The sequence below is a fragment of the Saccostrea echinata genome, unplaced genomic scaffold, assembly GCF_033153115.1.
Source record: "Saccostrea echinata isolate AGI-Se365-2 ecotype Australia unplaced genomic scaffold, CSIRO_AGI_Sech_v1 ptg000010l, whole genome shotgun sequence".
NCBI classification, from domain to species: Eukaryota; Metazoa; Mollusca; class Bivalvia; order Ostreida; family Ostreidae; genus Saccostrea; species Saccostrea echinata.
Genome location: NW_026889759.1, coordinates 6014051 through 6086139, shown reverse-complemented (window position 1 = coordinate 6086139; position 72089 = coordinate 6014051). Strand labels below are relative to the sequence as shown.

Genomic DNA, 72089 nt, shown 5'->3' with positions numbered 1-72089 from the left:
CTGGAGAGAGACGTTAAACAACATACGTATAATCAATCAATCAATCGATTGCTGAAGAATTACTGTAATTGAATAATCTGTCTTATAGGTACATGTATGCTGTCAAATCTTGATATTATAACTTTACAAAACTCAGTGACTTTACGTTTAATGTGATACTAACTTAATTCATTATATTTTTTTATAACACCATCACAATTATGCCAAAACGTTCACACAGTGAAGTTTATGATAGCACGGTGTTCGTTCATCTGTTTGTTTGTCTTAGAAATGATTGCAAACAATTTTTTTTTAAAAATTGCAAATGATATACGTATATCTCTTATAAGTGCAAAATGTATTATACAAGATTGATAATGAAAATCAAAGTACCTTAAGTAATGAAAGGACTTTTTTCCAGTTATTTTTTTCTTTCACAGTAAATATGATATGTATGTTTTTTACACAGGAAAAAGCAAATTCTTACAGATTTAGAAGAACGGAAGACTTTTTTGTTGCCATGGCAACAAGAGTCTAGTTATTATTATTATTATTATTATTCCTCCCAAATTTTGTGAGCGCGATTACTCAGAGATGGTTGGATAGATTTTCACAATTTTTCACATGATAGTAGGCTGATATATGAAGTTTATATAAAATTCCGTTTTTTGAAAAATTCACTTCCGGTCCGAAGTTACAGCCGAATTTTTAATTTTTAAATGGACTTTTGTCCGGAATTTTTCTCGGAAACGGTTTGAGGTAAAGATGTGAAATTTACAGGAGTATTAGATCATGACATTCTCTTTGTTTCGAAGTTGTTTTTGTGTGTTTCCGGTACTTCCTGTCCGAACTGGAAGTGAACTTGTGTTTGGTCAATTTTCAACTTTTTTGTTTTTTAATATTTTTTCAAGATATTATTATGTATAACAGAGGTTATTCTACAAATATTAAATATATAATTTGTTTTGAAATCAGATTCCACATTTTGCAGATTTTCGGTACCCTCATTTTCCCTATTTACCTAGTGTGTAAACAATGGGCAAAGAAAGATAACTCTGACTTGTAAGTGAAAATAGAACTTTCGAGATAAAGGCGGAAATAGTATCGATGACGTAAGAGACATATACACTCTCCATATCAAAATATTTAGACGTTCCATATTCACTCTTCTAAATATAAGAGTACGTTGGTTACCACTTCCAATGCATGTATAGTTTAAAGTTGCCAGTGTAGTGTAAGTCTGTATTGACAGTTAATTTATTTACACATGAATATATCTAAAAAAAAAAATTAATATATATGCTAGGTACCTAATTCAAGTAAATATATTATAAGCACTGAGTATACATTTATAGTGATGGACAGGAATGCAGTTTTATCTATCTCGTATAGTAAGTTCAGAATACGATAGTTATAAGCCTTCTATAATGCAGACGATTTATTATTCTCTATGATTTGAATGCGAAATTATCCCGATTTCCGAGTTTTATTTTCGATATTAAAAAAAATATTACATACACTCAAAAAGGAATTGAGCGATAGAAAATTGTAATACAGTACTGTTTTAAAGCCTTTATAAATAAATTGATATCTGCCACTTAAAAGAAAGAAAATCAATCTGTAGATTAGATTTTGTTATTACATGTAAATTTGATAAAAAGTTAAATTATTTATGACACATGATCTATAATCTATATACCCAAGGAATTATAAAAGATGTGAAAAGACGATTCTTGGGCATCGATTCTTGTGAAATACTCAAAGAGTTAAAAAAAAATATTTGAAAACGCGATTCTGTGTGAAATAATGGTACGCTATATGTTTCTTTTGAAAAAAAAAACATGAAAAAAAAATTGCACAGGTCTGTTGATATGTGGGATAAGTATACCTGAATGAACACAATTTTATGCAATGATATATAATTATGTACATGCAACTGACGTCCGTACTTTTCCTTATAAATCATAAAACATAAAACTATCTAATTCCTTTGAAGACTCCCCCCCCACCCCCCCCCCCCACCCCACCCCCGTCTTGATTAATATTTGGAGACGTTCGTGCAGCTAGGCATTTGAATTATATATTCGTTTTAGATTTAAATCTGGAACATGTGAATATAATTACCATTTACCTGTATACAGAATTTCATATTCTATAATGGTAGATTTGTCATTATGAAATGTTCAATTTACGTCTGAGAGAGAGAGGGGGGAGAGAGAGAGATTCCCTCTTAATCCCGATCCTCCTATCCATTTACATAGAGCAAAAATTAGTTCTATATCGGTCACACCCATTCTTAATTAAATGTTTTCTGATTTCATAGTCAGTCATGGTCACATCCTGTATATTTTTCAGCTTAAAAAGTATCACACGAAGTGCACCTGTGTTGACCTGTCAATCAAAATCACTTGACACTGTATGCACTGCAATTACGTAGCCTGAGTTCGAAATGATCTTGAAGTATGATCTTAAGTAAATCTGATGCAACAAACTTGTGAAAAAATAGAATAAAATAAAAAATAAAATATCTCGGTATTATGAACTTCGATTGTGGGACGTGGAGACCGGTCCTTTGGATGAGATCGTATAAATCGAGGTCCCTTTTTGCAGAAGGTGCTGGCATAAAAAAGATTCCCCTCTGCTCAATTGCGATAAGTGCCAAAGTATGGGACAAAAATTTGCAGTCTCCACCGGCGAGTGGTGGCGTCTCCATGTGAGTGAAAAATTCTGGAGAGGGACGTTAAACAACATACGTATAATCAATCAATCGATTGCTGAAAAATTACTGTAATTGAATAATCTGTCTTATAGGTCTGCTGTCAAATCTTGATATTATAACTTTACAAAACTCAGATACTTTAGGTTAATGTGATACTAACTTAATTCATTATATTTTTTTATAACACCATACACAATTATGCCAAAACATACACACAGTGAAGTTTATGTTAGTACGGTGTTCGTCTGTTTGTTTGTCTTAGAAATGATTGCAAACAAATTTTTTTTTAATTGCTAATGATATATTACGTATATCTCTTATAGGTGCCAAATGCATTATACAAGATTGATAATGAAAATCAAAGTACCTTAAGTACTGAAAGGACTTTTTTTCCAGTTATTTTTTTCTTTCACAGTAAATATGATATGTATGTTTTTTACACAGAAAAAAGCAAATTCTTACAGATTTAGAAGAACGGAAGACTTTTTTGTTGCCATGGCAACAAGAGTCTAGTTATTATTATTCTTTTTTTCTACTTTCTTCTCCGGTACTTTTTTGTCCGGGAATGTTCTCATAGAACCACTCATCCGATTGACATGAAACCTTTTTAGGGTTAATAGGCATGGTGTGTAGGTGTTCGGAACGAAGGTCATTTTGCGCGCACATGCATGCACGTGCGCGTACGTGCAATGAGTGAAATGACTGATATACTTGGTGAAGCCGTAACTTTTATATTTCTTGATGAATTGCTTTGAAACTCAAAATATAAAGATATATTAGTAGTCTAGACAAGATGACATGGTCAAATTAGCGTGAACTCACGCGCATGCACGTGCGCTCTTCTCTGATTGGCTGATACAAAAATCTCAATAATTTCCTTGTTTTTTGGCAAAATACTTTGAAATTTAGAATATAAGTATATATTATAAGGTGCTACAACATGTTATATAGGAAATTTCTTGAAAACATGTGCATGCAGGTGTGCTGCAATCTGATTGGTTGAAACTGTAAATGTCTCTAACTCCCTTGGTTTTCAACAAAACAGGATGAAATTTATGACATGGATAGGCACATAGAACTCCTACATTATGATACTATCAAAATTGAATGCAAGGCCATGCATGCGCGTATGCTGAATTCTGATTGGCTAATACTTAAATGGTCACATCTCTCTTATTTATCAATGAAATTCTTTAATATTTAAAACAAATGTATGTATTGTGAGACACTATAAGAAAATAAATGTGAAAAATGTAGAAAACATGTGCAAGCACATGCACTGAAATTTGATTGGCTAATACCCATATGGCTATATCGGAGTAGTTTTCCAATAAAATACCCTTAAAAATAAAGTGTCCATCTATATTACAAAAGTATTGTCTAATTTATTGAAGCTTGTAGGGAATGGGGCATCATAAGGGATTGGGGAGCCGTTTGGGGAACATCTGTAACGGTTCCCGTTACAATTAGCACTAGTTTATAATAGTAATGCTAAAATAACATTGAACCACAAAATATAAATAAATCTACGCCCAGAAGGTTTTCCTGGTGTCTTTTGGGTAAGGGCGTACGGCATTTCTTGATCGTCATATAAGAATTTTCATGCGGTTGAAACTGCCCACTTCATTCTAGGAAACAAGTTAAAATGGCTTATACTTTTTGATATTCTTTAGCCTTAAGACCAGTTTGAACATCATGTTTCATGGAATTGAACCAACATTAACTGATATGCAGCATAAGGAACTACCAAATAAAACAAAATACCGAAGTTGTAGAGTAGATTTCTCCCATAAACAACCCTCCACCCCACCCGGATCCTTAAACATCTTCTTCAAAATATTTTAGCATTGAAAGACCGAGATAAGCTCTTAATTATTTCGTAGGATTTTTTTTCCCGAGGAAGTTAAGAAATGCCTTGGCTGCAACTAAGATACTCTAGAGTTTAAGATTTCTGGTAATTATTACATGATATAAATACCGGTATCTTATGAAACGTGTGAAGAAGAGTCGGATATTTTACAGTATTTCTAAAAATTAAAATAATTATGACTATAAAAAATCATTTGTTTATATTTTATCTATGTAAATCTATGAATAAAATATTCAAGAAACAAGTCTGCTATAGAAAAGAAATATTAGACAATCGTAGCTGACAAGAAGTTAAAAAATAAAATTGCTTAAAGAAAATACTCAAATTTAAACCAATCCAGATTGAAATAAATCGTCTCGATCAAAATCCAAAATTAATAAAATAAATATATTTATAGAACACGTTGCGTTCTCAGTGACAATGGCATCAGAAAAGCAGTAATTTATTTTTTTTTAAATTTCGACCAAAAATGCCTACAGGAATAAATTTATATTTAAGTGCATGGGAGGGGAAAAATGGCAATGGAGTAATTCCTTCTCTATAAGTAATAAACAGAATGGGATATCAAATACAGGATTTCCTTGGAAATCTGGGAAAATCCTACTCTTCCGAAGAGGAGGGATCCTGCCCTGGGGACTTTTTTCCGTGGGGAATCCTTCTCTAGAGCCAGTTTTCAGGGAAGAAAGATTTTATAGGAGAAAGCCTACTCTACAAAACCGTAATGTTTCCGAGTTAAACTCTCATATTTTAATTGGGAGTATATTCAATGAAAGCCTTTGCTTGAATATTCCTGTATTTAATACGTTATTCTGGTTGCATATCTGTATTTTACACTCTTCAACGCTCTTTGATTTCTCCTTCATATATTTGTGCTTTAAAACCTTTCACACCAAGGCCCTTAACTCGGAACACAGAACCAGACAGTGGATATTTCTGAAACTCCTGCTCAGAGACCTCGTGAGCGGAACATGTGACGTAAAGTTCATCCAAATTTTTCCCGCCAAAACACCATGACGTTATTCTTGCAACAGGGAAATTGACAGTCTGCAATTGTTGACCTATTAAAGTAAAACTGAGTACATTTTACATTTATATGCCTTTATACTATATATAAATCTTATGAAGAGATTTTGTGTGTTACTTAAGTATAAACTCAATTATACTTTTAATAAGTTGTATAAATTTACAGTACTTTCTTTCGTTTGTAAGGGATTTATTGTACAGAGAGGCGTGGCAGTCGAGTCGCGCAGCGACGAGACTGTCACGCCTCTCTGTACAATAAATTCCTTACAAACGGAAGAAAGTGTCTGTAAATGTCTTGTGTCATGGTCATTTGCATAGTCACTCCTTCTGCACCAAACTGCACGCGACATTACGTCATAAGCCTAGGTCCATCTTTTAAGAGCTAGTGACCAGCTGGCCCAGTGTTCAAACAAAGCAGAAAGTACGAAGAAGATGGTTGCATTGAAAAATCAAGCAATGTTAAACGAGTGTGAAATTGTATTAGATGGATTAATTTAGGCAGTATGAGTATTTCAAAAACCATAACAAATACAGGCACAATACTGGAAACCTGGATCCGCCCGCACTATGACCCGCTACATTACTGTTACTTGGGATACGCTTGCATGTCCCGAGGAAATCCGAGTCAATCCTGGATCCGCCCGCAGTATGACCCGCTACATTACTGTTACTTGGGATACGCTTGCATGTCCCGAGGAAATCCGAGTAAAGTACTGTAGCCACAGGTATCAAAATTATGGAATGTAGTGTGAAATAGTCCAGATACAAGTATATACGAACATGTATCAGTTTGCATGTAACTCAAAGAACTCAGAAAACAGTTGCTATTAACATGATTAAGGGAATCATCGAACTGCGCGTTTTCAATATTGTTAGATTTCAGTTATCTTGTTTTAATTTAATACATGTATTTCAAGAAAGTCTGTGTATTTTTAAAATATTTGTTTGAATTAGTTAACTAATGAGTTTACATGTAATCCTCATGAAAATGGTTTTCACGTATGCATTTTCAGATCGAAAGGGGGGGGGGTGAATTTTGTGAGGTTTCTCATTTTTCCTCTGGATATGTTGTATATGCTTACAGAAATTGAAGAAAAAAATTTCAAAAGTATTGAGTTCTTTTGGAAGTTATTGTACAGTATATTGGAAGTTATTGTACGGCTAAGCTCCGCCCCCTAGAAGTTATAGTACGTTGGAATTCAGCCAAAGGTTTTCTATCTGATTTAAAGTATGGCTAACTTCAAAAGAAAAAGTACCGCACCATGACACAATAACGTTTTATGAAAGACTACTCTTGCAATCTAAGAACTTGTTTATTCTTTTTTAACATAATTTAATATACTGTGAGCAGAGTTCAAGACTACTGGGCATATTGGAAAGTTCTGAGTATCGAAATTATTTCTTCATCAAAAGATTAAAAACGTTTAAATACCTGATTGGGGGTCATATCGAATTACTTTACTGGCAAAGAAGCATGCTACCCATAATTTACCCTCTGTATCAGTGGTCATGCCGTCAGGAAAACCGAATTCTAAATATGGTTTTTTCAGCGTTGTCTACAATCACTGTTTGATTAGCTACAATAAGAAAATATTTGCAAAGCTATGTTCTGCAGATTTAGCAATAATTACATATTATGTAAAAAGGCCAATATACCGGCTAAAATTCGCTTAAATTGCATTTATGTGGCTAGAATGTGAACGCAAATTTTGCAAATTACCACGTATCATAACAACATTCATAACAAAACAAGCTTAAAGCTTAGTGCTAGGGAAAATAATTGTGATTTATTGTAAACGTTATTCGTTATATCAGAGCACATGGAATGAAAATCAGGGTAAATTAATTAAAACATTGTATTACTGCAATACCTTTAGGAGTATGAAATCTTACTAATCGGGGGCCGTTTTACTTAAGTTTGTAAGTCTCAAGTCCAAAGTCTTAAGAACAATATACTAGTACTAGTAATGACTGTTTTATTTATTTATTTTTTTAGATAAGACTTTTAAGGTAGAGACCGATAGCAATCACGTGATTGATAGAATTCGCATGTTAGCACGTGCTGTTTTTCCGGATTCCGCAACGCCGCCAAATAATAGTCCTCATTTACACATTATTGTCTATGCTACAAGATGGCCGACGAAAGCAGTCGAGAAAATTTCCTCGTTTAAAAGACAAAGTTTCCATACCTAGTAAATCTTCACGGTCCTCAAAATTGAAGCACCTTAATAAAAATCGAAATGGAAGTGAGATTGAAACCGACCATGAACATAATTTTGGTGAAACTACTCCTTGTCCACTGCAGCACCACGTGGGTGCCGGTACGTGTTTCTGTGCCTGATGTTTAATATAGACATTAAAGACCATAACCCTGCAGATGTTAATTGGTATGATGGAAGAAGTAAATTTTTTGCAGAACAAATTATTTGTTTGCAGTGTCCGTTTCAGATACATCAGGTGAATATTTACGGCTACGGTGCATGTTTGTTTAACGTATACAGGTCTGGTACAATCTGACACTAGATTTATCTACGTAGCTTGAATTACCTACATAGGTTTATTTACCTACCTAAAGTAGTTTTATTTAGCTACAAAGTCAAACTTATTATATGACCAGACTATTACTTCTTGAATGAAATAACAAGACCAGATATTTCTGGTGAACATGATAAAGGCTGGATTGGTAATTATTTAGCACAATGTGAAGTAATCATACTTTTCTGTGCCTAAATGCACACGAGGTTGTGTAAAGTTACTCAAACAATATAAATCCATATTTTGCTTAAAGCGTTCAAATGCAGAAATGTGTAAACTTTCTCTGCTTTGGATCGCTTTTTAAATATTAATCCCTTGTATAAATAATAGTGGACATTAACTTGCGATTCTAGATCTTTTGTCTTTTTGAAATAAAAAGCAAATTTGTAAAGAGTTGCATTGAAATAGCTAAATAAAGCTACCCGAAGTAGCTAAATAAAGTTACAGTAGCCGTCTGTAGGTAATTCTACCTATGCAGCTAAATGTACTGATTGTACTGGACCTGTTTAATACTTAACATTGCATATTAAGTATTTTACTTGTTAACTTATGATCCATATACATAGATGATGAATTATAGTTTCAATGGTGCTGTATTCAAATTTATTTTTAAATTATTATGCAAGTTTATGTAATATCTTTGCACATGTAATAAATTTATGTAACTATGTATTTGTTGTATGCTCAAAAGAGCCCTGATTATAAACATATATCATAAATACTAAAAGAAATATTAAATACAACAGGTGAAGCAAGATATGGACTAGGCTAAGGCAGTATATTCAGCCTTCTCTGCAGAAATAATGTGGCATTCAAATCAAGTGTCATCTGGAAAGAGGAATATCAAGGGTTCTTTTGCCATTAACTCCAAAGTAGCCATTGGTTTGTATTTAAAGCTTAATTTGTTTCCTCTCTTATTTTTTCCTCCCAATTTACACTTGCACATGTATCAGGGAAAATCCAGAAATTTTTCTGATAAGGGGGGGGGGGGTAAAAAGGAGGTGTTTTATACTATTATAATTCTATTAAATTTCAGATTTTTAGTCCTTATATTTTTAAGTTACACACCATAATGTACAAACTATTGTATACACTTTAACAGTCATGTAGAAGCATTTTCTCAAGTCAATAATTTTTCAAAGTTCATATACAAATTTCAGGAAAATTCAAGACAGATCTGCTACAGTAACTGTACATAAAGTACCATACATGTGTGACAGGAAAGGAGGAAAATGTATGGCTGGACTGAAAATCTAACCTGGGACCCCTGCATCACTAGCCAGGTGCTCTATTGACTTAAATACATGTACCGGTAAATGCTTGTGTGTAGACATACAAAAAAAAAAAAAAAAAAAAAACATTGTACATTGAATTAAAAACTGAATAACTAAGAATTATAAAATGTAAAGATGTTTTCTAATTTGAATGTGATTGTTTCAACTAAAACATCAAAGAATTGGTATGATAATCTGAAGAAATCAGTATTGTTAAAAAACTTATAAGAGACATGGTTTTTTAACAATACATGTACTGACTTCTTCACATTATCATACCTAAATTTACAAAAAATTAAATTTACGAATTAAATCAGAATTGTTAATAAATTCTTCAATATCTTTTAAATACATGTAGATCAAGTTATCTACTTTATTTTTATCCTCTTTTCTTCATGTTACAGATCTTATGGACATACATGATCCTTGGCTAATCAAGCGTCATCTGCAGTGTTACAAAAGAATATTGGAATTATGTCAATAAGGTAATTAGGAACAAAACTGGATTAAAAACCATGGAATAAGAATGATGTAAAAAGTGTATTTTAATTCTACATATAATAGTTACTGTACATGTACATAAATTGGCGTATTTAAAATTTTGCGCAATTACTGGGTGTGGAATTGTTGGCAAAATCATGAATTCGCGCTATATAAGTCCCTGCTGTATATTGTATTTATAAATGATTTCTTAGCAGTATTCATGAATTAGCGCATTGTTGTCTGCACCAAAGCCATTAAAATATGAAGCCTGCTTTTTTAAGTACACGTACAGTATGTTGCTAGTTGCTATATGTATTGTTTCGCATTGAAAATGTGTCATGGACAGGTACATGTACTTTTTTTTTCCACAAAAACTTTATCCTTTGGCCTTAACTCTTGAACAATTAGAGCTGGGTCTTTGTATTTCACATGTTTATTTCTTTTTTTAACCCCATGATCTTGGCCTTAGAGTGTGACCTACATTGAGAAATTAAAATATTTAATCTTTATCTATATATACCAAGTTTTTTTTTTATTTAGACACTTCATTGTTCCAAACAATTTCCGACTATATATGCATTTGATTAAACGATTCATGACAATTTGATGAATACATATATAAAAAATGTATTGCTACAGTATAATCTGACAGAAATGTTTTATATTCATAATACAAACATAGTCATACCATGTTTGCAGTGTAAGAAAGAAGTAATACATGTATTTTAGTTCTTTAAATATTAAAATAATTTATTCATTTCAGAAAAAGAACTACCAGAAGGATACAGTAAAGAGGAACAGACGTATCCCACCCATTAGATATGTGCTTCAAAATCTGAATATACAGAATGAATTCCGCTCATTGGAGCTCCTTCTGAAAATAACACCTTTGTTGTATTGACATAGAATCAATGGAATTGTCTGGTTCCTTAAACATGACACAACTGGATGCATATGATGGCAATTAAAGATTCATACATGTTTACATTGATCTTCGTCAGCCAATAAGCCAAAAAGCTATAGCTAGCAAAATAACAAGTTTATCTTACTTTTTCCAAATGAATCTTAATGGTAATAAATGTACATGTAGCATCAACATTCATCAAGCATTGTTATATTTCTTAGATTTTCTTAAATCAAACCATCCTTTTCTAGTTGCAGGTCATAATGTTGTATCAAATGAAATTCCAATTTTCTTGAAATTACTTGAGGAGTTTGGACTTCAAGAAAAACTTAGATATTATTGAATGTATTCACTTTATTTTGTTGAACTACATCCTGAGTTTTAAAGTTGTACACCATCATATACAGTTTATGGTGGGATTCCTCTAACTTTTATGAACCTGTGTGTAAAATCTATACTTTAAAGTTACAAATTATTACCTTTAATATATTATGTGTTCTTATGTAAATTATTACATTATTTTTGTATGTAGTAATGATACCCGAATCACTCTCTATTTCCCCGTACTTTTTACCATGTGATGCTTTAGTGTATTAATATCTGACTACTGATGACCAGGCAGTCTTCATTAAACAGTGAAACACATAACTCATGCTTTTATTTGAATATCTTTAAAACAAGAATAACATACTGTGGATTGATTCCGTTTACAAAACTTCATAATCACTGGGTTTTCTTATACATGTATTTGGAATGAAAAAGGAATTGTTGAAGGAAAGTGAAATTAATACCAATGTTGTCAAAGGGAGATTAAAAGACCAGTTTATTTATGCACAGAATTGGTCAAAAGATATTGTCATTGATAATTCATCCAAGAATCATATGTATAATAAATCTATCAAAGTCAATTTTAACGATATAAAGGAATTTCAAAGTTCATATCTTTTTGAATGTAAGTGCAAAAAGGTCAACCAGGGCAACATGTGTCTAGCTATAGGATGTACATGTATAAATATTTGCTTTTGTGATATAAAATGTAATTTAGAAGAATATTACAAAGAATTTACTCATTTTCTGTGAAATATTTTGATGAATTCTTTGATAATCTCTCTTAGTCACCATATTCTTCAAAAGGGCATCCTTTGTAAAGGAAGGGGGTAGGGTAAGGTGTAAGATAATAAACTTGTGACAGGTTGAAATTAAACCCCATTATGTAGTATGATTTTTTCCTGAAATTTAAGATACTTATTGACTAACTATAATATGCGATAAAAAAAGAAATTTGATGGGTAATTTTTTCACAGTGGAAGCAGAAGTGTGAGTCTTTGAGCAATGAATAGGCAATATTTTAATGTAATTTGACCATGCATCTTGGTGAATGTAATTCTGTTTTTCACTTACAATGCTTGATAATTTTAAGATTGATGTCAAATATTAATTCATATAGACAGATGTTTGAATTCATATAAGACAAATAATAATTGATATATCAATAAAAATTTTATAGCCCTTTTCATATCTTCTTCTTATATTATTTTACCCTGCTTTTTCAGCTCTTCAGTGGGTGATGAAGGCTATATCAAAATTATCAAATTTCTCTTAAACTAGCCCGATGACCTACCTTGAATTTTTAATAAGATTTAGAACAAAGACTCAACACAAACATACATGTATATAAAATTCAGAAAATTTCAATGGTTAGTTTTTTTGTTGACAACCTGTCAATCTCTACCTTAAAACAACTCCGACAGAATGAAAATTTTTGCAAGACATAACTATCGCTTCGATGGAAGAACGGGTTAATAACAATATTGGTTTCCTGAGTATGAAATCTTACAAATCTGTCCTGTGGTTACGTCATAATCATAGCGGTATATTTTTCGTGGTGTCGAGTCGATGTAGTACATCGATTTTTCATCTTTCGACCAAGCAAGACCGTTAGAAACACCGACATCTTTCACCATTGTGTGCAGACTGCCATCCAAGTCAAGACAATACAGGCTACCAGTTTTTGTAATTTTTTTGCCTTCAGGATCAATTGGACCCATCGTTCCTGCAAGAAAAATGTATAGGAAAAATGAAGCTTTATGAGTACATGTACATTCTGGGAGTAAAGAGTACCATTTGTTCTGAAAATAGTCATCAGAATGTCAAAGAAAAAACATTTTCAGTATACAAATGCTTACCTGCCCAGACTCTTCAACGTATTTCAAGACTCTTATCTACCTCATGGAATTTGGTAACCTTCTTGGTGTCCAAGTCTACATGTACCAGACAACGACCCACACCTGCTATCAGTCCACCTTTTCTGGCAGGTACAACAAATCCTACAGTGTCCTCTACAAAAAAAATTATTTAATTTTACGGCCAAAAACATACTCAACGTAGTCCAAATTTAAACACAACCATGTATTTCATAAACATATTCTTTTTAAAATGGGCATTTAAAGATATCCGCTTCTCAGCCAGGAAGGATAACTCTTAAATTTATGGTTTGAATAATTAAGTCTCAAAATAGAGCGTGAAATTGAAATCATTTCCTGCAACAATTTTCATTTTTTGCATCTCAGTATGATCCAAGGTTCTTTGAAGTCTTATAAACTGTTTTATAAAAAGTTTACACTTGTGCCCACATAACGGTTCAAAAATACTTTTCATCGAAATCAAATTTTCTTTGATCTACCCTCAGATACCAAAGATTATTAACATGATATGAAATTAGAAGTGATCTGTGATGTCTTCCACTGATAGCGAAAATTTTTTACATTATGTATTAAATACCAAATGAAGTAAATAAAAAAAAAATACACAGTAAAAGTAAATTGGTCTGGGTAGATGCAGATTTACATTTGCACATCTATATATTTACTTTTTGTATATATACAATTGCGTTCACACGCTCAAATTTACATCCGGGTGCAGATTTTGCATGCATTCAAAATTTGCACCTGATGAGTAAATCAGCGCATGTGAACGGGGCTTCATAAAATACAGTACAAGTGTGAAAAAATGCAACTTTCTCCGAATGTCTGGATACCTATAGTTTTTTTTATTCCAATACTAGTATATATTTGTTGATCAATATGCAATTAGAAAATGTATATCTGGGTTTTTCATTCGCATTTCCTGAAAATATATTTGAGATTTGATAATTTTCCCTATTAATGTAAAGCATATACGGTACTAATTTTGATGCACCAGAAAATTACAAATTATGTTTCTTAAGTGATGCTCATGCCGAAACGTTGGAAATCCAAAATATATAAATAAAAAAAGACTATGAAGAGGTGAAAAAGGGTGCCAAAGACTGGAGCCAAATACGTCGAAGGATCAGGGTTATGCATGGGGGAGATAATCCTTAATTTTACCACATTAATTAAATATATTTCCATATTTTATGATTTACTATAATAATGATGAACTTTGAAGAAATACCAAGGGTGAATGCACAATACTTTGTGAATTCAGTCATTTTGTGCGCATTTTCAATAACTTAACTGCTGATTTTCAGAATCTGAGGATCGGACTACCTAAGATAAATATTTAAGTTTTTTTTTTATTTTTCGTCATGAACTTGCATGAAATAGGATTAGAACATTTGTTCATTTCCATAGTACTGTATTGCAAACAAAGAAAGTTGACCTTTTGGTAAATGTGTACCACTTTAATAAAAACTGGGATTTCAACAATATTTGGAAAGTGTCATTTAAAGTAGAAATAAGGTAAGCTACACACTAGATACACATTTTATTGCTTACCCAGTTCTATTTTATCGTCAACGCTCGTCTCTGGATTAAATCTATGGATGGAGTTTTTTTGTATGTCCACATAGAAAAGTGTACTTGTCATGTCATCCCAATGGGGACCTTCTCCAACTGTTTTTGCTGCATTTTTTATCACACATTCGACAGCCATTTTGAATCTGGAAATACTCCTTTATACATATACATTAAACTACATGTAGATGAGGTTGTGTAAATGTTTGCTCTCTGGTTTATCTGGGTAAGGATTATCTGCATTTGCAGACACTACCTAAACATAGGTAATCAGAGATTACAGAGCTCACTTCAACGAATGTTGTCTTTAAGAAAGGCAAAATCCCACTAAACTAATAATCTAGTAGTGTGCATCCCTAGATGCAACATTTATGCAATTTTTGTCTGATAGGGTTACTTGGGATTGGACTTATCTAAAAACTTAAAATAAGTCACTCATCCAGAAAATGTAAGTCAAATCCAGCATCTTAAGCAAGTTTGAGAATGTTCGTCCATTAATGCCGCATCTATTCAAGTTTGGTTCAGATAGACCTTTAAGTTTCCTGGAAGTGGGCCTGCTTCAAAAACTTTAACCTGGTCACACATCCGGGAAATATAGGTCAGATCCAGCATCCGAAGCAAGTCCAGTAGTGTGCATCCTTAGATGTATCATCCATGCAAATTAAGTTCAGATAGCCCTTATAGTTTCTTAGTAATGGACCTCCTCCAAAAACTTTAACCTGATCACTCATCCAGAAAATATAGGTCAGATCTGGACATCATCCGAAGCTAACCCAGTAGTGTGTTACAGTATCCTTAGATGTATCATGCAAGTTTGGTCAACATAGGACTTATAGTTACTTGGAAATGAGATCTGCTCCAAAAACTTAAACCTGGTCATTCATTCGGAATGCAGGTCAGATCCAGCATCCGAAGCAAGCCTGGTAGTGTGCATCCTTAGGTGTATCATCCATGCAAGTTTGGTCAATATGGGACTTATAGTTACTTGGAAATGAGATCTGCTCCAAAAACTTTAACCTGGTCACTCATTCGGAAAATGTAGGTCAGATCCAGCATCCGAAGCAAGTCCGGTAGTGTGCATCCTTAGATGTATCATGCATGCAAGTTGGTCAACATAGTAATTATGGTTACTTGAAAATGAGATCTGCTTCAAAAACTTAAACCTGGTCATTCATTCGGAATGAAGGTCAGATCCAGCATCCAAAGCAAGCCTGGTAGTGTGCATCTTTAGGTGTATCATCCATGCAAGTTTGGTCAACATAGGGCTTATAGTTACTTGGATATGAGACCTGCTCCAAAAACTTTAACTTGCTCCAAAAACATTAACCTGGCCACTCTTTAGCTGAAATTGCAGCATCTGAAACCTTGACTGGTACAATGAAACACACTAGGAGCATCCTCCATGCATCTTTGATTAATATAGGGCAAAGAAGTACTTGAAAGGAAATCTGCTCCAAAAGCTTTAACCTGGGACGCCAACACCCGACGCGTAGGGTATTACATAAGCTCCCCCAACTTCGTTGAGGTGAGCTAAAAATAAACGTAATCAGCAGAAGACAGCATGGCAAGAGGAAGTTAATGATCCTTGAATCAATAAAAAAAAATCAATAATAAGAAATCTCAGCATCCCCGCCAGGTGTATTACTAAGCAACACTCAACGAAATAGTATGCAATTCTGTCACGTGCTGAGCAAATCGCTTTATGGGGTTATAAAGCTAATACTATCTCAGAGAAGGACATTGGAAAATGTAAATACAGCCTACTCCGGAGATATTGAAATTCAGGGGACCATGCAAATTATTTCAATATATCCGTAATTCAATATAAGCGAAATCGACTGACGTGAAGCCGCCATTTTTAAAAGTTCAATCCCGATCTGAAATAAAGAAGAACAACCCCGAACAAATCAATTTGGTCATCGTTTATCTATTACAATCTATTCAGATTTCTCAGCAAGAATTCCGCCGTAAATGGCCATGTTTGAGGATCTTGCGTTTGTGAACCATTTGAAAAGACAATCGTCTACCTCATTATAATTCCCCGATCGCATTCTTTCATGTTTTTGGAGAAAATCATCGAACTCAACCGCTTCAATTACTTGCTGAACGCTGCTTGTATATCATCATAAGTATACTCGGGTTAATCCCAAAATCCTTAGCTATTTCGGATTTATGCTTTGACTAAGCGATTTCAATATAAGTGGAGTAAGCTGTATTATAATGTATACCTTACCTCTTCTATCCTTTGCAGTTACCCATCAAATTGTATTATTACACAAATATTGTAAATTTATCCTGGGAAATGGTTGTATACAGAGTTGAAAAGTCTTTGTTATGTTGTTTTTATGTTATTGATTTTGGTAAAATTTTGTGATTTCAATTTTTCCAAAAGTTCCTTGGAATTTTTTAGTATCAACATGTGATTTACACCACTTCTCGAATATATTGTTGCACAGTACTCCTGAAGTTTCTCCTTCACTGCTGGTAATATTTCAGTGAGGAGGAAAGAAAGAGGTTTGGTAGAACATTTACTGGAACCAACTATGTATCTTTGTTTGTAAGGATTTTTATGAAGTTTCGGAATTCAATATAAATATGGTAATTCAAATTCATTTTGGTTGTTGGGAATTTTAAAAATATTCAAAATATGATTTTGAAGAATTTCCTCTTCAGAGAGGGAGTTATGGGTATAAGTTGGTTTGCCACTTGTAGAATTAAATCCCAGTTCTTCTAAAATACAATTAAAATTATGAGCCTTACAAACAAAGACAATGTTGTTACCTGCTTTGTTAGCTGGGACCAGTACATACTGATCGTGTAGTCTATCTAATTCTTTTTTCACTTCTGAATTATTGGAACACAGAAGGATAGATGGTTTTCATATTGCCCCTCAATCGCTTAATGAGAGATTTTAACATACATCTGATACATTTAATCCATTCTGACAAAGGGTAAAGGTCTTCTTTTTCATGTCTGGCCCATCGCCTGGCGTAATCTTCCACAGAATTCATATTTATGAAATTATGAATCTAGTTGAAAGATCGGGGTTCCCTTAATGTTGGCCCTTTTAAAATAAGTGATTTAAGGTCCTCATTATTAATTATATTTACGTCACCAGTAATAACGTGTCCAGCAGGACTAAAGTTGTAGGGTGAAGAAGAACGTGAACACGGTGGAGGATTATGTTTCAGATGCTCAATATCCAGGCTCTGTAAAGTTTTCTTGTAATTAAAAAGTTTGGAAGCAATAGTCGATGTATATTTATAGGAAATACATGTTGTAGTCAACAATTGGAAATATGTTGGAATACAAGACTGGACCCAATATTACTTATATTAACCGCGTCAATTCCTTCGTTGGCATATTGAAGTTTAAGGAAAAGATGTATTTTATTCCGTAAAACGTGGCGGTTTAAAAAGCCTTTGATTTGCATTATCCATAACCACAGATCCGAGTCCGAAAAGGATCCTCCACAACTCAAAGATCATAAGTGACGAGTACAGGTCTTAATTTGCAGCCCTCACCGGCAAGTGGTGGCATCTCGATATGTGTTACATTAAAAGTTTAGACTTTGATATCAAGTTAAACTTATCTATAACAGTCTGTAATCATAGGCGTCGGAATCGGGGGGGGGGGGGGGGGCTAGTGGGGTTTAGCCCTCCCCCCTTTTTTTGCAAAGATAGACATAGGTTGGGTTGGTTTAGCCCCCCCCCCCTTTCAATTAGCCACCCCACTTTCAATTTGCTTCCGACGCCTATGATAATCCCTTTATTGTTAATAACTCTTTTCTCGGAAATTAAGTAAATGACTTTCACACTTTTCGCCGTTTTATTAATATAAGAAATAAGTGTCAGCTCATTAAAGAAATTCTGTAAAATTAGCTTAGGGACATCGAAATCAAGCTTCCTGATTGGACAATGAAAGCAATTCCGAATTAAGCCGGGTGGAAATCGAATTCGAATGAAGTTCACTTTTCATCCAATTCTCGAAGGAACATTAAACAAACAAAAAAAACAAAAAATTCCCAGAAAAGGTTCATCGACGTCTTTTGCGCATGGATATTATGGTATTTTTTTGTCTGACAAAACAGAATTTTGTATGCAATACAAGTGCTCAACTCCACTGTTTTTATATTTTATTGTAATTACATTTTATACAACTGACCTAACTTTTACTGATTTCAGCATAAGTCAAAATATGTTTTTGAGTGGGACTACATAAAACCACTCAATGAATACATACATGCATATTTCTACTTCATACAATTTTATTGTATTTCTAGTATTTAATTTTCTAACCCTCTTTGATTTCTCCTTCATATATTTGTGCTTTAAAACCTTTAATGCCAAGGCCCTTAACTCGGAACACAGAACCAGTCAATGGATATTTCTGAAACTCTTCCTCAGAGACCTCGTGAGCGGAACACGTGACGTAAAGTTCATCCAAATTTTTCCCGCCAAAACAACATGACGTTATTCTTGCAGCAGGGATATTTACAGACTGCAATTGTTGACCTAGTAAAGTAAAAGTGAATTTATTTTTAATGTGCCTACATACTAGATACTATATTGAATCTTATGAACAAGTTTCACATTTCACTTAAGCATACACGCAATCACAATCTTATATTTTTTTAAATGATAAAATTATGGTTAAGAAAAGATTATTTCTACAACTTATGGATTTGTTGTCAATTTTGTATTATATAATTCAACAGTACGAACAAGAATATTTGAAAGTTCTGAGTATTGCAAAGCAATTTAAATGCTGAATTAATTTTTTCATCAAGAGATTGCAAAGGTAATTACCTGTTTGTGGGTCATATCGAGCAACTTTACTGGCAAAGAAGCATGCTACCCATAGTTTATTCTCTGTATCAATGGTCATGCCGTCAGGAAAACCGAATTCGTTTAATGGTTTTCCAGCGTTGTCTACAATCACTTTCTGATTAGCTACAATAAGAAATTACAGAATTACATGTATGCAAAGGTACATATAGGCTACATTGTGCATTTTAACAATTATTACATATCATGTATAACTGCCATTATACTAGTAAAGGCTTCAGTTTTCTAACATTGGTGGATCCTTAGTGAGGGGGGGGGGGGGGTTCGGGGGCTGGAAACCCCCTTTTTGCCAGGTTGAAAGAGAGAGAGAGAGAGAGAGAGGATAAAACGTTTTTTGGAATAGACATTTTTACGTCAAGTATGTTTTGAATATAATCGTAGTTCAAAACAGCTCGATTGGCCCAGTCTGTTCATATTCCATTTCCTACAGACAGAGCATCTTTCCAACTCAAGGGTTTCTGATCCACATCGCTCCACATATAAACCAAGTTTGACGGGATTTACTTTCGCGCCATCCAGTGAGATTTAACATTTTGAACTACCGGGTATACTGACCTCCGCTATTGCCAATCAGAGTAAAGCGAATTAAACAAAAAAAAATGCAAGACAATATTGGAAGTCGGTAATAAATTCAATAAAACTCACGCTGAGACCAGCTTTTAACTGGGTTATTTAATGGCAAAGACGTTTTTGTTGGGACTAAAACTGGCGTGTTTTTCTGTTTACGGTTTAGTTTCAGATTAAATAAAATAATGGTTTGATTTGGTTCATGCAAACTTGTATGATGTCAATCAGAAAGCCCATTTCTAACCCCGTCAAACTTAGTCTATTCGGTCAAGGGTTTATGTGGGGCGGAGTGGATCAGAAACCCTTGACTTGGGAAGATATAGATAGAGTTTAACATATTTCCTTTCCTCCATTTAAACCGTCACGGTAGCTCAGTCTGTAGAGCGCTCGCTCCGTGATTAGAAGGTCGTGGGTTCAAACCCCAGCCGCGACTGACATAAGTCGATTAAAAATAGGTAGCAATTTGTTCATTCGCCAAGTGCTCGGAACTTCGAAGTGAAAGTAGCGGGTCTTTGGGATGAGACCTTAAAAACCAAGGCACGTATCATGACAGGCGTTGGCACAATAAAGATCCCTCACTGCTCAATGGCCCTGAGTGCCGAGCATAGGTGTAAATTTGAATTAAGCCCTTCACACGTATGTGGTGACGTTTCTATATGATTGAAAAATTCTTGAACGGGATGTAAAACAACATACAGTCAATCAATCAATCCTCCATTTACCATCAATATCCCTCCCTTTCAGCTTTTTTTAAATGAATGGTAGTTTGATTGAATGACTGTGTTGTTTTTCGTCTCATTCAAGAATTTTTCACTCATATAAAGAAGTCATCGTATACCGGTGAAAGGCTTCAAATTTAGACCTATACTCGGCATTCAGGGTCATTGAGCAGTGAGGGTTTTTATCGTGCCAACGCCTACTAACATGGGATATCGGTTTTTAAGGTCTCATTCGAAAAACCCGTGACTTTCACTTCTAATGCTGGGGGCTTGGCGAAGTAGCAGTCACCTATATTTAAGTCTTAGGTTTGACGCAGCGTGGCGAACGAGAATCAAATCCGGGCCTCCCGATCACAAGGCAAACGCCCTAACCAAGCTACCGTGACCGGTAACGAATGGTTGAAAATATTCTTCTTATTTCAATATGGGAAAAGTAACATGCCAGGTTCAATTTGATATCAGAATAAGTGGGTCTTTGGCTATAAATGTATACCATTTTCGGATCATCTTTTAAAGGTAAGTCATTAAGGGAATGCATTATGCCGCAGTAAATTATTTCTTTGTTTTAAGTCCCTGGCGGGTAGTTTTGCAGGAAAATTTAGTTAACAAAACAAACAAAAGTTTATCAAATTCTGAACAATAGTTCTCTGTATCATTTGGAAGTGTTGCAAATCCATTCAATTTTAAGCTTCAGTAGTTTTTGGAATGTGTTTGTTTTTTATTTGGAATGGATACCTTTTCAAAGAATTAAGAGACGTAAAACAAGGATATTATTTACCTAAGATGATTTTTCTCTCCTTGTGTGAGAATCTGTTTGAAAATTTGTTTAGGGGGGGGGGTCACCACCCTGGACCCCCCCCCCCCCCTTCAAAAAGTTCTGGATCTGCCCTTGCCTAATTGCATTTTTGTAGATGAGACTTTAAATATACACACTCTAATTAACAGAATGTAAATTTTGCGACAAACAACCATCGTTTCGACGGAAGAACCTCGGGTTGATACCGGTATTAATATTAGTTTCCTGAGTATGAAATCTTACAAATCTGTCCTGTAGTTACGTCATAATCATAGCGGTATATTTTTCTTGGTGTCGAGTCGATGTAGTACATTGTTTTTTCGTCTTTGGTCCAGGCAAGACCGTTAGAAATGCCGACGTCTTTCACCATTGTATGCAGACTGCCATCCAAGTCAAGACAGTACAAACTACCAATTTTTGGCATATTCACGACATCAGGATCGATTGGACCCATCGTTCCTACAAGCAAAATTTGTTGGAAACTCGAAGAATTAATGCTACAAGTAGTACCGTTTACTCTGAAAAAAAAAATCAGAAGATTGTCAATCTTAGTGGAAATAGTTTTCAGTATACAAATGCTTACCTGCCCAGACTCTTCCTTTCGGATCACATTTTCCATCATTAAAGCGTGTCTTTAGACCCTTCTCCACCTCATGAAGTTTGGTCACCTTCTTTGTGTCCCAGTCTACATGTACAAGACAACGACCCACACCTGCTATCAGTCCACCTTTTCTGGCAGGAACAACAAACCCTACAGTGTCCTCTACGAAAAAAATTATATAATTCGATCTACGACCAAAATTGAACTCAACCCGCAGTCCAAATCTTAACACATTGTGCAAGAGTATCCTACTATAAATTTCTACGTAAAATAGACATACGTATGCAGTAGGTAGGATGGAAAAACCTTTCCATTTCCATTTTCAGTTTAATGACCATTTTGGTTAATGACTTAATGAGCATATTATTTCAACAATTATTGGAGAAAGGTCATTTTAAAAATTTGAAATAATGTTCGCTACACTAGATGCACATTTTATGACTTACCTAGTTCTATTTTATCGTCAACGCTCGTCTCTGGATTAAATCTATGGATGGAATTTTCTTGTATGTCCACATAGAGAAGTGTATTTGTCATGTCATCCCAATAGGGACCTTCTCCAACTGTTTTTGTTGCATTCTTTATCACACATTCGACAGCCATTTTTAAATCTGGGACAACTCCTTCTTAACTAAATGTGATCGTGTAAATGTTTGCTCTTCAGTTTATCAAAGTGAAGATTATCTGCATTTGCAGATACTAGTGTTTAGAATATCTAAAAATAAATGTTATCCGAAGAAGACTTTATGGCGAGAGAAAGTCAAAAGACCTTTTTTCCCAATCTTTTCAAATATTACGCAGACTCGAGTTACAGTTCAAACTGCCATAGCGAATCACCTTATTAAGACTCATTAATCGCAAAGTGTTACAAGTGCAACCTCCCTCTTTTACCCTATATATATATATATATATATATATATATATATATATATATATATATATATATATATATATATATATATATATATATATATATATATATATATATATTACCCTATATATATCAATATATATATATATCAACCACCTGTCTCTATGGAAATACGTGTATGCATTATATGAAATAAAATAAATTCCAAATACATGTATAATATTTTCAGCATTGAATATTTGTACCTTGCTGAGAATAAGCAACCTGTACTAAGAGACCATCTATCATTTATGAATTTTTTCCCTTTCTCTTTTGGAAGGTCTCTTTATACATGTACAGGTTTGACTGTATATGTCTCTTACAGACGTCAGGTAGCAACGAATGGTTACAGTTACATTTTCCTTTAATTAATTTTTTTAAATGTAAGTTTACTAAAATATCTCAGATGTTGATGTACAGAGCACAGCACAAACTTTGAAAGAATACTTTTAGAGTCAACAATTTTACTCATTTACATGTATTTTCTATATTTCGTGAAAATCAATTTCTCGTAAAATATGTTAAAACCATCTAACCAAAACCGTATGGTTTGTATTTTTTGTTTGTTTGTAAACATACGTAGAAAATAGCCAGGTCGTCTTGAGAAAATCTTTACTTAAAGAGAGAAAACAAAAATTAACTATTGCAGTTTTCTAACATTTTCTTTTCAGACATGTGAAAAGAAATACTAGTAAATTCATATTTTTCGCAGAAAAATCTATTTGATAAGTATTTCGATATATGCTCTGTAGAAATTGTGGCAACTTTATTATATACGATCAATATAAAAACAGGATAGTTTAACGACCTTTCCTTCACTGCTCACTTATTTCAGGGTACTTTTGTGTAGTTAGACTGATCCACCATTTGATATGAAACAGAATAAATTGTAATCTGCACTGTATGCCATTTGTAAATAATTCAATCATATTAGACCAAGATAGAGTAGCTGAAATCTTTATTCGCATGTTTTTTTCTCCGTTTTCAAAAGCAAACGCAATTTTTCTTTATCATTACTTCGTTGACTCTGAAGATTCTCCTTGGTATAAATGGCACGCACCCTATGTTAAAAATTAGTGAGATGATTTTAAAATATCCGCCGCTATATTTTCTCAAAGTTCGAAAAGCATTTTTCATCAGTGTATAGAGGGTCATTAAAATTAATTTATTCTAACTTTCACTCTTGACAACATCTGAATCCTCTTACTACATTTAACACTCTACTTGTGCTGTACTCCAAACTGCTCAAAGGATATTTCAAGACAATAACATTAATTAACAATAACTAAGCCTCCACTCCCTATGGTCCACAGACAGATACATGTAAAAATAAATATTTCTGTGATATAATACTTTCTAATTTTATACTTGGTGAATACATATGTAGATAATAGAAGAACACTGAACATGGCTTGATTAATTTATTGAGATTCATAAGTGAAGAGTACACTAACCAAAAGTCTCTGACGAGACTGTAGCTCTATGGTTATTTATTGTACAAAAGTTTAGAAAAGAAACGCTTGAACTTGAAACTATGGCAACAGCAAAAAAATATAATAATGATCCTTGGTTTAGTATCTTTTTGTGGCAAGTTAAATTGAAATTGGACAAAAACTGTAGTAGGAATCGCCTTTTGAAATAATTTCACCAAAAAATCTATTTTAGTAGCCCTGGCAACATGTTTGTTAAATCAAAAACCGATAGAGAGGGTCGTGAATCTTTAAAGTCTACTTGTGTTCCTGGTTTTATTGAAATCGGACCCGAAGTCTAGGAGGGGTAGCATTTTGAAAGAAATTCATAGAAATTTCTATTTTCAGTAATCATGGTAAGATCGTTCAGCGAAATTAAAAAAAAAACTGATATAGAGTTGTTTGTCTGAGTATAGTATACTTGTGAAAAAAGATTTATTTAAATCGGATCAAAGCTGCAGGAAAAGTAGCTTTTTGAAAGAATTTCACAGGAATTGCAATTTTTAGTAACCATGGCAACATCGTTCATTAAAATCAGAAACTGATTTTAAAAAAATACATGTTTATATCTCAGTGTATAGTCTTCTTGTATAGAAGGTTTTTCTGCAATTAGACCAAAACTGTAGTAGTCTTTTAAAGAATTTCACAGAGATTTATTTTTAGTAAAATGGCAATCCCGTTCATCAAAATCAAAAACTAAAAAATAAGTTACGTGTCTTAGTGTAACCTACTAAGTCTTGTGTACCCTGTTATACTGAAATAAAAAAAAAAACTGTAAGAAGAGTGGCATTTTGAAATATTGTTGACGAACAGCCAGACGCACACCTTACCAATGCATAAGCTCTTCTGATCTATGATTTATCAGTTGAGCTAAACAGGAAGGCAAACTTTATATAAGGATATTGCATTAAAATATATTGAATAAGTTGTATATAGGCAGCCAATAGCTGTACAATTTATTCTAACATCTGAACCAGATTCAAAGCTAAATTTTAAACTTAAAATTGAAAAGATAAAAAAAGATAAAATTCATATTTCAACAAGTATGCACATCAATATGATTTAGTGTGACCCTGCCACTCTCTTTTTTTTTTTTTTAAACTTTTGTTGTATTCCTACGTATCTCTTATTATTGTCCCAACCTTCCCATGGGGGCCATGATTGGAACAAATCTGAATCTGCACCATCTGAGGGTGCTTGTGTGTTATTATGGCTAATACTAGTAATGACTTGCTCTTCTCGACGGCAATATCTTTTTTACATACATTCCCATGTAATTATTTGATTTTGAAAGTCGAACCTTCCTCCGGAGGCCAAAATTTGTATCTACACTATGTCAGGAATTTATCTTTTCTGACTCAGTGATTCTTGAGAAGATTTTTAAATGGCCTACTTATCCTTACTCTGTCTATGTCTTAACAATCTCCCCTTAAAAGAGGTTGCGTTTCTTCAACCCAAGAATGCTCTGAGGCAAGTTTTGTTGAATTAGATCAGTGGTTTGGAGAAAAAGCTGAAAACGTGAAAAGTTTGTGGACAACACATGACAGGAAGAAGTCTGTCATCCTTTGATCAGAAAAGCTCAGTTCAACCTTTGGCTCAGGTGAGCTAAAAAGAAAAGCAAGTATAGGAAGTATATGTCATGCTCTTGTATAAACTTCTATAATCAATTCATACGAAAATATATAATGCATTTTCAACTTTGGTAACAAATCCTCCTCTGTCATTATTTCATTCAATAGGAATATCACCCTCGTAAACATTTGCAGGGTAACCTTTGACACCGAGCCCTTTGACCCGAAACAGAGATCCCGACAATGGATATTCCTTCATTTCCTCTTCCGTTGCTTCAAAAGCAGACGTTGTAACATACAGATCATCCAGATCTGGACCTCCAAAGCAGCACGAGGTGATTCTTGTAGCAGGAAACTCAACATATTGTAACTCTTCACCTAAATACAATTAAAATGATTGACAAACATAAATAAATAAGGATATCATCAACTTGTGTAGAAGAATTCTGTTTATGGCAGTTTTACAGTGTTAACCAGGTTTTCTGTTTATAAAATGGGGTTAAAGCTGTACTCTGTTTTGTGTCTGTTGAATGTTTGTTGAGAGCCATTATGCTTTTTAAGGTGGAATGCTAAACCAACATTTTATTTATTGGAACTTTAAGACATCTTTTTGGAAATATGGTTTCAGCATGGAAAGATTGATATTAGCTCTTAATTATTTTATATGATTCTTTTGTACACCATTTCAAAGACAATGTAAATGTTATTCTATTTGCAAGCAAGACTCTTTTGTAATCTGCATTTTGTGCAATCTGAATGCTTTATGCCCAACTTTCATAGGCATTCATTAGTTGCAAAATTGATCTATGGTGTAAAGACTGCTGTAATACGAACAATCACTAATCACTCTCACTTGGGAGCTTTCATAAATGTCAACTCTATGAGCTGTAAAAAAAAATTAAAAATTTTAAATATACTAACTGATGGAAAATATTGTAAAATTACTCAATTTTTTCGAGGTTCGACCTAATGCTGTCTTTTGAAATTTTAACATTTTCGTGAGGACATGAATTCGAGGGTTTCTTCATACCACGAAAACAACGAAAATTAACCCCCACAGAAATAAGCGATTTCACAGGACTAATTGTATACAACATAGCAACTTGTAAATTTGGAATTAATCAAATAATATTTTGCAATATGATGAAACAACTTCATTTTATCACTTTCTTTAACCCGCTTCATGTAAATTTAATACAATCTAGCTAGGATGAATACCGGGTATGCAGAATTACAGTTTTAGCAATACTAAATTTATGCAAAAATTATCAACATACCAGTATTTGTGTCATAACAGACAACTTTTTTGCTGAAAAAATTGGCAACCCAGGCCTTTCCTTCTGTGTCTAGTGTCATTCCATCTGGAAAACCATACTCTGGTACCGACTTACCAGAATTGTCAACAATTACCCTTTTGTTTCCTAGAATGAAATATAAAACAGTCAAAAAAGCAAAAGCCACACGTTTTATGAACCAGTTCATAATTTTCTTAATAAAATACTTACATAATGGAATGTTCCTTCTGATTTAACATACATAAACACATAAAATACATGTATTTACTTACATTTCCTACAGTTCGATCTTTTACCAAAGAGCAGATAGGTCACATTCAGAACTACTAAATAATATCTATGCATTGATAGTACTAGATATGACATCATGTTCTCCATTCTCCAAGTGGAGAAATCGATTTAGTTTTAGCTTTTTGTTTTAAAGATATTCAAGTAGGATGTATTCTCCTTATTCCGTACACAAGGTTATCCATTATATTTTTCAAAAGAAAAACTCGGTTTAATATCAGGTGCATAGTACATGTATCTAGGAAGGGGGGGGGGGTAAGAGGATGTCCCCCATTTTCTTCCCCAAACATAACCAGTTACTGTTGAAAATAATAACTGAAACACTTGCCCCCACCCCCACCTTTTGTTGTAGTATAAATCAAATCATGGTAATGTGGTAATGTACTAATAAATTTGGCTGTGAGACAAGTTGGAACATCGGGTTTGGACAAATTTTGGAGTCTGAACCTTTTTCCTTATTCTCTTCTATTTCATATTTTTATTTGTGAGTGTGTGTGTGGGTGGGTGTTTGTGTGTTTTGCTTGTCAGTTCTTTTCAAGTAAGGTGTCAAATTTTTTTCAGACTGCCACACCTCCCCACACTTTCCAAAAACGATACTACGAGCCTCGCATCACATCTCTTTATTGATCTGAATTTATGATATTCTATCAAGTATTTGAAATTTTACCTATGCTGCCAGTGGAAAAGTCGAAGTCATATCTATAGAGTTGTCGTGGGGTGGAGTCGATATAATACATCCACTTTCCGTCCTCTGACCAAGCTAGTCCGTTTGAAATTCCTACGTCACTAATCATAGTGCGCAATTTGCCATCTAGATCTAAACAATACAGACTGCCTATTTTCTTCATGCTAGGAACATCCGGCTCCACAGGTCCCATTGTTCCTAGAAAAGAATAGGAAATCTAAGTTTTTAGCAATTATTTTTTCCAAAAACTCAGTGAATAAAATAAAATTGTTTGGGAAAAAAATCGATTAAAATCTGTTAGTTGTCACCGATTATATATATATATTTAATCTACTTAATTCTACTTACGAGTATTATTTTTCTTTTGAAAAGATATAAATATATCGAAATAAATAAATCTAAATATCAGGGTATTTGCTATTTCAGCCAAAATTTTGCGGAGTTAGTTGTGCCTTTCATTTTATCAATATATTGTAACAACTTTTTTATTTTGATTAATTGGTTATATAAAGCCTGTCAGCAGTACTACATTACCCGCTTGTGTCCTCGAAACTAAAGTCTACTCTATAAACTTCATATTAAAGTTATTGCTTGGAAAACTTTCATTAAAAGATGCACAGTAAAGCTTAAACATTAAAATAGAGGTACACACCTGCCCAGACTCTTCCTTTCGGGTCACATTTTCCATCATTAAAGCGTGTCTTAAGACCCTTATCCACCTCGTGAAGTTTGGTCACCTTTTTTGTGTCCCAGTCTACATGTACCAGACAACGACCCACACCTGCTATCAGTCCACCTTTTCTGGCGGGAACTACGAAACCCACTGTACCGTCTGCAATGTGGAGATTTAGCTTTTAAACATCTTCACAAATTGTCTGACTCAATATAAAAAATGGCAAAAAATGTTTTAACAACATTAGAACATTTAAAATGTTGGTTCGGGAATGTTCTTCAGCAGTTAAAAAATATATACTTAAGCCCTTCTAAGGTTGATCGCCTCTCTATTCATTCATATAAACTTGTGACCCCCCCTTTTAAAAAATCATTGATAACTAAAATGCTCAGTTTCAGCATACATTGCGGGATAAACACAGAAATGGCCTTTTTACTTCATATAACAAAGGAATATAATCATTTCTCCCCATGAGACAATACGTAGAATTGCGAGGAATACTAAAAATAATTATATTTTATTTAAAATACAATGTATATGATATGATGTATTTTTCATGGGTTTCAGAAGGTAAGATTTTAAAAATCATATTAATTTGTTCTTAGGTGTACGTTAATTTGTAAAATGTGGCCATGAATGAAATAAGTTATTTTGGAGAAACTTTCAGTTACGTCAGCTGAGACCAAAAAAAAGTAAATGGTGTCAGCATAATTTGAATAATTCATAACAAACTTTCGTTAGTTGTTTGATAAAGGCTATGAGAACGTCTTCTTCAAATGTGGTTTGCACAAGGCTTTATGATTTATTAAAGATAAACACGCTATATAAACGCTATTTTTATGTGAAACAAAACGATTAATTGATTTGAGAAACGATGTGTAATAAAAATAATTAGTTTCCGCAAAGTCGTTGTAATTACATAACATTTAAAGGCAGAGATTTTTTACCGGGTAGTAAATTCCAGATGAGGGAGGGGCTTATTTTGTACAGGTGTGAATGCCTTGAGGGCTAGCAGCCTACCTGTGGCCGTTTGTCTCCTAATCCCTATACACAGGAAGAGATATAATACACACTAGAGTACCCAAGAAGTCAAACTTTACCTGTGTTGGGATTTTGAGATGATTTTAAATTAGAAGTAAAAAGTTGTAAATAAAGATTAATCTCAATAATTTTTAATAATTTATAATTGAATGTGTGTCAAAGCGTCCCCATCCATTAAAAAAATATTATTATTCAAAGTATTTGTTGAGCTTTGAAAAAAGTTATACCAAATTTTGATATACACCTTGTATTAATATTATCATAAAGAATATCATAATTATTTCAAATACTAAAGGTATATATATATATATATATATATATATATATATATATATATATATATATATATATATATATATATAACAATAATAATTGTCAAATTTTCGGGACGACCTGCCCCTTCCTCAGGACAAAGAAAAAGTTAAGAAGTCATAAAAACAAAGGAAATAGAGAAACAAAAAAAAACTAGCACTTCACCAGAGTTCACCCGATAGACCGGACGCAATTCATAGCGCTCCGGATTTCTTTGTTCACGACTGTTTATTAACTTGAAATTTAACATGTAACACTGTAAATATTTAGTGTTTGGTAGTTTAGTAGTAGTGCTAGTTGTTTTTGTTTCTCTATTTCCTTTGTTTTTATGACTTCTTAATTTTTTCTTTGTCCTGAGGAAGGGGCAGGTCGTCCCAAAAATTTGACAATTATTATTGTTCGTGTCGTTGGTCATTTTTAGTGCTTTGTATAAATTTCCATCCGTGACCTTGTATCTACTTAGTAGATCCGACACTTAGGATATACAGTGTTGTTGGTTTTTAGTGCTTTATGTATATATATATATATAATCAAGCTAAAAATTCCATAGTAATACAGCTTCTCTATTGTTTATACCATGTATGGTAAATAGCAAAGGATCAAAAGTTAATTTGAAAGTCACCACAAATGCCAAACAATGTGTACAGGGTATACAATGGGACTTGTAATAAATGTCAATCAAGTTCTAGCACCCAATGATGTATCTTAATGCACTTGATTGACAGGGGGTACACAGACCAGGTATTTTTGAAGGCGGTGCTTAAAATCACTGCCTTTAAGCAAGATCTGCAATTAAGAATTCAGCCTTTTCATGAATATTGATGAAGGAAGTGCGTTAACAGTATATAGACACGCATGTCCGCGGGAAATCATAGACGACGAGGTATGTCGCATTTTGACTGCGATTATGGATAAAAGGTTAATATCTGTCATTACAGAGTAGATGGTTAATACTGGTTGTTTTAAAAGAAATTATCTTTAAGCATTAGAAGTGTGCCATCAATGTCAAAAGTTATCTGTATACTAAACGGCCTACCTCGTTTTCTTGACGCCATTTTTGTTTATCAATCTAAAAGTAGCGACGGTGTCACATGACGCATGAATTTAAATAGAGGCATTACTTTCCTAGCAGTAAAATAAATACTTATATTTTGAGATCTTTATAACGCGTTCTTTTTTAATTGTGTAATTTACAATATTTTCGTTTCTTTATTTGGTAAACAAAATAAATAAATTTTCAACTTTATTTTAACTGACGCAAGTTATAGCGTGTATATCTTTAAAGAAGGGCAAATAGGATGTAAGAAATGCACTATAGCTTCAAGTGTAGAAAAAATCATACTGTATTCAATTTGTGAGTTTTGTTCTTATTGATGAAATTTGTGAGATTATGACAACAAAACTTTTCTGCGGAAAACTCTGTCAGCAAAAATTATTTTATGAAAAGAAAATTTTGTTATTATTGTGATTTAATTTTCACTTTCTTGTTTGATGCACCATAGGCAGTTTGCTCTCCTTGTTTGCCCATCTCCTTTTCACTGTTTTTTTTTAAATTATAAAATATCAAATATTAAGGCATATCTTTAAAAGAAACATCTTGCACTACAATTCACACTTTATGAAACAGTTAAAGATCTCATTGGGCGGCCATACTTCTAGGTTGACAAGCATCATCTCTTACCTAGTGTAATTTTGTCGTCCGATCCTGTTGCGGGATTATATCTGTGTATAGCATTTTCGTAAATATCTACGTACAGTAATGTATTGGTAGCATTGTCCCAGTGTGGCCCTTCCCCTACCGTTTTAGCTGCATTCTTTATAATACACTCTACAGACATGGTTTCTGTGAATCAAATGCCGTGGTGCATTTTAAAAGCCTTCAATTTTATTTTGCATTCAAAAATGTCTAACAAAATATCCAAACATCAACTTTTTACCTATAAAATATTTGGAAAAACATTTTAAAATAAATTCTTAAATGAGAATTCCTCTTTCGCAAAAAAAAAAAAAAAAAAAAGAAGAAGAAGATTTTTTAACCACAACAGTGTTCCATAGAATTGCAAACAAATATTTTATTTTCGATCATGGATGGGCGTCTACAATGCATACCTTCAGGTTCGTTGACCTACGTCAAGGTTGTGAGTGTTCTAAACAGTTCAGTGGACACAGTAGTGTTAAATATCTATCCGTACAGGGCTTTGATCCCTGAGTCAGGTATTCACGCTGTATCGCTGACCTCGATTTAGAGGCGTACAGTAAAAAGTGGATATATACGATTGTCTTTACTGGGTCCTATGGTAAAGCTGAATGGATGGGGTTTTTTTCCATTGATGCACAGGAAAAATTGCCATGTTCGAAAATTACTATCATTTTATCTTTAAATTACAAATCTTGTATAAAATAATAAATAAGTCTTTAATAATAACAGTATCTATTGTATACCAATATAATTGTATATGCATCAGAAAAAGCAGCATATAATACAGCCAAATGCATACGAAATTGTATTAAAAAAATAATATAAAGTTATACGAACCAATGCCCTTTAAGCTAGTACAGCTAAATATATAATTTTATATAACTATCTTGGGCCGTTTCACCATACGATATTATAAATGACTTATCACCGAGTCCTGTAAAATTTTACTGCTTGTGTGAATCCTCTGATGAAACTGAACCTGCTTTTAGCGTAACTTCAGGCGGTGTGTCAGTAAGTTGGTATATGCTCACATATCCCGCCCCATGAGAAACTGCCAACTTTGCTGAATTCTCATGAGCTATAACGTTAATCTCGCGAGGGTCCTTGACGTGATCACTCGTATCATAGATTCCCAAGTGTTCGCCAGAAGAAGAAACGATGTGAATTTTGTTTCTTTTACAATCTGCTACCAAAAGATGATCCCTGCCGTCCAGTGTAGTACCAACAGGGTTCATAAGCGGGGCTTGTGGGCTTCCGTAATACGACCCTCGAATTGACCCGTCACGTGCAATAAACAGAATGCGATTCTTTTGCCAATCGCAGCCAGCAATGATACCGAGGAATATGTCAATAGAACGCGGACAGATGAAGTGAGGTCTGCGCTGTAAATCGGTAGCAATGGTAAACTCTACCACTCCATTGGCGCTGACGATATCAATTCTTGGAGTTCCGTAGGGCTGACAGACGCCACAGATAAGTTTGGCGCAAACCTTGTCGTACGCAATACTGGAGTATCCCGTCACAGTTACAATGCGACTCGATAACCTTATGATATTCTCCTCAACAGCAACTTGCAAAATAAGTCGCCCGCTGGGAATGGTGACAAGACATAAATGACGGATGTTTGTGCCCTTGGTGTATACAATGTCTGTCGGCTCGCCTCCTGAAAATACCATAACGTTGATGAGACGACCATTTTCATCAAACAGCTTCAGTTTTCCGTTCCATTTGTCGACAAGAACTAGGCGATCGGGGGGTACCCATGCTATCCCTACAACGTACCCTTTGCTATCCTCGGGTAAAAGTGAGGGGAATGTTCTAAGATAAACCGCATTTTTGTAAGGAGCATTTTCAAACGGTGCCGTGGCCGACTCCCTCTTGGCTTCTTCTTCTACATTGTTTCCAGATTTCCGAATCTCAATGCTCCCCACAGGTTTTGTAAACACATCTTCAATGTCTTGGTTGTATTTGAAATTTATTTCCAAGTTTGTAGGATTTTTCTTTGAAATAGATCCTCCAATATGTGATATGTGGTCTTTCATTTCCGTTAAGACCCTCTTGTATGCCAGAGCCTTTGGTGCCGAGTTTAAGGATTGCAGATTACACTTATTAAGCAGTTCTTCTTTGTTTTCAATAGATCCCATAACTGAACGATTCCAGATTACAGACTGAGAAAGGTCAAACTCTTCGTCATCCAAGGCGTTATCTAGCTCTTCCATCATCTCTATTTCTTTCTCCAGAAGATACTTGTCAAACCGTTTTCTTAGGTCCGTTATTTTTAGCTTAATTTCATTTTCGGCCTTTTTCTTCACTTTAAAGAAATTTCTCTCATTCTTAAATGCTCCAAAACTCGCTTCCTCCGACTTAACCCTCAATTTTTTCAGATCGATAGAAACTGCGTTTTGTTGCGTTTCCAACTCTTCCAATATTTTTGAAAGAGATTCAGTTGTCTCCTCGTCAATTTCATTTGGAATTCTGGCAAAATCTATGAGACTTTTGCTGAATTTGTCGTCGGGTAGAGAGGGTACGGTATCGAGTCCTTCTATTGGTTGTTGACAGGTTGTACATTTCGTTAGACCTTCTCTTTTCGTAGCCAGACACTTCCAACACACAGTGTGAAGACATGGTAAAAGTTTAGGCGACTCTAAGCTGTTGTGACAAAATCCGCACACCAGGAGTTGTTCCGGGATCTCCATTTCCGATCGAAATCGATTTCACGTTTCAGTACATAAAAAATCTGCAAAGGTAAAGCATAAAACAATTTAAAATTTATCGCAATCATGCAAAAAAAGCGATAGAGATATAAATCCATCATCTCTATTTGTCTTTTAATCCTTAAATATAGAAATCTCAGAAATGAAAAGAGTAAAAGATAAAAAATATAGTATATTTGTTTACCTGTGCACACCTGTGTGGATGTCTCAAGCCTACTTAAGGGAGCACAGTATAAAACAAGGATGTGAACAGAAATTAGATCTTTCTAATTTCGTCACAAAAAAATCATTATAATAATCTACTACAATGTTTAATTGATAACTTCGGGTTACTTTGATCATAGTTCATACAAAGTTCATAGAAATTAGCGAAGAAAATCAATTTCATTTATACTAGATTGATAATCATTTAGGATAAAATTATCCAGACTTAGGTTAAAATTACCTTGGAGAGAAAATAACGTTGGTGCAAGCGACTGAGGTGGAACGGATATTCAGATAGATTAATTTACTTATGCAAATACACATATACTAAAATAGTTGTCATTCCTTTCACAAGTATTACACAACAATAACGATAAACGTTTTAACGACGTTTTTTGCAGAAAGTTTTAGAATTTTAAAAAAGATTAGAAAATAAATGACATCATCCAGGTAAACATTTCTAGCGCTAGGTGCTTTTTCTCACACTGCATTCAATTTCATGTAATTACTTTATATATATGAAATGGGGTGGTGGCTAGGTGGTTAAACCTTCCTTGACAAGTTTTAAAAAGGCATTAAACATTTGCAGGGGGTGGGTCCAGAATTCACTGTGGATGCATTACATTACCGAGGCATTTGCATACTCATCAATATACATGTACCTGTATAGTAACAACATGTAAATTATGCATGACTTGGGAGATGGAAGAAGAACTTTCTAATGCTTGATTTTTTTGAAAAAAAATCTTATCCTTTTGGAATTTAAACTATATACAACCAATGCAGAATTCGGAAAGAACCCCCTTAATTATTTGTAATAGTCTTTTTTATGCTAGCAATATCAATAACTGATAAATCGTATACCGACTAAAGGTGAGCGATTTCTTTTGTGAATAGAACTAGTGTATGTACCATACATGTATATGTTTAATTAATTAATTTTTTAAAAAATATACTTGTTTTAACTTGTGGTCAGTTTTTTTTAAATGTCACGCAAATGAGTCATATCTGTCAATTTTCCAATAGAAAAATTGTTGTTGTATTGAACACCTTATTTCAAAAAGTCAAATCAGAAGAAACCATCAGCGGATCTAGAAGGGGGGAGGGTCTGCCCCCCCCCCCCCTTCCGGGATATTTAGTTAAAAGGTTCTCTGTAAAAGCGACGAAGAAATGACCTTGGACCCCCCTCCTCCTCTGGGATACCCAGACCTCTCTTAAAATGGAAAGAAGAGTCATGTATCTGATGAAAATAGAGACTTAGAAAGTTGTATCTGCCACCCACCCACCCACGAAATAGGTTTTTCAGGTTTGAGGAAGTGTTGATTTGGTTTTTTAAATATTATTATTATTTATTTTTTGCTTGTCAAATCATCATAGCTAGGGTGAGGCTATCAACAATTTATAATAAAAATCCTTAAAGATATTTCTCTCACAAACAACAGAGATACGATCAGACAATTTTAAAATGCAAACATCCTTATGTATAAAGGTTGAAGATGACGAACAGTGTTCAATGTAACTTTTACTTATATCGTTAAACTCACAAACAACATCGAATTGGAGCATGCGAAGGTAAAAATCTTTTTTGCAGATTGTTTCAAAATCATTGATCTACATATCACTTCTTGGGACTTGAGACTATGGTAACTTGTTCATGTTTTTTGCACATATGTACAACAAGGAGGTAAGAATGAAGCAAATTTTCGTCCTTGGCCTGACAATAATTATCTCTTTTCCCAAAAAAGATTTTTTTTAGGTTCTGAAACCTGCAATTATGAAACCTAATACTTTCAGGAAAATGAACAAAATTTGCATGACCCATACATTTTTTTTTGTTTTTTTTTTTTTTTGGTTTGTTTTTGTTTGTTTGTTTGTTTTTTTTTTTGTTTTTGTTCAATTTCCCTTTTTTGCGTCACTGACTCTAATACAATGTATATAAATTAAAAACCCAGAAACTTTCCAGCTGATATGAATCAGTCAACATAAGGAATTTAATTAAATGATAAGTGACATGATTCATATGAGTCCTAGCTCCTTGCATAATTAAATGGAACCATTGAACCAATATTAATTAATCAAAACCTTTCTGAAGAAATCGAATGAAAGAATGATAATTTTAGTTTAAATTCTGTAATGTAGCAAGTTATATTCTGTAAAAACTCATAGCTCATAGTTTTTTGTATTTCTTGAAAGAAATCATCATTTCAGTACCTAATCAATCACTATCACCAAGTGCTCGAATCAATCACATGAAAAAAAAAAAAAAAAAAAAACTTTCAATATCCTTTTTATGTTACATTGTATGTTCATCAATCAAAATTTTCTTTATATGTCAGCAATCTATCCTTCGTACATGTGAGCAGGGCGACCTCTGACTCCCAGGTCTGTCACCCTGAAGACGGATCCTGTCAGCGGGTATTTCTCCCTCTCTTCTGCGGTTGACCCCTGTACGCCACAGGTCACGTAAAGCTCGTCTAAATTTTTCCCGCCAAAACAACATGAAGTGGTTCTCTTCGCGGGAATTTCAACAGTTCTCAGTTGTTTTCCTGCATGATATGCATACGAAATGATAGATACGACTGTCACTTGAATATTAAATTATCATTTTTTCTAAAAAAAAAAAAAAATTAGAAAAGGTTTAAACAAAACTGTATAACAAACACATTAATACTTCTTCTTTTTGGTAAATTACACTCAATTCCACATTTTTAAAATTATTACTCAATAATTCATAACAAAAATTATCATTTATTCGAGGTAAAGCTCTGCCTCAATGTGTCCTGATAGAAAACAGTTGTGCAGAGATTTTCAAGACCGAGTGAAAGATAACTTGAGAAAATTTCTACGAAAATTTCAATAGCAGTAATTCATGTCTTACCTGTGATTGGATCAAATCGAACAATTTTGGCAGCACCATAACAAGCCACCCATATTTTGTCCTCTGTATCAATACACATACCATCTGGGAATCCCAGAGTGGGAATAGTTCCCTCCCCAAAATCAACGACCACTCTCTGATTGCCTGCAAGTTAGAAAAAAATGATAACTGGATATTGACGGTAATTTTATGAGAACCAGGTTTACTGTAGATACAACTTCAGAGTAAGTTTTTGTGGTATATATACATGTATTATTCGATCTTCTCACTGGTTGATGAACTTTGTCTAGAAATTGCAATGATAGGTATTGGCCATGAAAATGGTTGAAAAATGATTTTGTTTATATAATATAATATTTTTTTTAGTATACCTGAAATGTGAATTTACTTTAAAATACATGTAGATACTGGGTGAAAGAAACATGAACGAATACAAATTTTCGTTGTTTACGTTTCAAATCTTACTTATGTTCCCTGTCTCAATATCGTAATCAAATCCGTACACTTTTCTCGGCAGTGAGTCAATGTAATACATGGTTTTGTTGTCAGCAGTCCATGCTAGACCATTGGATATGTTGATTTTATTTAGGCATGCGTGTAGGGATCCATCAGCGTCCAATCGAAATAAAGATCCCCTTTCTCTCTCAGGATTGGCTGGTTCTGATTCATATCCCATTGTTCCTTCAAGTGGCCAATTTCAAAAAGAAAAGCAACAGCACCGTTGGCAGCATCAACAATAATAAAGTTTATAGCAATAGTGAAGACTGATCATTGTTTTACCATCAAAATGTTTCCCCTCCCCCTCTTTCTTACCTGCCCAAATTCGTCCTCTGGAATCACACTTTCCATCATTAAATCTGTTCTTCGTTCCTTGATCAACTTCATGAAGTTTTGTCACTTTTCTTGAATCCCAGTCAACGTGTGACAGAGTGCGACCGAGACCCACAATGTAGCCACCTTTCCTGCAAGGTACCACAAATCCAACGCTGTCCTCTGAAATTATTGAAAAATCCATTGAGACTAGCCAAATATAATTTAAAGCAATATGAGCTGCAACTTTGATGTCAGAAATTTTTGTTGCAAAATTGTAATTAACTACTTCAATGACAGAAAAAAAGAACGTTTATAAACTTCTGGGCCCGGTTGTTCTTATTTGCGATGGAAGAACTATTTATAAGCTTTGATTGAAGCCAAATTACATTATTGTCGTTCTGTACAATATTGATTTCTTATATAATACTTTATATTTGATTGTAAAGAATCCTTGATTTTGAAACAGTTTGATACTTTATTTCTGTCTAATTGATCAAAATGGTTTAAATTATGCACAAATTTATCATAATAACACATTTTAACAGCAAAATAAAATTCTCAAAAATACAGCTCATATGGCTTTAAAAAACCTACAGTAAATACTTGTACTGTTATTGTGTTGGTGTTAAGAGATTTTGCTTTTTTTTGATTAATTTTTTAATTGACAATTTGTCCACATACATACTAGTAGTTTATACCATTGCTTGCACAGAGTAAAAAGGAAACAAAATTACAATATTAATCAAATCTTAAAAGAAAAAAATGACAGTTTTGCGTTGTAGCAAGAAGGAATCAGTTGATCATGTAAGAATACTACTGCCAAAGTTTGTTAAAAAGTCTTATGAAAACCAAAAAAATGTAAACTGATGCTCAAATATTTGTCAAATTAAGCTAGCTTCAGATTGAGAAGGCTTTTTAAATACCAGTACAAATGCCACTTAAAATGCGGTTCAAAAGGTCATTTGGAGAGGGTATATGAATTGTATACGGTGGTTATCAGACTGATAAGAGAATTAGATAAGTCCTGTGTAAATAATGCAATGTTCTTCCATATATTTCAAAATTCTGCACTGCCAAGCTGATACTTTAAAAGCATTTGGAATTAGTCATTTAAACTTGAAGTTTGGACAATCTAAAAAAAAAAAAAAATAAATCTTATCAACCCAAAGTTAATTGCAATTTTGAATAAAATTTACCTAGATGTATTTTTTCATCATTTCCAGTCTCTGACTTCCATCGATGGATATCATTAGTGAGGATATCTACGTATATAAGCGTGTTCGTCTTGTCATCCCAGTGTGGTCCCTCCCCAATAGACTGGCAGCTATTCTTGACCACCACCTGCACGGACATCTCTATACATGTAGATAAAAGTTATTTACAATATTCACCATATACGTCAATTTCTCTTTTTTTTTTCTTTTTTTTTCAAATTTACAATAATGTTAACACTTACACAGTACAATATGATATTTAATTTGAAACAAAATGATTTTAAACTTACCTCACGGTAACAGTCACCGCTAATCTGATTTATTCAGTTTGAGGGGAATTTTAAATTATAAAACCGCTTGTCTCTTATCGGTGGAAAGATTATCAAGAAGTTGATAAAATTTTACATGCCTCCAAAATAAAGTCTCGTATCACAAACACTAAAAAAATCGCACGCGGAATGGAGAAAATAATGTTTTTGGTCAGTATAGCGTGAAGAAATATTTTCTCCAAACGAAGTCTGGGAACATATCGTTTTTACTTTGATTCTTCTTCCTTCTCCGGTACTCTTTTGTCTCGGAGTGTTCTCGGAAACTGCTCATCCGATTGAGATAAAACCTTTTTTAAGGTTTAATTGGCATGTTACATATATGTGCGGAAAGAAGGTCATTTTTCGCGCACATACATATATACTGTAACTGTCTAAATTGTACATGCCAACATCGTTGGAAATATGATGCCGGACTTCAGTATAAAGGCTATTTATAACAAATTTATTAACAAAGTGGACAGGCTCTGCCATATAGCGGACGAGAGTGCTGTCCAGCGTGGCTGTCTTGGCGAAAGCCAGCTGCTAACTGTATACAAAACATACACCCTTTTTAAGAATTATATATAGTATCATTACATAATCTTACATTAAAACATTTCAAAGAATCTTTAATCAATTACTACCGATGTAGAGTCAATTGGGTACATCAATATTCACTTATACAATCGCCCGTTTGTTTTTGTCCTTCAGTTCTTTTGCATTATAACGCTTCTCTCACTTCGTCCTAAATGTTTTATATCAAAATTGCTCGGTCACACATGCAAGTGCGTGCGCATGCAATGAGTGACATTTATAACTGTCATATTTTTTATGAAATGCTCTGAAACTCGGTACTTGAACAAGTAAATGTAGTCAAGACAAGACGACATGGTTGAATTAGTATGCAAGTGTGCTTCGTTCTGGTTGGCTGAGGCAAAACTCGATAACTTTCTTGTTTTATTATTATTATTACAAAATACTATGAAATTTAAAATATAAGTACATATTATGGGGTTCTACAATATGATATCTATGAAGTTTCTTGAAGAAACGAGCATGCACGTGCACTGCAATTTCATTGGCTGAAACTTAAATGACCATAACTTTATCAGTTTTCAACAAAACAATAGCCAATAGCTAGTATTCCAAACATATTTGTTTGTTAGCTCTTGTTCAGTGCACGGTATATCTTACTTCATGTTCATCTAACAAAAAAAGTTATTAAAGATGAACTACTAAAATGACCATCTACACGACACCCCCCCCCTTTTCAGATGTCTATTTTGATATACAGCAATCAAGATTTGTAATTTTCCCGAAAGACGTCGCTGAGGTCAGCCCGTAAGATATCGAATGAAATCTGTCAGGGGTCCCACTTCAACAAGTTGACACAGGACCCCTGGCATTGTGAGGATGGTATAACATATTTCTAAAATTAGTAATTATGAATGTCTCAATGATTTCTGACAAAAAGGACGAACAAACATTTCACATGTTGATATCCTGGACTTTTCTCACGTGATAATCTGATGTTTTCCTTGTGATAGACAAGTATCACAATAAATGCACAGTTCAGAAAAAAAATATTATTGTGACACTGGCAAATGTAGTGTATTCAAATAAAAATTTACTTCTTCTAAAATTTTTCAATATCTTGTACCTATTTTGGCACGGTAATTAATATCCGGAAACTCATTACGTTTAGTGTTTATATCTAAAACAGTTCCATGTAACAACTTTTTATAAAATCATAAATCAATAAATATCTCATAAGAAATGAAAAAATTGAAAAGTTTTTTCAAAGTAGGTCAGGGTCAAAAGGTCATATTTTTACCCAAGGTAAAGTCTTTTCACTAGAAATACACCTGTGAATTATGAAAGACCTAGGACCAACTGTTCAAAAGTTATGTCCAAGGTTAATTTTTTTTTTCAAAAGTAGGTCAAACTCCAAGGTCAAAATCGAAAGGACAAAATTGTTGGTATCCAAAGGAAGGTCTTGTCAAAAAGGAATATAGGATGAAAATTGAAAGCCTAGGACAAACTGTTCAAAAGTCATAGCCAAGTTTATAGTTTTTGCAAAACTGGGTCAAACTCTAAGGTCAAGGTCAAAAATATTTACACCTGTGGAAAAAGTCTTGTCATGATGAATACATGTGTGAAATATGAAAGCCCTAGCACCAACTGTTCAGAAGTTATGACCAAGATTTAAGTTGGGTAATTTTTTGCAAAAATGGGTCAAACTCCAAGGTCAAAGTCAAGAGATCAAATATATCACAAGGAATACACATTGAAATATGAAAGCCATAGCTTCAACCAATCAAAAGTTATGGGCAGTGTTATAGTTTTTGCAGACAAAAAGACAGACAGACGGACGGACAAGCTAGGCAAAAACTATATACCCCCGAATCTTCGGGGGCATAATAACGTCTCATTTCCCCATGTGCACATTCTATCACAACCACAAATAGATCAGCCGCTCCTGCGGCCGATGAAAATAACCAGATTTACGGTTTACCTGTAAGTATTATTTTGATACCTGTATTCTAATCAATTCATTGTGAAATAAATCTCTAAAACACAGGAATTCATATCAAGGTATAGCTTTGATTTATTCTTTTCAAAAGTATTAACTTCTGCGAAGGAGAAATTTCAAACGCACACTGTCCTACAACCTATTCAAGAAGTTGTGTAAAACATAATTTTCAAGAATCCCTTCGAACTTTTAGAAAATTAAAGTCAATAACATCAAAATGTATGGTTTTCAACACTTCATACCCTTACAAAAATACTATACGTATAGTAAACTATAATTAAATATAGTTTGCTATAGTTAACTATAGTGATAACTTGGTTAACTACTGTGGTATCTTTAGCACTTTGATTTACTATAGTGATAACTTTGAAAACTTTGATTTACTATAGTGATCACTATGACACTATAGTGATAACTCTCACAACTTTGCAATACCGTAATGATAACCATGAAAACTTTGATTTACTATGGTGATTACTTTGAAACTTTGATTTACTATAGTGTTAACTTTGACACTAAAGTGATCAATTTGAAAACTTTGATTTACTATAGTGATCACTATGACACTATAGTGATATCTTTGAAAACTTTGAATTACTAAAGTAATAACTTTGATTTACTATAGTTAATTTTAGTAAACTCTAGTTATGGTATTTTTTTATTAGGGTACAACCATTCCTGACGATAAATTTGAGATTAGGCTTTTTGCTATCATAGACAACTGCTTCTTAAAGAAAAATGGAACTTGGAAATTTTGTCTATCTTGTAATTGGTCATTACAGAATTGGTTTGTTAGCATTTAGTAATTCTATGGTCGTTATAGTGACCTTGTCAGCAAATATAACCTATCATTTGGTCGTATTTTGGCTGACATGTATCATACCAATTGTTTGGCTTTTTTTAAATACTAAATTTGATTACGGAATGCTCCGTCTACCTGATCAATACATAGAGCTCAGCGGGTGTGACCGATCAACAGGGGATGCTCTCTCCTCCTAGGCACCTAATCCCACCTCTGGAATTTTCGGGGCCCGTGTTTTATGCCCTGTTCACAGATTTTTATTGTTTGTAGATTTTTTGAGATCGATCTCTGTTCGTTATCTTCACGTTTTCCATTTAAAATAATTTTGACTCTATACAAAAGTACTCTGAGGTTGATAATAAGTTGTTGGAGTTTCACTTCAATTTACGTAGTCTCTGAGAACCGTGTCTTTCATCAATCTGTCGGAATTCCGATTGACACAAATTGCGCTCTGTTGCAGTGATTTCAACAATCTCTTTTAAAGTCAGCATTTCGAAAATTATATAGTCAGTCTTCAGGAGATGCTTATTCCTCCTAGCACCTGATTCAATCTCTGGAGTGTCCAGGGTTCCGTGTTTCAGGCCCCGTTCACATTTATATTGTTTTTAAGGGCTACGAAAGGGCTTCAAGTTAATTTCTTGTCAATTTTTTCACGTCTTAGAAAAAGATTACCAATTTTAATCTGTGGGTATATAAATTGGACCTCATGCCATTTTTATTTCCGATTTCATTTCATATGTTTTGGCAGTTGTTTGACCCCACAAATTCTGTATAATGAATTAATGATAGATAAATAACGAAGGATTAAATGTTGAATTTCGATACAAAAATAGATAGATATTCGTCGAATGAATTAGCCATGGAGAGTCTTAAAGATATACCAGGGCTAAAGCTGTTGTGTGAAATTCAAGAAACTCAATTTTAAAGCTGGATATAGTATTCACTGAGTGAATCTGATAATCTGATATTATTTCCTTTTTTTGTTTAGTTTTGTAGTTTGCCCTCCACCGGTATATAAAAATACTTTTATATTGCCTGTGGCGATAATTTGCAAAACGTTCACTATATACAAAGTGAAAACTAGTTAAAAAAGTGATTGCATATTAAATTTATCAAATATGCATCATCTATCCTTTATATCGTTGAGTCTATTTTCTATAATATGTAGTGCAGAACCATTTATATGCTGTAAAATCAATATACTTCATAATTAGATATGTATAATACATTAAGCTTATCCTTCATATCATTAAACCAACTTCATAGTGTATGTTGTACTTGCTAGTACAGTATCAAATAATATTTGCATCAGATATTCTCGGACGCGGATTTAGAACTTATATTTTATCCTTTTTTGTGGCAGAATTTACATGTATATACTGAAATGAAAAAGAAAAGGATTATCGGCATACCCAAATGTAAAAGTTACCACTTTTACTGTGCAACAAATTGATAGCCAAAACAATTACATGTATATGTACTACCTAATGAAAAAGGTGAAGATGACGAACAATGATTGATCTAAAAAATCTACAAACGAGCAGTTTGAAAACTGTTCTTTGGGTGGATTAATCGGATCTTTCTATCCTGACGTTTCGCTGTAACCTGAAGACAACGACCGCTTCTTGGGTGGTCTTTAACGCTTCTTGTCAACATGAGTCTTAGTTTTAGTCGCGATACAGTAGATTGGGACACACTAAATTGCTTAGCAAATTTCATTCTGATAATGTTTCTGCATAAGAAAGGCAATGATCTGACCTCTTTGAATTTCAGTATAGGCGAGACATCTTTCAAATTCTCAACGGACATTTAACAAAAGGAGGTCCATTTTTTCAAAATTTGAACCACGCGGCTTCCAACTCGAAGCTTGTAGGCAAACTTCTCATGCTCTCGTTAAGAACTCTTGATTCTTGGTTGGGTAGTTTTCTATTTTAGGACATTATTTAAGGTTCAACTAATTCAAAACTATACTAATCATGATGTAATAATATTGAAGTAGTTAAATTAAAACCATACATTTCTTTTTCCTTTCAGTATGTAAACTGTCTAAATGAACGTCGATTGCTTTACCTACGCGTACCTGGAATTTCAGTTATGAGATCCGACAAAACAAATCATATAAGTTATACTCCAGCAATATGTACATGTATCAAGCTAAGATTAAATTAATGTATATGTATAGAACAATTCGGTCTTGTACATATGTAAAGAAAATCTGAAAATAAAAGCTCATTTTTTTAAATTTTCATAGTTCAATTCGTTCTTCAAGTCGCTGTAAACGTTCGTCTCATCAGTGACGTGTCTCTCTGTGTTTATGTAATCGCGTATATCAGAAATGCTTGGCTCATATGCAGATATTGTCCCTCTTTGAATGGAATCTAGTTCTGTGTAACCTCCACTTTCCTCACTCTCAGAAAATTCATACAACCCAGTGTAGGAATGTGTCTGAGATTCTTGAACATCCGAGCTTGGTTGGGTGTAGCTGCAATAATTATTAATTCATTACCAATAGTATTCGAAATGCATTAAGAAAAAATGCTTTTATATATGTTAAATATATTTCAAAATTCCATGCTATCTCTTGTATTTCTTTAGTACAAATACGGAAGAAAACATACTGATCCTAAAATTAACTAGAGGTACTGTCAGCAGTGAGCTCACAAAATGATACACCCCGCTCTCATAAGTATAATGGCAAAGTTGCACGTTTTGGGAAACTCCAAATATCTGTCCGATCATAAAACATAAAAAGGAAATGCGCAATGGCACTATGAAGCAAAGATACTGTGAAAGTGTGTGATTATATTTTATTTGTTTGTATAGGAGGAGTTGCGGATAAGAGATGGGTACCCCCATGTTATAGAAAGATTGGCAGTGTCCATATGTTGCTATGGCACACCCAAAATATCTATCCGATCTTAACAAAAAATAGGAGGTCACAATGACACTTTGCTATAAAGCTTCTGTGAAAGTTTGATTAAATTCCATTAAGTGTTATAGAAAGAATTGCAATGTCCATGTGTCCGATCAAAAAATAAAATAGGAGGTCCCAATGGAACTATGAAATATAGATAAAAATAAAGAATCTGATTAAATTTCATAGAGTGGTATAGGAGGAATTGCGGATAAGAGATAGATACCCCCATGTTATAGGAAGAATGCCAGTGTCCATATTTTGCTAAGGGTTATCCTTTTATATGCCGGATCGAAAAATAATATAAGAGATGCACAATGGCACTATGTAATAAGGATTCTGTGAATGTCTGATTCTATTTTATTCGAATAAGAGAAGTGTTATAGACACATGGAAGGACGGACATCCAATCACTATATACTCCCCGCTTTTCAAAATACAACTTCTAAACCTTTTGACCGATTTCAATGAAAAACTGAACGTAAGAAAGATACATAATTTTCAGAAGTCATTTGTATTGCATTTACTTTTTAAGACAAGACAAGAAAAGCACTCCTTCACAATGCCTATGTCTTTTCTGAATGGAAGTGAATGGCCTAGCTAGCTACTAGAACACACATGAATACCTTCTAATTCTTACTTTGAATTTCTCTTTTTAAATCTTCTTCTCAACAGAAATGCAACCACAACCAGCAAAAGGACCAGAAGAATAACACTAACGGTTGAGATGACAACGAAATAATTGAAGTAATTGTTGTTTTCCTTTCCTGATAAGTCATCTGACGTCTTATCACCAGAAGTTGATGTCTCTTTTCCTTTTGCAGTGCCAGGAAAAGGAGAAGTATCGTCAGTCTCTGTTAGTAGCAATATCAAATAAAAAAAATCACGATAAACTTTTTGGATATAAAACTAATTCTGTGAATAAAAGTAAGCCTGTAGATGGCATAACACATTCTAAATTGTAGGCTCTCTAATAAACAATATATAGGATTCTCTAATTTTTTTTAAATATGGCGAAAACATGTCACAACTTATTAATTTTCTTACAAAGATGATTAATTATTGACATTATAGTACTATTATTCTTTTTTTTCTAGTGCACTTATAAGAAATGAGTTAAAACAGATTTCATGGGTGTTTCGTACTACCTTAAATCAATAATATCAAAACGTAAGACTTTTCTACACTTTATACAACAAATCCTCAAGATAAATTAAAAACAAGATATTTGATATCACAGACAACTGCTTCTTCAATTAAAATGGAACTCGGAAATTTTGGCCATCAACAAAATTGATTTATTAAAAATCACTCTGATTCTACACAAAAGTGGTCGGAAGTTGATATTAAAAGAATGCTGGAACTCCTCATTGACAACATTTTTGTAGTCTTTAGAAACCAGGTCTTCCAACAAACTGTTGGAATTCCAGTGGGAACATTGTGTTCCTTTATTAGCAGACCTGTTTTTATATTCCTATGAAGCAGAATATATTCAAAAACTTCTACATGAGAAGAAGAAAACGCTTGCTGTGGCTTTTAACTCCACATTCAGATATATCGACGACGTTTTATCACTTAACAATTGTTATTCCACTTAAATGTCGACTCGATATATCCTAGTGAACTTGAAATTAAACACACCACAAAGTCTGTCACATCTGTTTCATACTTGGGTGTTTTGGCATTGTTAACTTTCCTTATTTATGTAGTAACATTCCTCTATCATCTGTATATGGTGCTTACGTCTTCCAACTTATTCGATACTAAAGAGCATGCTCTGAGTACGATCAATCTTTAAATCGAAGCAGGCTACTGACAGATAAGTTGAGTATCATTGTTAACTGAAATCTGGCTACCTGTTTAAGGACGCTAAGAATCTTATGTCATACAATAATTCATCTAAGAATTCTAATCCTTGTTGCAAAACTACAATGGAAATTTTGGTCATAATTTAAATGGGAATCAGAGAACGGTTGAATTTTTAGCACAGGGTTTAATTTAATTAACACCCCTGTATAACAGATGTTTAGCGGTGACTACATGACAGCTGTAATCGAAACGTACTCTCTTTCATTAACCTGTCCCATGACTACCTAATTCATAAGAATTCAGTCATTCATTAGAGTGTTATCTCGGGAGCGAACTTTTTGTTACAATAGAAATAAGTATTCGTTGAGGCTGTAAATTTGTTGGTAATGCTTATCAAAAAAAATGGACCCATACAAAATAAAATGATTCCAAAATAGAAAATATTGTAAAATTCATTTTTATGGTTTATCATTTTTATTGTTTTCATAGTATGAAGGAACTCTCGAATTTGTGTCCTTACGAAATGTAAAAATGGTAGACAACGGAACGAAATCCCCACGAACCTATATTTTTTTCTTCGAACGACCAAATTTTGACCCCGCCAAAGGGTTTCTCTGTGGTGTATTATATATCCATTTTTCTAATTATAATCATAATTATTTTGACCTCATCCCGACACATACATATTGTTGAACTTACCTACACAATTCCCAATATTGGAGGAACCAACACTGAATGTCTTCCCTCCATTAGGACAAGTCTGACAATATGTGCTGTTAACCGAGTAAGTGTTCATCGGACATAGCTTACAAGGAGGCATTCCACTGGTGGAGTATGAACCAACTGAACAAAAACCTGAAATTTTGAAAAAAAAAAAACCAAATCAACTAACAAAAAAAGATAGTTTTTTAAAAAATAACGGAAATTCTTATTACCGAAAATTAGCTATACTTGTATATTTAAGACATTTCAGTTCGGCTAAAAGGCTAGTTGTGTTCGAGTTCCAGAAATAAAGACGATTTTCTAAAAAAAAAAATTTCATTATTTACACAAGTTATCCATAACCATGCACCAGAACCCAGAACCCTGGTGTCATGAATTTTACAAGCTTTTGTTCATTAGAACTGCATGCACCAGTATATGTCTGTGTTGTACAGGAAAAATAAAAGATTTTTAACAATTGAATTTAGCGGTTTTGGTTTCGCCCCTAAGGCCCAAAAGAGTCAGGGGCCAGCAAATTCACATTTATGTTCCTCTTACCCAACAAATTAAGTTTCCGGGAAGTAAAACTTGTTCAAATGTTAATGTTCGACGACAGGTAGGCTCTGTTCGCAATAGGTCACCAGACTGATTCTGGTGACAAAGAATCAATTTACTAAATATGTATTTAAACAGTATTCCATCACTGATAAATATATATACATACCAACACTAAAACAATCATTAGAACTGTTACTGCCAGTTGTAAGAGTTCTCCGATATTGTGGACATTTTGTACAATTTCCACGTCCCTCGGCAGTTTTGTAGTGATGTAGAGGACAATCCTGACATGGCTCATATCCCGTAAAAGAATGCTTCCCAGCTGGACAAGGAACTATAATTGTTTTAATACTGAATAACTTTTATCATCATCATTTATCTAAATAACAACATATACAAAAGTTTATTAATAGTTAGTTTATTATTTGGTTCCCTTGGTCTGACCTTTTTTCCTTAGACTTGCTTTGAGAAACAGATGTAACTAAAGAAACAACACTCATTAAGCGCTTTCTTACATTTATACACATTATTGCCTTGGATGAAACTTTACAAAAATAGGATATCCATGAAATATATACAAGAAGCGCATGGGCCACAAAGCTTACCTGAGTCACTTTGGCCCAAAAGATTGTTTTGAACTTTCCCTATTTAATTTCATAAATTTTTTTAATCCAAGTTGTGGAACAAAATCTAAACTTAAAGGAGTTACGATTTTTCATAAGTTAAATCAATGTAGCTTGGGATGCATAATATCAACAGGATCAATATGGACCTGTTGTTTTGAAGAAGATTTTTTCCAGTATACATGCATTATGTAAAATTTGGATCTACTTTAGCCAAAGTCTCATAATTAATAAATAATCGTTGGTATGTTTTGTTTATTTATAAGATTTAGTGTGATCTTGCAACTCTTTTCAAACATTTTGGGATACGTAATCCCTTGTTAATCTCTGGTCCCCTATTGGAGTCTCTGATCCCCTATTGAAGTCTCAACCTTTTCTCTATGGCCTTGATCTCACCAAACTTAAATCTAAAATACTGAGGATGCTTGCATATGCATATGCCTCATCATGGCTTTGCTGTTCATTAGAGAAAAAAATAAAGATTTTTTTCTTTGTATTCGTGTGTAAAACTTTGATCGCCCTTTATGACCCCACCCTGTCATGATTTAAACAAGAATCCACACTATGTAATGAAGCTTTCACACAAGTTTAATCTTTTTTGGCATGGTGGTTCTTAAAAAGATTTTTAAATGTGCCGTTTAATTTTCACTAATTCTTAACTATTTGCCCTTGAATGAGGGCACGGTCCTTCATTTGAACAAACTTTATTCCCCGTGGCAAGTTTGGCTGAAATTGCCCAAATGGTTCTTTAGAAGAAGTCCATAGTAATAAGTTTATAGAGGACACACACAGATGGACGCTGGACATCCTTCAGTCTGAGAAATTAACTTCAGCGTTCGGCTCAGGTGAGCAACTAAAGGATTTTAAAATATAATTTAAACAAACATTTGTCTTTAAAAATAATCCTCATCTCCAATGTTGTTCATTAATAACTTACGAATACAGTTCCTTTTATTTGAAGAACCGACATTGAAAGTCTTCCCTTCATTAGGACAAGCCTGACAATAGGTGCTGTTAACCCAGTAAGTGTTCTTTGGACATTGGTTACAAGGGGGCATCCCAATGATGGAAAATGTACCAACTGAACAAACACCTTTACAAAATATTAAAGAATCCAATCAGCGCTGAGAGGTGAGATTTTTCATAATGGAAACGAATTATGCAATAAATCACATATAGGAAACAAGAGACCATAGGACCACAATGCTCACCCGAGTCCCTAATGGCCCTAATGTTCTCCATCAACACATTTTTTTTTCTCACTATATATTCCTATGTAAAAACTTTGATCTCCTACCGTGACCTAATACTGCCTCCGTTGGGATATGGTTTGAACAAGCTTGAACGTACACTACTTGAGGATGCTTCCATAAAAACATGACTAATCATGGCTTTTCTGTTCTCGAGAAGAAGATTTCTTCAAAATTAACGTATCTATTCTTATGTAAACTTTGATCGCCCATTGTGCCCCTCCCCTCCGGGCCATAATTTGAACAAAATTGATTCTACACTATCGAGAATTTTTTCCTATATATCCCTATGTCAAACTTTAATTGCATACCAATTTGAAGTTACACTAAGTCTATGTAATAAAGCTTTCATGCAAGTTTCAATTATTCTAGCGAAGTGGTTCTTGAGACGACTTTTTTTGAAAGATCCATTAAATTTTCACTAATTCTTAATATCTCTCCTTGAAAGAAGGCATATGATCAAACGTGAGTGCCCTTTACCTAAGGATGCATTGAGGCAAGTTTGGTTGAAACTGGTCCAGTGGTTCTTAAGAAGAAGGTGAAAATTTGAAAGTTTACAACAACGACGACACACAACGGACAAATTTTGATCAGAAGAGCTTTCTAATTATCAATACACATTATCACAGGTTCTTTAAAATGACATATATGAAGTTTCTTGAAAACACGCGCATGTATGAGTAAAGTAGTTTCATTGGCTGAAACTTTAAATAGACCAAAACTTCCTTAGTTTTCTACAAAACAGGAGAAGTTTAGAATAGAGATTAGTACAATGTTTTCCTATATTATGATACTACAAAAATTTTCTTTCTGATCAATGAAAAAGTGCAAAATTTAACAAAGAAGTGTATACCGGTATTATGAGACACTATAAAAAAAGTATTAGGAATTTGGAAAACACTGACATGCACGCGCGTTGAAATCTGAATGGCATAGGATATAATTATCTATATCGTAATGTATCGTATAATTATCTGTAACTTTTTTTTCAAAGTTTTCAACAAAAGAAGACAAAGTTTAGAGTTTTGGCAAATTATGTGTCCTTGCATAATATATCATAAAAAGCGAGCACATCCATGCTTAAAAAAAGGGGAAGCTAATGTAAAGTGATCGATCAACAACATTTACAAATAATACACAACTGTGAATAGGGCATCAAAAAGGGATTTTGGAAATTCCAGAGTTTGGATCAGGTGCCTTGGAGGAGTAAGCATACCCTGTTTACTGGTCACACCTTGAGCCCTGTGCATTGATCAGGTAGACAGAATATTCCGTAGGTAAATTCAAAATGAAAACAAAAAGCCTTAAAATTGGTATGAAACATTTCAGCCAAAATACGATCCAATGATAAGGCTACATTTGGTAACAAGGTCATTATTACGACCATAGACTTTATGAAACACTGACTTTAAATCCTTGTTGCATCAACTTATCTGTCATTAGCCTGCCTCGTGTAGCAAAAATTGATCATAATCAGAGCATGCTCTTAAGTATCGAATAAGTTTGGAGACATAAGCACCATGTGCAGCTGATAGCGGTGTTGACGATGTAAAAGCTTAAAACATCTCGAGTTTCATACAGTTTAGTTGTTAGTTGGCCCTTATCGTCTATAGTCAGTAAAATATCCAAGTATGAAACAGACGTGGCAGTTTCTTAAGTGTCTTTTATTTAGAGTTGACGTGGTTACCGGTCCTTCGGATGAGACCGTATAAACCAAGGTCCCGTTTCGCAGTAGGTGCTGGCACGAAAAAGACCCCTCACTGCTCAATGGCCCTGAGTGCCGAGTATAGGTCAAAATTTGTAGACCTACATCGGCAAGTGGTGGCGTCTCCATATGAGTGAAAAATTCTCGAGAGGGACGTTAAACAACAAAAAATCAATCAATCAATCTCACGTTCATCAAAAACTAGGCATTTTGATTAGACAACTATTTCTTCAATAAAAATCGAACATGGAAATTTTCATGTCCATCAGCAAAATTCACTCTGATCTACACATAAATACTCTAAGTTTGATAACAAGTTACTGTCCTTTAAAAAGGACTGTAATATGTGGACCATATGCATGCAGTCTCCACGTCCCGCAGTGGGATTCGAACCCGCGACGTAAGGATCAACTCCTTATTCCGCGACTATAGAGCAGACGCTCTAACCACTGCGCCACGCTTGCGACTTAATTAACGTGAGGATTGGTTGTATAAGTCAGTATCATCAAAATGTACGACTTTTCTTCACTTATACAACCATTCCTCATAAATTAACGTGAGGAATGGTTGTATAAGTGAAGAAAAGTCGTACATTTTGATGAACTACTGACTTTTTGTATTCTAGAATTGAAAAAAATAAGGGAGTGTGAGTGTTTACGGACTAGTTATCTTAATTTTTCTCAATCGTAGAATACAAAAAAGTCAGTAACATCATTTTTTTTTACATTCTAGAATTGAAAAAAAAAATCGTTGACTTTATATTTTTTAAGAGTTCTTTGGAGTTTTTGAGAATCAACATCTGATTTACACCATTCTAGAATATGCTGTAGCACAGTATATCTGAAGTTTCTCCTTTACAGCAGTTAATATTTTTGTGAGGAGTAAAGTTAGGGGCATGGTAGAGGATGTCATCATATATAAATAGGGTAACATTTGAAATTGACACTCCAAGGAAAACCATTGTCAACCAACGCGTCAGCATAGGTCAGCAATTTCAACTGTTACCCCAAAAACATGCCCAATTTATTTTATTACATTGAACGTCTTATTGATTTAGAATGTCAGCAAAAAAATTTGAAGATCGTCGTTAAGTTCATGTTTAGAAAGCGTTCAAACTCCCTGCTTCTGTTTTTCTCCATAAGAAATCTTCAAAGAAGATTTGCAGACCTCTCTATTGTTTGTTTGATACGCAGAGAGTCCTTTATCAACTAAAGTTTGGTTATTTCAGCACTCGCAAGTATTTTTCGTCTGTTGTTTTGTTGTATGTTGTTTTCAATCAAGATACATCGTACACAAGCTTTGATTGACGTCAAGTTTGTTCGGCTTCTTTCAAACGCACAACTAACGTTTTGAGAATTCTACGGCGAACCGTACGAGCATAATTTACACGCATGTGACATTATCGTAGTGTTACCCGTTGTCAAGTGTGTTGCTAATGCTAACGGTAACATTACGAATTGTTAAACGCGTCTAAACCAATCAGATTTTCGCATTTAAGATGAAAGTATGATAAAAAAATATATTGCATATAGAATTATCACCAGTGCACATGTAGTGGAGTTGCCATAGATAGTAAGTATCTTTCTTTGGTGTTCATGAGCTAGGTTATTACATGTACCACCCTGGAAGCAGGTGATAATTTGCTGAAACTGTTGAACCGCTTATACAAGAATTATCAATTGTCATAAATGACCGTGTGGTTTATCACCCCCTCCAAAAATCAATTATTGCATCGTTAGTTGATGAACAAAAGGAATAATCAACATTCTTACTAAGACATTGTCCAGATGATGTAGCTCCGGTGATATGGGTGCCTCGTCCAGATCCACAGGCTATACAATCTGAGGCTCCGCTTAAATTTTTGTAAGTATTCAATGGACACAAAGTGCAGGTGTTTGGGGCACTCAAGTAGGTTCCAGCTGGACAATTCACTGCCCACAAAAAGGTTGAAATTAACTAACCAATTTCAGGGATGGGGTAATTGAAAAAAAGTCATTGTAATTGAGTGTAATTAATTACATTTTCAAAGTAATTGGAAGTAATTTGTAATTGACAATTCTTTCAAGTACTTGTACTTGTAATTTAATTAAATACACTGAAAAAGAATGTCTTGTCATTTCAATTACATTTCAATTACTTTACATAAAACATACTAGTATGTATTTATTACGAAAATGTTTCCTTCACTTGCACATTTTACAGTTATTTTTATTCATTTAAAGCAACCCTATTGTTTTTCAAAATTTTAAACTTGTTGACATCTTATTAAATGAATTTGATATATATATTGGCTTGTTTATAATAATATTAGTTTCTTTATTATCATAATGCACGTATGAAATAAAAACAAGTTCAATGTTTATCAGAAATTTTGTTCTTCCCATTAATGGTACATATAAAACCATGAAATATTTTTTGTTGTTGCTTTATTATCAAATTCAACGAGAGGCCTAAGGGCCTTAACTGCCATCTGAGTATAATGTAATGATCCATAGATTAAAACATATATAGCTGAAAAATGAAGCTATGTCGCACAAAAGCAAGAGAAATAGGATGATCAGGGATCAGCAAAATATTGATTTAGTACTCAGTAATAAATCGAAAAGTTGATCTATTTATTTGCCTGTACTTGCCCCCATTTGTCACTATCCCCATGCGGACTAGTCAAAACAACAGTCTTGAGCACAATTAGTTAATACATTTGTTAATTTACAAAGATACGGTATTTTGTCCCCATTTCATTTATCTATTATTTAAAAGTCCATTAAAACTGTGAAAGTACTTTTTGTATTAAATATTATAAAAATTCTCTCTTATTTAATTATCCGTTTAAGTTACATTATTTACAGTGATTAACTATCATAGGTGAAAAGCAAAGGGGAATAACTTCTTTCAGTAGAACTTAATAAATTGAGCAAAAGGTACAGAATTTCAAAATCTGGTAGAACTTTATATACTCTGTTTGCTTTCTATATGTCCAGGAGCAGAGAAGAAGATTTTCAAAGAAATAATCCATTTTCACTATAGATTCAATATAGCCCCATCTAATACCAGAGCCTCTGACCCAGGGACCAAAATATTCACAATTTTGGAAGAAGCACCCTTGTTCATCAGCGGTTGCAGAGAAGCTGAAAATGTTCAAATGTTAACGCAGGACGCACAACGCTCAACGCCGGACGACGGAGGAATACGCATAGCAATAGGTTACATATACGTGTATGACCCGGGCGACCTTAAAATAGAAACAGTTAATGTGTCGTTAAGACCTGCTTTGTCGTCCTTCAAATCACAACTGTAAATTGCTATCAAAACAACCCTCCAAAGTGTTATTTATACCATGCTTAAATTGTTTAAACTTCAAAGTTATGACCATTAGAAATGATTTATTGAATACAATTAGGAATGCCCCACTATTCATTTCCTTTGAACAGAAAAGATATCCATCTTTATTTCATTATTTTTTCATCATCTAAACAGATCATTATAATGTTCAAATGTTAACGCAGGACGCACTACGCTCGACGCAGGACGACGGAGGAATACGGATAGCAATAGGTTACATATACCTGTGTGACCTGGGTGACCTTAAAATAGAAACAGTTAATGTGTCGTTAAGACCTGCTTTGTCGTCCTTCAAATCACAACTGTAAATTGCTATCAAAACAACCCTCCAAAGTGTTATTTATACCATGCTTAAATTGTTTAACCTTCAAAGATATGACCATTAGAAAAGATTTATTGAATACAATTAGGAATGCCCCACTATTCATTTACTTTGAACAGAAAAGATATCCATCTTTATTTAATTATTTTTTCATCATCTAAACAGATCATTATAAATGCATTTAGTATCTTAAATAGTTATTATATATTTGAAATACAAGTATTATTTATTGTATGAATATTGTCAACATTTGCAATTTAAGGTGTTAGGCTTACCTATATGTAGATGAAATAATTTTGGAATATTTTAGAGTTGATTCCTGAACTCTTGGAAACTCGCTTATAATCAGATTCCATAAACATGATAAAGTCAGTCAATTGATAAATGTAAATGATGTTATGATTATATCTTAAATATACCCCCTACCTAAAATTAAAATTTTTAAAATTACATGAATTTGTTCTTCAAGATTTTTGAAATCAAACTAATTGAAATGCATTTCATTACATTCTTCAAAGAAATTGAGAGTAATTTAGTAGATTTGTAAAAATCAAAATAATTGTAATTGCTTGTAATTGGCGAAATTATCAATGTATTTGAAAATAATTTTATTTAATTATTACATTTTAATGTAATTGACCCTAATCCTGGCCAATTTCGAACGACTCTTACTCCCCAGCATCTTCTGGATAAATTCTGTCATGCGGATAAGTCCTAGGAGTTATTAAAGTAAAATCAGACGGTTTATGTTTATATACAAAGTATAATCATCTATACGTACGGCAATAGTCTTTTACACCAACTGTCATCGTCTTTTTATCTGTAGAGCAAATGAATCCCTTGGAATTCTCGACAGTACCTTTGCGAATAAGATTAGGACATCCCGGTTGCTGCGATGATATAGTTTTAATACTAATATCGTAAGATCTCATTCTAACAAAAACGTTTGTTGCACAAGCAGAGTATTTTGATTCCTCATACCCAGAAGGCTTTTGCTCCACTGAATAGGTAATGTTCATCTAAAAGTCAAAGATTATGCTGAATATTAATCAATCTTAATCTTTTCGTTGGTTTCCCTGTCACCCAAGAGTAATACTATATACTTACAAAATCTATTCATATAGTAAATGCACATTATAGATTCCAAATTGTTTTGTTGAAAATAAGAAAGATAATTTTTAATACTCGGTATGGGCCTCCAATGTCTCTTTAATACCTAATTATGGTAGAGAAAAGAACTTGAAACGTTTTTTATCCACGACCTTGTCTTTATCTAAATGTCTTTTATTCATTATTGTAAAAATGGGCATGTAAAATTTTTATATTACATAGTATATATGTATTAAGTTATCATCCACTCAAAGTTTGATATTTTTATAATTCAAAAAACTTTAACCTAAATCCATTTCTATTGGTTTAAAATTGAAATATATGAAAACATAACTTTTCTAAAAGAAGAGACTATATTTCAAGTAAACGAAACACTACCATTCATCTCAATCTTTGCCTAACGTTTTACTTTTTGTATAATTATTGATGTCATACTTTATTTTCATTTACATCAGAGTGTGTATCTATTGATGTCTTATTGCATATCTATTGATATTTATTGATGCCTTAATGTGCCTATATTTAATGCAGTCTTACTGTCTATATGTAATGGTTACAAGCTGAGAACTGTCCATTATGTCAGATATTAGACGGTCCGAGGCGCATTAGCGTTGTTTTCATTTTAATGTTACCTGTAGCTGTCTAATAAGTTGAATCTTATTAGACACACACAGGTAACTTATTGGACGGAGTGGAGGATAATAAGAAATTTACTGGACCAGGTTTAACAAAAGGTGACGTCACAAAAATGTTTTAATTACTGATATCTTACTGTGTCTATAGATATTGATTGGGTGGCAAATGATGAGTCTTCATTGATATTGATCTCAATGTTATCATTAGGGAACAGTCCGCCAGAACATCCGGTCCTCAGAAGCTGCTCAGTAAGTGGGGTTGCAGTGGATATTGCTGACTTGTAAGCATTTTCAAAACAACTGGAACTAATAGTTTGTCCTCGTGTTTCCACGTTGTAAGTCATGGTAACGAGAGAAGTGTATATTACTTGCTGAATTACTGAAATGTTCAAAAATAATATATAATGTATACGAAAGATTATGAAATGCTTAAAAATTATAAAATAACATTTTGATATAAAACAATGTTATTTTAATAAAAAGAGGTTCATTGAAACTGAAATGCTTTCTTTCTGTTCTTGGAAGAAAACAGAATACTGGGGGGATTGAAAGTCAAGATGTAGATAAACATTCTTAAAGGGGCATAGACACAGATTTGAAGTTAATATTTTCTCAAATTTTCTGTATAATATCATGATTTATATGTTGCTTTAGCATTTCACACGAAAATATAATTAAAAAACTTATTTTAAAGGTTATCAAAGATCAGACATAAACGTATTTACAACGCTTTATGGCCACTCGTATCAAAAATTACACAAAAGGATATTTATTTTTCAAAATCTTACAAATCTTACGAATTAGCGAACAGGGCATAAAACACGAACCCTTGGAAATTCCAGAGGTGGGACAAGGTACCTAAGAGAAATGTGATTCTGAAGAATTTCATTCTTAGAAAGTGATACAAGTAGGATTTCCAGATGTAGAAATAAAACCCAGTTCTGAAATACATGATCAGACTTAGAAAAAAAAAACAATATTGTTACAAGCCGTGTCATGTGAAACCACAACATATTGTTCATGTAGTCTTTCTAATTCTTTTATAACTTCTGATTTAGAGAAAATAGAAGAACAGTTGGATCGCATTTGACTTTCTGACAAGGTTTTTTGGATCTATTTCTAAAACACTTAATGCATTCTGACAAAATATACAGATCTTCCCTTTTGTATTTCGCCCATCGTCTGACATGAGTATATTCATTTAAAATATAGCTTTAAAAACATTACAGAAAGACACACATTTGTTTTGTTTTGTTTTTTTATTATTATTTATTTATTTATTTATTTATTTTTTGATATTCAAAAGAAAATTTGAATTTCATTTTGTTTTGAAAATTACAAATATAAATTACATTTGAGCACAATCCAATATATAAAACTTTTTAAAAAATTTATGCATTAGTACATAAATTTTGTATTTAAAAAGTACCATACTAGCTTGTGCTCTAAATTTTCCAGTGAACAGTTTCTAAAACTTTATGTTCATTTTCAGAAATTCAGAATTTTTACTAATACATGTATTATCCTCTTAAATTTTATGGTCTCTGCCTATGCTTTGAATGAAAAGCAATCCTGGATTTGAATCCAGGAACATCGTAAGACAACTCTTACTGTATGGATTATATCTGGGATGTGGGACTGCTGTAATCATAAGTATTTTCCTGGTAAGTCTAAAAGGTCACTATAACCCCATTGCACATTCTAGCACACTTTGACATGAATCAAAAACTATTTTAACTTTTTGTGTTAAATGGGTGACAGACTTTGGTCTCTTAAAAAAAACATTGTTCTGGTTTCATACTCTGGATTTTTGACAGAGATAGATTGGCCTAAGGTTTTCTTTTTTCTTAAAATGATTATGCCTCTGGTTTGTGAACATTTGGTATTCAGTCACATTACCTGAACAGGGCCAATTGTTGAAGGTTAAACTATTTTTCAGCAATAAAGGAATCAATCTTACCAGGAGTGCATGCTGGGATACGTTGAGGCCATGGATTCCCTGTTGTACAGGTCAAAGTCTTCACTGCTAGTCCAGGATCATCATAAAATGTGTACGACTGACCACATTTTAAATCACACTGGAATCCATAAGAGGTGGCACTGCAGTTTTTCTGCCCAAAGATAGGTGTTTCCAGAGAGTAAGGTGAACACGGAGCAGCTGGCGGAAAAGGCAATAATAACAAGAGGTTATAAATTTAAAGTCTAGGTAACCATTTTTTTATTATAAATATTTACTTAGACAATTAGACAAACATCTCTTTGAGCTTAATCTCTAGCTTAAAGTTTACTCTACTTGTCAAATTATAATTCACCTTCTAGATGAAATCTTGCTACTTAAGCAGGGGATGCTCACTCCTCCATGGCACCTGATCCCACCTCTGATGTTTTGGAGGTCCATGTTTGCTCTGTTCCTATTTTGTATTGTTTAATGGACTTTTGAGCTTGAATACTGTTCGTTATCTCCATATATTTCGTTTCACGTAATTATCCATAAATATCATATATATGTAGATCTGCTTACCCGCAGTGTACACTTGGACTTCACACTGATACGTCCTTCCCGTTTTATCGGTCACAATAACAGTTATAGCTCTTGTTGAACCAATATAGCTTTGGCTCATTGTAAGATATGGAGGATTGTATGTGGTAGATCTAACATCAATATTGTCACTTATCACTACCTCTGCAGGTTGAACAGTAAAGATGGTGACCTCTGAATAAATGACAGTCCATGTTTTTCCAGATGGACAGGTTACTTTTGGAGATTCATCTGTGTAAGTAGGGTGTAACAGTCATTATCAAGTATATCTAATTGTACATTTATTAGAAAACAACATCTTCCATTACGGACATTAGAAAAATATGTATCTCTAAAGGCAGGTTTACACGGTAGGGCTTGCTTTAAGTCTTAATCTTACCATGTGTACAGCTTTGGTGCACTTTTTTTTCTCCGAGCCTTACAAAGTCTCACTTACAATGAGTGTACTGCACAAAATTCAGCTAACCATTTTCTTCTTAACAAATGAAAACTCACCCTAGTGTGCCAACCTACTTATAACAAACCCTACACAAGGGTAGAATGGAAAAGTTTACATATTGAAAATGCATCTGTTAAAAATTTTCGCTTTTTAAGATATGTGAATGCAGGGATCAATAAAATTAACGTCATCACCTTATAAAAATAATCTTATATTTTGAGAACTGAATGGAAAGCTTTTGACTAAAAAAAGTGACATTCATATAAATATTTTAGTTTTCCTATGCAGTTTAGGACTTTCGCTAGACTTTGAAAACATTAGTTGGCTGATTGTTGTAGTTTTATGTCCCTTGCAAGATAATTTTACACATACAAGAAATCATTTTATACCGATAAAGGGTTTCAATTTTGACTTAATTTGGCACTCAGAGCCATTGAGCAGTGAAGGCTCTTAAGCGTGCAAACGCATGCCGTGACACAGGACCTCGGTATGTAAGGTCTCATCCGAAACACCCGCAACTTTCCTTCAATGTACCGACCGCTTGGCGAAGGAACAGTTGCTACAGTTGCTAAGAAATAGTTCTGACAGTTCAAGATATGTTCCTCTGTTATATCACTTCACTTTACAATATTCCAAGAATCTTCATGACATCCAGAAGAATTGTGATCGCAGAACTGCACAGTATGACGGGGTCACAAACAATATTTAACTATGATGAAATTATATATCTTTTAAAGGTCATTCATATGACCCGATTTTCATGAATATAAACGAAGATATTACAATGATACTAAATGTCAGTGACACTATGCATTTAATTTTGATTTAGATACATACGTAAATCGATACAGTCAGCAGAATTATTACTTCCAGTTGATAGAGTCATCTGATACTGTGGACATTTTGTACAATATCCTTGTCCTTCAACAGTTTTATAGTGATGAAATGGGCAGTCCTGACATGGTTCATATCCTGTTGAAGAATACCTTCCAGCTGGACAGGGAGCTGCACAATTATAACATTAGTTTAAATGTAATTTCCATAAATCCATTAATCTTTGTAAGCAAAAAGTCCGGTTTAATAGCTTAATACTTCTCTTAAAATAGTGCTTCCTGAATTTTATATAAAATACAAGTCTAACTTTCCTAAATGAATGAAAAAAATGTATCACACAGAAGTTATACGAAGTGTCTTTTTTCAACAATGAATTAATAGAGAAATGTTTGAGGTAAGGTGGATTGGATGGGGAGGAGGTATGTATTCCTCTTTGTATTCTATTTATACTATATCTAAATTATTATTTACAAAAAGTGAAAGTTGAGATTTGATGACCGTATAGACTTTCCAATTCAGAGATTTTTTTCTGTTATCGTTACATGCATAACAAGTGCCTGTATACTATTATTTGAGAGAAGGGACATTACATAATTGTTAAATATCGGTAATTCTCACATGGTAACCATCAAATAAATACCCTAAGGAAAAAATTCTCAACAAAACAGAATATGCAAATATCCTAGTATTGATAAATGACAACACTGCCATAAAGATGATGCATAAACTAATGGTGGGAGAAAAATGGGTTAACTCTTTTTTCTTAATTGTGTCCTACTTTTGTGTAAATCGAGAAGAAACGTTAGTTCAGATACTACAACAACGACGACAACAAAACCAAAATTCATAAATATCCATTTGAAATGAATAATTATGCAAAATATTGCGAATTAGGACCATCATAAACGAAATAAAACAAGCTCTTGATTGAAATCGTCAAGGCCAAAGCGATGCTAGAAATAATTGTTGCATTATCTTTGTAAAAAAAATGTGTTTATTCTAGGGAAAGTGAAATACGAAGATAACGAACAATAATCAAGCTCAAAAGTCCATTGGAACAATACAGATGAGGAGCAGAGCAAACCCAGACCTTTAAAAACATCAGAGGGGGGATCAGGTGCCATAGAGGAGAAAGCTGTAAAGCATCGCCAAGGACAAGCAAATTACTGTATTCTCTCGAAGTACAGTAGGGACGTTACGGAGGAACACTTTTGAATTTAATCTGAACCCCTCCCTCCCCCATCCCTATAATGGAAAGTTCATTTTCTACATCTTACTTAATTCGTAAGAAAAGTTTTTTGCTCCATTTGCAAAAATAAGACACTGGAATTGGTCTCTCAGAATATTGTTCAACATTCTAACAATATAATTGGTGAATCAAAGCAACAAAGTTGCTCTACACTTATGAAGACACATGAATGTTGTATGATGATCTGACATTATTGATTGCTACGGTAAAATTGTAAACTGTCAGGAAAAGTGTGCTCTTATCACTAAAAGCGTGATAGAAAATTTTTTTTTATACATGATTGCAATATAGCTGTTGAAATACTGAATTGGCAATGTACACATTGTATTAACGTGCACTGATGTTGGACGGAATCGAGTGCGTTTTAAGTAAGAAAATGTAGTTTACTTTGTATCTAAATAATAAAAGTACTTAAATTCGCTTGAATTTCCCACCTCTGATGTCTCAAAGGCCCGTGTTTGCTCTGCTCCTATTTTGTAATGTTTAATGATTTTTTGAGCTCGAATACTGTTCGTTATCTCCACATATTTCACTATATCTACTTTTGTGTTCAGTTTTTAGTCGTAGTACATATATATTTTCATGATTGATATCAATGGTAATTCTTTATTATATGTAATTCTGCCGGGTTCTAACTAGAAATTACTGTTAACTCAGTAGAGCTCGAATGCATCTGGATAATTCACTTCATGTCACTACAATTATATATATATATATATATATATATATATATATATATATATATATATATATATATATATATATATATATATATATATATATATATATATATATATATATATATATATAGTTTACACTTAAAGTTCTCCAAATTTCAACAATAACAAATCAGAAATCAGACCTATGCATCCAGTTATATCAGGAACCCCATTTTTTCCAACTGTCGAGAAATCAGCTGGGCAACGTTTACAGTTGGTTGCATTCACCCAGTGTTCATCTCTTTTACATGGCTTACATTCTGATAAACCATCACTTGAGGTAAAACCAGGTGGACATAGGGCTAAGAAAATAAATTAAAATGATGGAAAGCCCTTTATTAAGAATAGAGATGCATTGTACATAGACATTATATAACATTTGTAAGGTAAGAAAAGATTTAAAAAAAAAAACATTTACAAGAACAAATTAATAGTTGCATAAAGCAAATAGAACAAATAGTGGTCTTTAGGATGGAAATCGGTAACCGGTAATTCGTTAATCTATTGGGACGATGGCATTCGGTTGCAAACTTTACTATCAGTTAGTCGGGGAAAAAAATAAATAGGGTGTTTAATTGAATAAATTCATTAAAAGTTTTATTTATAATTCTATTTTTAAAAACTCGAACAAGAATATTTTTTTTTTCATCAACTTAATTAAGTTAAAAATTAATGATCTTCAATTCACCAAAACTATGTTTACCAAAATCAGTTGAAATAAGATCAGGGTTTTAAAAGCTAAAAATGTTCAGTAATTAAACACTGAAACCCTTTTTAAACCTATTTCATTCGTCGGAACAATAAAACTAACAGCAAGTCTGCAGCAGACTATATAAGCAGGGTTCTTGAGGTGAGGGGGATTTCTGTCGTAAGATCTTTGCCGAAGCGTTTAACCGTGCTCGATTTTTTCCCAGCATCATAGATAATTCTATCGATTAACAATATTCAATTTTATTTCTACATTGATTCGATATATCCCATTAAACTCGATACAAAGAATACCACAGTGCCTGTTACACCCCTTTCATATTGGATGTTTTACTAGAGAAAGACATTAATGACAAACTGACATACGTAATGACTTCGACATTTTCTTCCGTTAACTCCCCTTATTTATGTAGCAGTTTACCATAATCACCTGCATATGTACATATGGAGTTAAACGAACAATATCTAAAACAAAGCAGGCTACTGATAAATAAGCTGATACATGGTTATCAACAATCTCGTTTAAAGTCAATATTTCGCAAATTTTATGGTCGATACAATGACCTTGTTTGCAAAAGCAATCTTCCGTTGGGTAGAATGTTGACTGGGGTCTTTCATACAAATTGTTAGCCATTTTCTCACAATGAGTTGACTACGGGTTTTTCTGTATATATACCCGATCATGATCATATATTATTTAAATGGACTTTTGAGAATGTTACACCTTACAACTTTCACGTACATGTGTAACCTATACAAATGAAGGAATTGAAGTTTGATATTTAGAACTAGTTTTTGAGATACCTATATAACAAATGTGTCGTTCTTGAGCGAAATATAGAAGTAGCTATGCAGTATTCATGCAATTACATATGCATTGTTAAGCAACTATTGTAGTTGTGTGTATATGAAAGGGGGATGGTGGTATCTCTGAAACATCCTGCACTAATTTAACCCAGGCAGCTCTTATCAAATAAAAATAAAAAACATTTATCAACGACAGTCATTATACACGTAATTCACTTTTGAATCACGCTTTTTGCCCTATCAGTCTCCTATATTTAATTCTATTATGAAATATAAGAGTGCGTAAACAGTAAGAGATATATAGAATTTGTGGGTTTCTCATTTGAAAACGATTCCACCTGTTGAACACTTATACATGATAAGTCTTACATAAACATGAAGTTTTATCCTCCCTTGATACAGTATTTGCTGGACAGCTTTCACATGACATCTGCCCTGCTATGTCCTGATAATAACCATCTGCGCACATCAGACAGTTGGTGCCATTAAAATATCTCCCCGACGGACATGGCACTGAAAAAGGTTTTAACATTTTTTAATTTTTTTTTTTTTTAATTTTTACTTTTTTCTTTACAGACCCATCATTGGCGAAATTGAGTTTAATTACAAAGAAAACGTCTTCTTAATTATCAACATTAAAATGGAATTGTTTAAACTTCTTGAGTTGGTTATTATGACCACACTTAACTCAATAAATCTTGAAATAAATAAAAATGAAGAAAATTACCACACAGTTCATTGTTCCCTGACTCAGGTTTAATGAGTACCATATTGTCAGAGCAAGTGTTTCCGGCATCAACCTCCCTGATGCTTTTAACTGATATACTTGAGTGGGAACCTCCATCACAAACTACGGTATTATTATGCAGGAAGAGGGGAGGATAATTGTTAACTACAATGTACAGTACATATAGACAAGTCCTTCTTTCACTATCTGAACCATTTCCAGTAAATTCTCCACTGAATTCAGTGGTGATCTACAAGTAATAATAATTTTTTTTCACCAAGTCGTTTAAAGTTTTTTATTTTTTTTACAGTGTATATGTGAAACACACGATAACAATTTTGGCCGAACTTGACACAGAACAAATCTATCAGTCCGAGAATAGTAACTTTATTTGTAGCAAGGCACAGACTCAGCCATTTTTATACGTGTGACTCAGGTGACTAATAATGGCTAATTGTTTACTTGCTGTTCTTGAGTTTTCCCTACATATTCCTATGTAAAACTTTGATTTGATTTGAACATTTTTGTTGTGTAATAAAACATAAATGGATTGAGCAGCAGACATCTATACATTCCGTGGTTCTTAAGATGAAGAATATTTTGAAAAGATGCCATTAAATCTTCATAGTTTCTTAATTCTCAACCTCTGAAAAAGGGCGTGACCTTATTTGAACAAACTTAAATCCCCTGCAAAGAATAGTGGTACCCCGCTTTCGATGTCTTAGTGGTTGGGATACATTTATTTGCATTCATTTATGACATATTGTACATGTACCTGTGTTGTTTTCGTGTTCTGTCTTATATGTCCAGCACACAAAAAGATATAAATTATTGAACTGATAAAAGTTATGGCAAAGATTAATGCTTCTCAAAACTGCATCAAAGGTAATGTGGTCAAATATCATAATACAATCAGAAAGGTCTTGTCACAAGTCATGGACATGTGAGAAAAATATGAAAGTCCTGTCCAATATGGTGCAAAAGTTATGACAAAAGTTTAAATTTTTGGTAAGTAGATCAAACTTCTAGGTTAAGATCATGAGTAAATATGATATACCTTTCTGAAAGGTATTGTCTATACCTTTCTGAAAGATATTGTCATAGATAATGTACATGTAAAATATGAAAGTTCTTTAACATTAAGGTCACTACGTCAAAAACCAGAGTTTATTTGGAAAGCTCTTGAAACATGTAATGCACATGTCAGATATGAATATCCTATCTTCTCTCATTCAAAACTTTATCAACAATATTAAATTTTTGAAAATTATGTAAAACTTCAAGGTCATAGGGTTAAAAATCATAGTCCATTTGGAAACGTCTTTTTCCAGGTAATACACATGTCAATTTTGAAATTTCGAAAGTAAGCAGCAATGATAAGTTTTTTGAAAATTAGGTCAAACTTGAAGGCCAAGGATATTGTGTCAAATCACATTCGGAAACTTCTCACATGTAATGCATTTGTTCAATATGAACGCCCTATTTTCTTTCATGCAAAAGTAATCACCAATGTTAACTTTTTTGAAATGAGGTCAAACTTCAAGGTCAAGGTCATGGGGTAAAAAATCATTGCATGTTCGGAAACGTTTTCTTACAGGAAATGCACATGTCAAATATGAATGCAATATCCTCTCCCCTTCAAAAGTTATAACCAATGTAAAATTTTTTGAAAAGTAGGTCAAACTTCAAGGTTAAGGTCTCAAACCCAAACTCACAGCATATTTTGAAAGGTCTCGTCTCAGGTTATTTACTTGGGAAATGAGAAAGCCCAATCTGTTTTAATTCAAAAGTTATGACCAAGGTATTAGTAATGTTAAACTTTTTGAAAAGTAGGTCAAACGTCAAGAAATGGGAATTATTAGGAAAGGTCTTGCCACAGGTAATGTACATGTGATACATGAAATCCATAACGTTTCTCATTCAAAAGTTATGATTTGGGTTAAATTTTTTGAGACTGGCAGACGGACAGCTATAGACAAATTGATACACTGACAGACTGACAGATGATAGGGATTTTATGTCCCCTCGCTTTCGCAAAAGACAGATACTGAATATAAACATACAAATATCTTACAAAGTAAGTGTTTATTTACATTGAGATTCCACAACACATGTGTAACGTAAAAGAAAGTTAAACTAATACTGACAACAATTAGACACATAAAATCCCATTCGATCTTATAGTAATAGGTACCTGGAATGTCTAATAAATAATAATTACCTGAAATGCCTTACTTCTGGAAGAAAAACTGTTTATAATAAAGTGTCCAGGCATCAGAGATCTACAATTATCATCCACCACCCCCGAAATAGTTGTGTTATATACGGCCAGTAAGTTGTCAAAGCCTTGCAAACACGAGGCAGCGGGTAAATTCCCTAGTTCATAGACCACTTCGAACTTTGCTTTATATGACGGAGACTCATTTACTGAAAAATTAGAAAACAATGTTATTTATGTTCGAAAAAATTCTGAATTTTAGATTACAGTTTGTTAGTCGATAATCAACTTTCAAAATGCTACATATCTTTACAAAACCTAGGAAATACATTTAGCATCCTGAATAAGGAAATATAAAAAACAAAAGCATGTATTTATGATGTTTTAATGAAAATTTTCGTTAATTTTTCACAAATTGAAGAATTTATCAGGGCCAAATTCAATTTTGATTATTGTTAGCAGAAACATTTACCAAAAATGAAAGGTTTGTCAACATTTTATGTAGAAATCAAATATACACAATTATAAATTTATTTTACACAGAAAAAAGAATATCGCATCAGAATGGCCGCATTGTAGCTACCGCTAACGATAAAACGCCGCTCAATGATAGAAATATCATTAAGCGTTGCAATTGCAACTCTTAATGCCATAAATAGCATTAATAGTTGACAAATTCTCAACCGCTAATGCTAAATCACCGCTTAATGATATCATTATATATATTAAGCGTCACAAATGCAGAGCAGCCACAACGCTTAATGAATCAAGAAAATATTTATATGATCGACCGCTAATGATACAAACTAAAGTATCATTAAGCAAAAATACATGAATTAAATTATATAAGACCCACAATGTTTGATCATATCGGATATGAAGGGGAGTGGGGGGGGGGTCTGATTAAAATATCTCACCAGTCAGGGTCGTTTAAAAATAAAATTTGGTAGAACCCCCACCCCACCCCACCCCACCCCCCAAAATTACATATTCACACAAATTACAATGTTAATGACGCCCCGTTCCCTGGTTTTGGGGGGTGGCGTTTGTGTGAAAATATGTATTATTAAGGGTGCGACTGCAACGCTTAATGATACATTTAGTTTGTACCATTAGCGGTCAATCATATAGATATTTGCTTGTTTCATCTAGCGTTGTGGCTGCTTTGCATTTGTGACGCTTAATGATATAATTCTATCATTAAGCGCGATTTAGCATTAGCGGTTGAGAATATTTCAACTATTAATGCAATTCTTTATGTCATTAAGAGTTGCATTTGCAACGCTTAATGATATTTCTATCATTAAGCGGCGTTTTATCATTAGCGGTTGCTACATCGCATCCACTTTCTCTTCCATTGTTAACCCAAAATGTAACTATCTAGCCATTTCCAAAACGATAAATATATTTGTATCTCACATGTACAGTGCCAACTGGTTAAATGTTTTAACCCGACATGATGTAAGTTTTTTTTCAACTTAAGGTTGCAACACAGAGTCTTATTGACTCTACACAACACTCAAACCTACTGCTGCAACATTCCCAGCATTCCAATATATGTATATGAAAAATAATACATGACCGGTTTAATTATATTAGAGAAAAATGCAAAGGGATTTTGATTCAATGATTTTTGCTAAATGAAAATATCATTGCTAGTATACAGGTCTACAAAATTTCCCAATCATCTGAGGTCTTTTGAAATAACAAATTTAATATTTTTGTTCGTTTGTTCTTATGTGAACCTATATACAAACTAGTATATACAAATAGCTTCATCTGTTTCAGTCAGAGTTGAATGAAATATTCAAAAATTTGAACATGACCAACGACTAAAAAAAAGCAGAGAACAAATAGCGAAAGATACTCAATAAAGATGGACAGGACGATAGAAAATGACGTGTCACTCTTGAATTTGAAGGAAAGTGTGAAGCAGTATATGCTTTCAAAATAAAGGATATCACTGCATTACTTACAAAGACAGTTCTCTGGATTGATTGAAGGTGACCAGTCATTCATTATTGAACATTTATATGACTTTGAATACGTTCCATCAAAATAAACATATCCACTTCTACATGTATACGTGCATGTTATTCCTCCACCAGAACTAATACATGCTCTTTGAGCATTTGGTACCGGTGGCAAGGTATCAGTGAAACAAATTACAGCTGGAAAACACGAAGAAGAAAGAATTTGATACATAAATCACCAGAAGGGTTGAGTTAGATGATATATTTCAGGGAAAGATCAAAATGTATATTACAAGTCATTTCACGATCTACGTAGTGGATCCATGTTGCAAGGTTAATAATAGTATTCGCTTCATTTGACAATCTGTTTCTGATTTTACTTATTACTCTTTTGAAATACATTTTCAGTCCCTTTCTAATGTTCCATATAATTTTAGAGAAGTTTTATTCAATTTGTTGAAACTATTGATAGATACAGCCAGTAATTTGTAATTCCAAATACATTAAACAGTTGAACTTCGGTATCTCAAATACTATGGATATGTCAAAATGAGTTGGACGTCTCTATATTTTTGTTTTTCTTTCTGTATTTTAACCACAATATCTTTTTTCCCGGGTGCCCTCAGTTTTTTTTCAGTCCCAGCAAGTTCGAGATAATAAGGTTTGATGTATTTTATTTTATTTTACTTTTACACTTTTGAACTAATTTTAACGTTGTCAAAACCTGAAATCTTACTTTATGGTGTATGGGGAACTTGGCCGATTTCCACTTTTTGTAAATGTTAATGTGAGAATGATTGCCTTCTTGGCAAAACTTCATTTTTCTCAAACAATGGACAAATATACTTCAAAAATGTTTGTCTTAGCATCATTTCATTTTTTGCCTTGGGGCAATTTTGTTGAAAGAATTTTAGTTGGATGTGAATTATCATACTTATGGATGACTCAATTTGTTGATCAAAATGTTCAAAATTGGAAAAGATTTTTTTTTATAAATAATCTTATGTCAACAATTGTCGAATTTATTAAGAAATACTGGAGCTAGAAAAATACCTTGTTATCTTGTCTCGAAAATTTTCAACGTTACTAGGTAAATTTAGATGTAACAATTTTAATTCAACTTCTTATTGAATTTGGGAGATGAAATAGCATTCCTAAAGAACAACAAAATATGTGATTTGAATCTAATCAGACTAAGCTAGTTTTAGCCAGGTGACACAATGGAGTTGTTAGAAAAAATATATTTGTTACTTACGTAGCGAGTAATTCTACTTAGACTTAATGGAGTTGTTACAAAATATATATTTGGTACTTACGTGTCGAGTAATTCTACTTAGACTTGTCACCTAATGCTGCTTCGCTAACATATAAGATTGCATTCATTTCAATTAATCCATCGCATTC

At 33.4% G+C, this 72089-nt stretch overlaps 4 protein-coding genes and 1 pseudogene across 4 annotated transcripts; all 5 read right to left on the bottom strand.

Moving 5' to 3' along the window:
- Positions 1-5400: 5400 nt before the first annotated feature.
- Positions 5401-14723, bottom strand: LOC133184638 (regucalcin-like; annotated as a pseudogene).
- Positions 14724-18793: 4070 nt separating this feature from the next.
- Positions 18794-22698, bottom strand: LOC133184637 (regucalcin-like). Its single transcript, XM_061319720.1, has 5 exons — positions 22540-22698; positions 22076-22255; positions 21736-21951; positions 19372-19515; positions 18794-19077 (listed from the first exon to the last, which is right to left on the bottom strand). The coding sequence occupies exons 1-5, from the start codon at positions 22694-22696 to the stop codon at positions 18857-18859; spliced, it is 918 nt and encodes a 305-aa protein (XP_061175704.1). The 5' UTR covers positions 22697-22698; the 3' UTR covers positions 18794-18856.
- A 1711-nt stretch (positions 22699-24409) lies between these two features.
- On the bottom strand, positions 24410-32575 carry LOC133184245 (regucalcin-like). The gene is made up of 6 exons (XM_061319217.1): positions 32447-32575; positions 32019-32180; positions 28964-29143; positions 28294-28509; positions 27321-27464; positions 24410-26421 (listed from the first exon to the last, which is right to left on the bottom strand). The coding sequence occupies exons 2-6, from the start codon at positions 32173-32175 to the stop codon at positions 26201-26203; spliced, it is 918 nt and encodes a 305-aa protein (XP_061175201.1). The 5' UTR covers positions 32176-32180; positions 32447-32575; the 3' UTR covers positions 24410-26200.
- A 203-nt stretch (positions 32576-32778) lies between these two features.
- Positions 32779-34767, bottom strand: LOC133184244 (uncharacterized). Its single transcript, XM_061319216.1, has one exon. It carries the CDS (start codon positions 34730-34732, stop codon positions 32981-32983), a length of 1752 nt encoding a protein of 583 aa, XP_061175200.1. The 5' UTR covers positions 34733-34767; the 3' UTR covers positions 32779-32980.
- A 2456-nt stretch (positions 34768-37223) lies between these two features.
- LOC133184636 (regucalcin-like) lies at positions 37224-40013 on the bottom strand. The gene is made up of 5 exons (XM_061319719.1): positions 39842-40013; positions 38646-38825; positions 38298-38513; positions 37833-37976; positions 37224-37500 (listed from the first exon to the last, which is right to left on the bottom strand). Exons 1-5 carry the CDS (start codon positions 39996-39998, stop codon positions 37295-37297), a joined length of 903 nt encoding a protein of 300 aa, XP_061175703.1. The 5' UTR covers positions 39999-40013; the 3' UTR covers positions 37224-37294.
- Between the last annotated feature and the right edge of the window lie 32076 nt (positions 40014-72089).

What these genes read in the sequence shown, in the direction of transcription:
- LOC133184244 (XM_061319216.1), bottom strand. Translation starts at nt 34,732, where the DNA reads ATGGAGATCCCGGAACAACTCCTGGTGTGCGGATTTTGTCACAACAGC.
- LOC133184245 (XM_061319217.1), bottom strand. Translation starts at nt 32,175, where the DNA reads ATGTCTGTAGAGTGTATTATAAAGAATGCAGCTAAAACGGTAGGGGAA. An exon ending in GGACGACAAAATTACACTAG is followed by an intron (nt 29,144 to 32,018) that starts GTAAGAGATGAT and finishes TCCACATTGCAG; the next exon opens with ACGGTACAGTGGGTTTCGTA. An exon ending in GAAAGGAAGAGTCTGGGCAG is followed by an intron (nt 28,510 to 28,963) that starts GTGTGTACCTCT and finishes ATTCTTTTCTAG; the next exon opens with GAACAATGGGACCTGTGGAG.
- LOC133184636 (XM_061319719.1), bottom strand. Translation starts at nt 39,998, where the DNA reads ATGTCCGTGCAGGTGGTGGTCAAGAATAGCTGCCAGTCTATTGGGGAG. An exon ending in TATTGAGACAGGGAACATAA is followed by an intron (nt 37,977 to 38,297) that starts GTAAGATTTGAA and finishes TCTAACTTGCAG; the next exon opens with GCAATCAGAGAGTGGTCGTT. An exon ending in TCGATTTGATCCAATCACAG is followed by an intron (nt 37,501 to 37,832) that starts GTAAGACATGAA and finishes CATATCATGCAG; the next exon opens with GAAAACAACTGAGAACTGTT.
- LOC133184637 (XM_061319720.1), bottom strand. Translation starts at nt 22,696, where the DNA reads ATGGCTGTCGAATGTGTGATAAAGAATGCAACAAAAACAGTTGGAGAA. An exon ending in TGACGATAAAATAGAACTAG is followed by an intron (nt 22,256 to 22,539) that starts GTAAGTCATAAA and finishes TTTTTTTCGTAG; the next exon opens with AGGACACTGTAGGGTTTGTT. An exon ending in TCGATATGACCCACAAACAG is followed by an intron (nt 19,078 to 19,371) that starts GTAATTACCTTT and finishes TTACTTTACTAG; the next exon opens with GTCAACAATTGCAGTCTGTA.